At 40.1% G+C, this 72089-nt stretch overlaps 1 protein-coding gene across 2 annotated transcripts; it reads right to left on the bottom strand.

The window, feature by feature from the left end:
• Positions 1 to 900: 900 nt before the first annotated feature.
• On the bottom strand, positions 901 to 44446 carry RNASEH2B (ribonuclease H2 subunit B). Of its 2 annotated transcripts, XM_082781968.1 has the most exons (11): positions 44317 to 44446; positions 32232 to 32303; positions 29175 to 29282; positions 26307 to 26383; positions 23640 to 23760; positions 18400 to 18464; positions 17130 to 17235; positions 14096 to 14174; positions 13390 to 13432; positions 8622 to 8702; positions 5945 to 6648 (listed from the first exon to the last, which is right to left on the bottom strand). In XM_082781968.1, exons 1-11 carry the CDS (start codon positions 44381 to 44383, stop codon positions 6541 to 6543), a joined length of 927 nt encoding a protein of 308 aa, XP_082638094.1. In that variant the 5' UTR covers positions 44384 to 44446; the 3' UTR covers positions 5945 to 6540. The 2 variants fall into 2 exon arrangements, with proteins under 2 accessions (XP_082638095.1, XP_082638094.1); XM_082781969.1 differs by lacking the exons at positions 5945 to 6648; positions 8622 to 8702 and adding an exon at positions 901 to 2597.
• Positions 44447 to 72089: the final 27643 nt, after the last annotated feature.

Below are 72089 nucleotides of genomic sequence, written 5' to 3' on the forward strand. Positions count from 1 at the left end.
GTGATGGGCTTATGAGATGGTATAAACCCTATTACTATTACTCTTCTTATTTTGCTCTTATTAGTACCAATAAACCTACTTGACTGCCAAAAACAAAACCAAACCCAAAACAAAAACAAAAAACAAAAAAACAAAAAACAAAAACCCCTCTACCTTTGCTTTCCCCTTGTTCTCTGGATTTCACAAATATAATGGCAATAAGACTCCTACCAGCCCTGCAGCCTCGTGTTGGAGCACAGCATCATGGTGATACCAGAACAATGTTTTGGAAAAGGGATGGCTTTTTCTTTGTGTCTGATTAACTACCTTCTACAAAATAAAAACACCACCAAACCAACCAACCAACCAACCCACCCAACCTCCCCACCTTTCAACCCCCCCAAAAAGTAAAGGCTATCCATGTAGATCAGTGACAGAGCACCTATATACTATGTATGTGATGGCACAGAATGTGAAATATGTTAAAAATGACATAAATATCACATCATTCTCTTCACCTCTTCTCTCCTTATCCCCCCATCCCTCAGAGGCTTTACACCACAGTCATTAAAATCAAAAGTATGGCCAAAGTATGTGGGCCAGCAACTGTATGCACACACCAATGGGTTTTCACTAGAGCACCTGTACAGTAAGCTCCTCAACAATTAGCATCACTGAATCTCTCTTAATGAACCTTTAAATTTGTGTCTATCTCAGGAGTCATTTTTTTCCTTCAACTCAAAATTAGTGACTAGCTTGCAGAGGCTAGTGGAATTAGTAGTCTGATGGCACTGCATTTCTCTTTGTATTTCTCTCTGAGATTAACGAAGTAACGATCAACAAATTATTCCAAAGGTATTTATTTTTTTCTTGCACATGAAGTAAAAATAAAATCTCAAATAAAAAAAATAACAACAGTTTACTGAAATATACAATCTTACATGTATTTATACATCAAGTATTTTTTGAATATAAGAAGCTAGAAAAATAGAAATCTCATTTTGAACCCATATAATATTCTTGCAGTATTGCTTAGAAAATTATGTTAAAATAAACATCTTTTTTCCTTGAAAAGGCACAGTGCACTTTACTTAATTAGACAAGTGAAAAGGAAACAAAGAATTCAGTGCAAATTTATAAAATAAGTATTTGGATTATATCTCCTATCATACACGATTTCTAAATGGTTAACCGTTTGGATCTTTCATATTCCAAAACAGAGTTGATTTAAATTGAAAAGAAAGTTGAACATGCCATTGCCTCTTCCTCTTGGAATTTCATTTTCAGAAATGTCCTAATAAACACTTCTGGAAGTTCTTGTTTGACTTGAAGTTAGGCACAATGTATGGAAGCAAAGCATCTTTTAATTTCTCACCTGGAATGCTTCAAGTATATTTAAATTTTACGGAACATTTTGTCCATTTGAGGTATCTGTGAATCGTCTTCATAGTTAAAATTTACAAAAGTACACATTTATTATGTTCAAAATCCTGTGAATTACCACTTTAAAAATTCTGTAACAAAAAGTTACATGCTAAAGTCTGGTAGTTTGCTAAACCATTATTTAAGTTAAAAACATCAGTCTGTGAAGCTGACAGACCAGTTAAGAATCTCATTAGCATCCATTTCCTCCATGTTTTATGTGAACTTTGACATTTTTATTGAAGTTTACTTTACTTCAAGAGTCAGACTACTCACAAGCCAGAGCTAGGTGACATCTTCTGGATAATAGGTCAGGGTTGGTCAAACCCAGTCAAATCAAACTTGGTGAAATGGTTCTTACAAAAAAAATTGATATGTTCTAAAAAAAAGTTAACTTTTTTTTTTTTTCATTTTAGATGATTCTAAGTCTGAACAAATGGACTTTTAGTCCAAAAAAGTATCTGGATAGAATTTGAAAAAGAAAGGAGAAAATTGTATGAAACCTTTTGCTACGCAGCTTCTAAAGCTTGAAATTATAGCCAATAAAATCATATGCTTGGTTAAAAAACAGACCAACGACTACAAAAAGGGAAATTAATACAAAATCAAGTAATTATTTAAGATTTGCTCGAGGATGCTGTTGGTCTGACCTTGCAAAATACTTAGGCAGGTGCTTAATTTTAAGCATGTGAGTCACTGTGCCAAGAGAGATTTTTACGGCAAACACTAATGCACAAATATTAGCTAGACCGGCTCTTCCACTTCAAGATAAGCATGGACGTAAGTGCTTTGCTGGATATGGATCAGGATGCTCAGCACCTAACAGGACTTTAGGCGCTGGTCCAGCAAAGCACTTACCCACACGAACAACACTGCTGACTTTAAGAACACTGCTCATGTGCTTAACATTAGGCATGCTCGTAAGTGCTTTCCTGGAAGGGCCCGATAGACCAATAGTGTATAAGCTATAAAATTTGAAGCACTGTATGTTTAACACACCGCATATTTAACAATGTTAATCTGCTGAGATTTGCTTTTTCTTGGAACAGGGCATGTCTAACTTCAAGCATTTATTTTCAGAAAGTGCGTAAAAAAAGCCTTTAAAAGCTGCTTCGAGATTATGGCAAGTTAAAATAATATTAGCGAGTCTCCTTATGCTCCTTTCACTTCTTCTTTGGATGTCTTTGTGCAGGCATCTAAAAAGAAAAGAAAACCCTAGGCGTAAGCATTAATCTATTCAAATAAGCACCCATGCTTTTAGTTTCCCTCTACAAACCATAAAGTCAGACACAACTGAACACGTGAAAGCAAGCATCACTGAACGCTTCTAAATTTCTGATTGGAAGGCAAATTCTGCCAACTGTGCCACCTTTTCCAATGAAAAAAAAAAATAAATCAGATCACCAATTGTCACTTCTACAAATAGAACTAACTTTACTATGTAAGACTGAAAATGATGTGCAAGTCCAACCCTGACATATCCTGAAGTCAGTGCTGGTATTTCCGTATGAAGTTTTCCGTGCTCAGTGATGTCAATCCGTTTGCAACGTGAAGTCTTAAAAGAGTTGGACTCTAAGAGCTGCTTAATCCGAAAACAACAACTATAAAAGCATCACAACTCATCAGTTATTTACACGAGCATGTAAAGACAGCATGCTAATCCTGAAAAAGAAATAAAGTAAGACCATATTTCTGTAACGGCGCTGGCATATTGTCTCATACTAAGCTAACCAAGCAAGAAATAGCAAAGCAGCACTTCATAATGACCTAGCGCTACTGCTGGCTAGTCATAGTAACTATATTTAAATCCTCGTTGTGGTAGGAAATATTGTTTTATGTATTTGGCACCACATGTTCTTCATAACGTCTTACAGCTACATGTTAAGGAAGTTTCAAAGTTACTAAATGTATTTCATTCTTTCCTAAAGGGAAAAAAAGAGTTTTTGTTGTCACGTGAAAGCTGTAATGGCTCTTGGAAATGACTCGTGCTCTTTTGTCATGCACAAATTTGTGCTCAACCAAAGACACAGTTGCTAATAAAATTATTGTTGTTGTAAGTTACGGCGTAGCTGACAGCCGAGGCTGAGATGTGACATGCTACAACACAACGCATCCATGCACAGAGGAAGAACCCCGACTAGTCCTTATGCGCAGCGACGGATGTGAAAGTCATGGCTAGAGAAAGAAAAAAAAATTGGTACCCCAAATCAGAAGCCATGACAAACCCTCCCATCTGTATCAGGATTGTCCTTCTGCCCTAAATTCTGACCAAATAGGGTTTTTGTTTGTTTGTTTGTTTGTTTTCTTCGAAGAAATGTTCTCAAACCGTTCAGTCAATGAAAAGATGAAATTCCAAAATTTATTTCACAAAACCTTTGTACTATTAAAACCCCCAAACCTGAAAGTAGCACATTAAAACGTTCAGAATAAGAGATTCAAACATGCATCTGTCCCACCTCACAGCTCCTCTTTCTACTGTAACTCTCTCCCACTCTTGGTTTTCCACTGAAACGTCCATCCTATGCTTGCTTGCTTGCTTTCCCAACACCTTCCAGTGCTTGGAATTGTCTTTCTGTTAATAGATACACAATTCCTTTAATCTCATTTACCACAAAACTCCCTAAGACATTGCTTATTGCACAAAACTTCTCCATTGACATGACAGTAAGTGCCTGTTTGCTCTTTTTTCATTTTATTACATTACATTATCCCACAGTTCAGTATTTTTCAAAAGGATTCTTCTACTGATATGAACTTGGAAGGCATCTTTGATTGTCATAGAATTTCCGGGTCTAGCTTGAATGCTTTTCAAAATCTAACCCTTCTAGTTTACAACTGCAATTCCTCTGTCTGGGCTCACTAGATGCTAATTCTTCCCACCTCATAGGAAGAACCTATTAGATAAAGCAAGAACCTATTGGATAAGCCAGTAAATGCTACTACAGCACTGGTCTTCACTTATAGCCCAGACAAGTAAGGTAGGAAAAAAAGCAAGATGGCAATCCCAAAGGCAGCGCACATCAAACTTGTCATGACGCCTTCTATTACTTTTTAATCTTGTCTCAGAATTAATATCAGAACAGGAAACTCGATTGACAGGACTGCTGAAATTCTGCTCAGGAGAGCTGAACTGCAAGGCAGTGTGGCGTAGCAGGAATTTCTCTATGGCCCTACATGGCAATTCCCATTTTTTTGTGTGTCCCCTACCTTTCTCTATCCCTTATATTGTTTTAGAAAGTTTACAATCACTAATGGAATTTTATTAATGCACCAAATGACATGGGAGAATGATTCTCACTGAAAAATCAACAAAGTGTCTGCATCTGAATCACATATTCAAACACTAATACTATGGACTGACTTCCAAAGATAAGGAAGAATAAGGAAGACACTACTGATTCCTCAGAATGTCTGAAAATCATTTTTCCCAAGGAACATAATTTTGGGTCTAGATAAACCACTTCAGACAAATGTTTTTAAAACTGGAAGCATTGACTTTGTACTTGTTCTCACCTCAGTCCAGTTTCATTGGGAAGGCACCCACATTTGTTAAATAAGTACTTCTGTAATCAGAGATAATTCCATAGATTTCCACGTATTTTCCTTTATCTGGAATTCTAACTGTACTGACTTCTCTATTTACAAACATAACTTTGAAAAAACACTGCTTTGAAAGGCATACGGACCCCCCAAAACTGCGATTGCAAAAAAAACATACAAGGCACAGCATGGTTTTTCATTCATTTCTGTTTGGAAAAAATGCCACGGAGCTCTTTAACCTAACAGACACCACTGCAGTTCCAAGGATTTAAAGAAAAAGCAAGTCAGCTTGAAGTGGAACAATGGCCTAGTTACCAAAAATGAGTCAACTCCCGGTTTCACTGAAAGTCCCCAGTATTGAGGGATACAAGGGGGGTTCTCCACTGAGCTTAAGTAGCAAAGAATGATGTATTTTAAGATTCCCTTTCTAAAACATTGTAGCTCATCCAGAGTAATGGCTCAGTGCAAGAACTCCTGGAGGAAGTCAGACGTTAGTATTGTGCAGGACTGGCTGGGTCTATACGATTGATCCCAGTAACTCAATTCTGTGATCAGGGAAACTGCAATATAGCAGATAGCTGTTTACCTCTGAATATATGAGAATACTCTCTAATAGGGAAAGAACACACCCAAGAGTGAGTTGTATGTTTAAGCAATAGACAAACTTTGTGCGTGTCTTCATAATGCTAAGCCTTACCTAAGACACTCAGACTTAAGCTTTTGAATTAACATCCAGCTCCACGTAGGCTTTTTTTAGCCCCCCACTTTTGTCTTTAAATAAATCTGTCACTAATTATTTTGGTAAGGACATACTGACCTTGGAACTGAACATAAAATAATTCTATATTGCTATGTGTTAAGAGATTTATCATTTAAGCCTGAAATGATGTTGTAATTCTTCAAGGATTAATATTTATACACAGGAAAATACCAAAAGCCCACAAGAAATATCCTGAAGCCTGACCCAACTCTTGAAACATACAACAAACACCACAAGCACAAATTTGTTACATAAAGTACTTTATTGCATCACATGGATGTTGACATTTATTGCAATTTGTTTCTAGCATCTTCAAAACAACCAAAATCTGAATATAGACACAATATCTTTTTGCCTCAATAAATTGCAGCGCTTATCTCAGCACTTAAGATTTGGGTCCACATAAAAATCTGATGATGCCATCCTATTCTGGTGTCATATTGAGTAAAAACCTCCAGAGAGTCTCAAAAAATAATGCTCCTAATGAACAAAAAACCTCTCCTTTAAAACTTATCACAGGAGAGGGCATGTCTCCAGCCCACAATGGAGTGCAATGGAGAAAACTCTGCCGTGTTCTTGACTGAGCTTGCTCTAGAAGGCAAGGCAGTACATACAGCTGTGCTGTATGCTACGTGCTAATTCCAGGCTGGAATTTCTCCGTGGTACTACCTTGCCCCACTGAGACAACTCTGTCCCACACTAGCTTGCAGATCTCTCCATCACACTACACCGTGAACATGAACATGCCCTGCATATATACGTAACAAAAAAACTCCAAGAGACATTTTTAGCTTAATGTAAAAATAAACACCGTATAAAACTTTTCCAAGAACGAGTCTTTATTTTGATGCTTTAGGTTTGGAGCTAAAGAAAGAAGAAATGGATTTCATTCCACTCTTATCAACTTTGGCCAGAGCCTTCTGAGCTGCAGTCATCTTGCTGTTTGCCTGTAAATGAAATGCGAGGTAGAACAAGTTAAAAAGCATTTTTTGTAGGAGGGAAGTATAAGCTACAAATTTCTAAATACAGAAGTCAAACAAGAAGCTGAATCGCTTTTTTAGTATACAGCAGGAAAGATAATTTTATGCAGGCTTTAAATTGTAGGGGAAAAACCTTACAAAACAAATTTGAGATTATTCAATCAGAAAAATACTTGTCATAAATTGCTTAACCTCAGACAAAGACAGAGAATCAATTACAAAGACAAGGAGGTGAAACATCTTTGCCTTCTGCAGAATGAGATGTCCCAACTCAAACGTTTACTTTGGGATAATCCCTGAGTGTACATTAAGAGGAATAATGCATGCAATATAACAGATGCATACTGTACCCTCCGACTCAATCTCATGATTATGTTGTCAGCAGGCTGAATTACAGCCTTGCATTACAGATGATGAATAATTCACACTGATTTATTATCAAAGTCTCTATGTGCAGTGAAATAAAGGGAAAAGAGATGGAAGAGCTAAGAATGAAGAAGGTGACCAACATTTGCAAAGCACTTTGAGGCCACTGGGACAACTTCCCAGACTTTTACACCTAAAACACATTTTATGAGCCACGTTTTATAGAGCTGACCTCTTTTCTTTCTTACATTTTAAAATGTTATGTTTTAAATCTCTAGCTGGTTTACCTATTAAGAAAACTTTGCGTTGACCTTTCTTTATGATATTTCTCAGTCTACAGGACTTCACCATTACACTACTTGGGATCAGCTAGAAGGTTGCGGACAGGATGGAGATATGCAACTGCAGTATGACTGTCTGTGTTACTGTACAAACAAAAACACTGCCAAAGTTATTAAAAAAAAAAAAAAAAAAAAAAAAAAAAAAAGAGTACTATACTGTACGGAGTCCAAGAGCTATCTTTTCTTTCCCAGATTCTCTCATCAATGTGCTTCGTTATTTTAGAAGTAAATCATATTTAGCATTAAAAGGAATTCTCTCTCCTCGGTCTGTTTCTATTTTTATGCTCAGTTCAAAACCTATGTGTACATAATAGAGAGAGGGGAAAACATGCAGATTTTACACTATTTATTACCTCCACTTAGGGGGCAATCCCCTAAGTTCAAAACAAGTGTGTGTCCCAGATACGAACAATTCTGGGGGGTGCTAGGGAAAGAAGGAATCTATCTGTCACCAGCTGCTTCTCTTTGCAAAAGGATAAAGAGTAGTCAGCATTAGTCTGAAGGTCAAAGACCAGAACAGAGGGCCTTTTTAGTTCCCAATGGACTGCAGAAAGATTCATTTTCTTTCAATGCTCAGAGAAACAACCCAGTGCAAGCCTCACAAGCTTGGCACACACAGACAATCTATTTTTCACATCTCTGCTGCTCTCCTAGGAACGGTACAGTGGCAAGCACCACTGGACTCAGATTTGAATTGGCCTCCAAACTTGTGTTGGAGCTGGCAGTCAGCAAGCTCAGTGTTGATTTAACTGTATTAAATTGACATAAATAAGTGCACAAGCAATATGTCTAAGTAAAAATACAGCCTGTCTCAGCAGCCCTTGGAATTTAAGTGCATGTTGCCATCATTGTTTCTTTTTCAGATAACCAAAAGTTATCAGGTTGCTATCACTCAGGCGTAGGATTTCTCATCTGAAGTTCTCAAAGAGCTTTGCAAACATTATCTGAGAATCTTAATGTGTCAAAGTCTGCAAGGTTCACTGGCGTGTTCACCAATAAAATACAGTCAAACAGTAACAGTTTAGAAGAGTTCAGAACAGGACATGAAGACCATAAAAATCAAATTAAACCTGAAAGTTCAAGATGATACAACTGCAGAGATCTGCCATTTGGCTTTTTTTTTTTTTCCCCCTCTTCTTGTGTGTTTTGGAGGAGAGTAAAAGGGACTCTGTGCTAATGTTAAGTTTTAATCTATGCTTTAACAAAACATGCATGAGTACAAGGCTGGCTTACCTTTTTGTTTTTCAGATTGCTGCTGTTAAACTTAGTATAGTCTTCTTCTGCTTCCACAGGGACATCTGATAATTTCCTTTTCTGAAATGTTAGAGTGATGAAGTTTCTCTGTCAACCACTTTTATGTGTACACACATGGAAGTTTAAAGCTCTGGCTTTATAAAGTAACCATAGCACCAAAACAGGACTGGCAATGAACAGAGGAATCTGCAGTAACAGTGGAAAGGTTTCTTTTTGTAATTGTCTTCTTTACACATGATTATATACCATCCCTAAAGTATTCAGAAGAGATCATTCAATGCCGTAGGAAGCATTTTCTTCTCCCTAGCCTTTCTGAAGAACGACTTTACAGGAATCACTTTAATCCAGTTTTTAATTTCCATGATTGTGTCTGTGGTGTCGGAGTCTAAATATTTAGAGAACCTTTATGGAGCAGCTGTTGGAAGTTAATTGTCTAGCAGCCAGGGAACCCAGACACTGGTCCCCACAGACTCATGGAACTGTGAAGTACCAGCAACTCCAGCATTACTGCTATCTGCCAGCACGAGTGGATCGTCATCAGGTCTGTTATCTGTTCGTGCACAACCTCTAGAAGTGATTAGTTTCTACAGTTTGGCCACAATGAAACACTGACATAGCTCTGCTGGCTGCTTCAGCACTTGAATCCAACAGTACATTGAGAAGCTTGACTGTGCTTGTGCTGGGTGCTTTCTAAACTCAGAAATAATGGGAGTTAAGAGTCCTCAGCACTTCACATGATCAGGCTGTAAGAATGAATATTTCTTTCCATAAACTGTGAGCATGTGTTTAGTTTAAAGGTGAAAACTTTCTGGTGTGCTTCCAAAAGGGAAAAAAAGTATATGGTATTTTACAACACTGTATTTTTATTATTATTATATATCTGATATTACTACCCTGTCCTTAATATCCTGTGAAATCTAAGCTGTGGCCTTCCCAGGTCTTGTGCCAAAGAGAGTGATTTTGCAAGCAACTTGGATGGTACCGTACCATTTTAAGATCCTGTTTTATTCATTTTGTTTATGGTGCTTGTGATCTCCCTCCCTCCCCCCTCCCTTCTGGCACAGAAGCCAGGTCTGCAGCTTAGATTTCTCAGCTCTTAGAACCAGATCCAACAGCAGCCTTCTCTTCTGATTTCAATGGGATCTGGATCAGTCTCTCTGGGAGGCTGTTTACTGAGCTGTGATTACATTTTCAAATGACAATGTAACGAATAATGACTATTCTCCTCTTTTTGGAATCTGATAAACAAGTTTTTAAAACTTACAATAAAATGTTTGCATTTCAGCAAAGCATTTGCTGTTCAGTTGTAGCAGAGCCTACATATCCTTTGTAAGCTGCTATCGTCTGCCCATGGCCAGACTCGCCTATGCTGACAAACTGGACAGTATAATGATTACAACACAAGATCAACGGCTTACAATTAATACAGATAACATATTTTTGATTTAATCATTAAACCACGATGTCCAGACTGCACCCAGTCTACTTGATATTACAAGAGAGAACCTGTCATAGCTTTTCTGTCAAGCATTGACGTTTCTAAATCTCTCCCCCCCTCAGAATTTAACACAATTTCCAAACATGTAATTACTTTGCTATACGAGGAAATATATGTTAGACCCTTATTTGCAAAAATCATATACTTTGTCTGTCAATATACCTTGTCCTCATAAAGAGAAACCTCAATGCAAAGCAAGTAAGAAATTACAAAGTCAGTAAGTATGGTCTAAAGGAGACTCCAAAATTTAGTGTATGAGTCTGCCTTGCTCCTCTGAGGGTATGAGATAAAGGAGAGATTTAAGCACCCAAGCTGCAAAGACTTAAACTCAGACACATCATGCACACCTTGGTCAGTGCTCTGAAAATTAATGGTATACTCAGTAAGATTTCACTGCCCAGCAACTGAACGGTTCTAAGCCTCGTTTCCTCTGTAACCCAACTGCTGAAATAAAACTATTTTTAAAAATAGAGCCTCGGAACTATCCCAATAGTATAAAAGCTATTCATACAGAATATGTAATGTACATCACATGTAGTTTAATATAGTTGTTGTAACATGCTTATACAGCTAATGAATATCAGTTGGCTCCTGATGTGTGTTTAATATTTCTTACAATACATAAAGATAATTCTTAACAGAATCAAAGGGCCAAGTAACTGTGCAGCCAGAACAACTGTCCAACCACATGGAAATAACTTATATCCATGGATATACATTGGAGAACAAATGCTATTAATAACAGTAGGGCCCAATTATTCCTGCATGTGCTAGCTGACATACGGCTTAACAAAACAGTCGCTGAACCGGCCAGAAATGAGGTTATTTTAGACTGTGTTTCGGTAAGTAGCAGGGACTTTGCAGGAAAGGTCATTGTAGTAAGTAACCTAGTTTCAGTAGACACACGGTGCCTCAGTTTAAATTAAATGAAAAGGAAAATCAGAAGTGAGGCTCTTGATCCCACAGGGGCAAACTTTGCAAACTGTTTGCCTTCTTTTCAAAAGCCAAAGCAAAGGGCTTGACGCCTTCCCGTGAGGGGAAGACTCTTGGAATGCAAAAGAAAAAGATGAAATACGTAATTTTGGATCTCTTACCTTAACAAAGTGAAGAATTTTGAAGGAAAGAGCTTCTCAAACTAAACTAGATGAATACTCCCCCCCCTACACACTCACACAGATGCACACATTTTCCATCCCCCTCAAGTAAAAAGATAGTAGTAGTAAGCAAAAATCTAAAATGAACAGAGCAAAAAAAGCATAAAGAAAAGATATTTGTTTTAGGCGTCAGGTAATACAGGGATAAAGGGAGAGCTGCCAAAAAGTCAAGCTGAGTTAGACCTTGGAAAGGAAATTAAAACAAATAGTAGAAGGTTGTTTAGCCACAGAAGCAAAAATGGAATCTAAAAAGCAAGGCTGCTACAAATGAATAGATATTAAAGCTAATCTAGGTCTAGCCCTAAAATTGAATAAATCCTTTGCCTCAATAAATTGTTTTCAGTGAAGATGAAGAGGTTAAATTCAGGGTTAAATTTAGATGAAGAGAAAAGAAATCACTCTGTTCAAAATAGAAGTAAAACCCAATATGCTGACACTGTTGGGAGACTGCCTCAGAAAATCGCAAGTCCAGGAGCAAAACCTGGCAACCATTCTACTAGATAGGGACCACATTGCCACAGAGTAGCAAAACCACCATCTATTTGTGAGGAGGAAGAAAAAGTTAGAGTAGGCTTCAGCAGAATGGAAGCTGTGGGTGTGTGAAAGAAGGAAGAATAATTAAAGACACGGAGTAAATGAGAACTAAATGTAGGCAATACCTACTGACTTCTTTTTTTCCACAAAGATAATACAGTTTCTGGTGACAGAAAATGTAAGGGATTGGCAGAGGATTTGACATGGTGCCACTTAAGCAACGGAAATGAAAGATGAAGATTGCGTAAGAATTTTAAGGTATGTAAGAAACTGTGTGAAAGGGAAACAAAGGCAAGCACTGCAGAAAGGGATGTCATAGAGATGGCGTAGGGATGGATGAATATTACAAGTGGAGTGCCATGAACAATACCTATTCAAAATGTTCGTTAATTGTTAATTAAAGATAACAGCATGCTAACGTTCACTGAATGTAGACCACTGAGTAGCATTATGAATACCTAAAGAGCTAGTAACACTGTGAAGGAAAAGCAGAAGAGCCTTCAAGACTGGAAACATTATAAACAGATGAAATGTACAGAAGTGTAAGGTCGTGTATACAGCAACAACCTGCATGAATTTCAGTGCAGTGTAGAAAAAAAAGACCTGTGTGTCTTAACTGTTCACTGCATGACTATCAGCTACTTCACCCAGTAAGAGAGGCAAATGGGATTCTAAGATATAATGAGATAAAGTACTTCTAGTTAAGACCAGAAGGGATTAATGCCATCATATTGTATTGGTAAAGATGTTACCATGAAAAACTATATCTGATCCTGGTCACCTGTTTTCAGACAATTGAGTTCATCTTGGAACAGGTGCAAAGAAATGTTCCCACAATGATAACAGAATGGAGAACCCATCTTCCACAAGAAAGTTTGGCTTCACAAAATGAAAACAGAAGGATATATATTTTCCCTTTACACGCTGAGAGAACTTATGTTAGGGAGGGAAAAGAGCCATTTCAATTAAAACAAACAATGATAATGTTAGCACAAAACCACAAGGGAATAAATTGGCCACGAATAAATTCAAGGTGGAATTTACAGGAAGGTTTCTGAGCATCAGAGGAATGAGGTTATACAACAGTCTTCCAAGAGAAGTAATGGAAACAAAAAATCCTAATGAGACTTACAGTGGAGAATGGTCAGTGTAGGAGAGATTATCCAACATGGTTGTCTAGGAATCCATGACCCAGGAGGTCCCTTTCAGGGTCCTCATAAATTACATATGAAAGAAAACCTATGAGGTCATAGCGTCCCATCAACCTCAATAAAACTAAATGAGCAAAACACAAAGGAGAAGACTGCTGACCAAAAACATAAAATAAGTCTCTTTCCCTCCCCTTTTTTAAACAACAAAACCAACCAAAATATTGCTTAACATAAAATATAAAAGTACCTGGTAATGTTCTCGTGTTATTTCAGACTGTGTTTTTACAAGGCCAATTTACTCATTGTATTGCACCCAGTGCTTGGCCTAGCTCAGTTTTAATAACAATTCAGAGAAACTAGCTTACAACATACTATATCTTTTAATATCGTTCTCCTTAATGCTCTCCTACCTTCAGTGGTGGCTCTGGTGAAGGGCTTGTAAGTTCTGGGAGACTGCAGAACAAAAAACTTTATGTTATAAATTTAGACAGCTGAATGGCCCAAATTTTAATTCCTTTCCCACAAAGGTTGCTTTGTGTATCAGCACATGGCATATGTTTGCGAAAAAAGTGGCTCATAGATCTTGTCTGTATTTCTGACTCAGATAACTGAAAAAGAGCCAGGCACCATGAAGAAACATGGGCTCTTAAAAAAAATATCTTAGATTGGGCAGTCCTAACAGGAGAAACCCACATTACTTTTGAAAATTTTGGCTATATTAGTAAGACGATTTTACAAAGCACATAACACCTCTGCAATCAAACTCATAAGACATGGGACTTCTGAGGTGTACACTGAGCACTTCTGTAGGCCACAACAACAGAACACAATGAACAGAACTGAACGGAGGGGAAAGTACAGGGTGCCAGTGATGCCCCAAATAACCTCTGCTGCTGGACAAGAGCACCAGCATGAGGACGCTCTCACCTTACAGATTTAAGTATAAATTAGCATGTGTTACATATGTGAAATCAAACCCCACACTACTGAGTGAATGGGGAAAATTGTATTATTCACTGTAATTTTGATGACCAAACACCAGTATTCAATAGAAATGACCAAAAGGATATTAATGCATGCCACATAAAACTAGCAGCTAGCTGGAACAATACTTACCCTAAGTATTTTGACAGCTCCTTACTCAGATCTTCAGGAATATATTCTGATATCAACCCGTGGGCATACCGTACATAGTCTCCAGGAACAGGGCAGGGAATGAAAAGGAGAAGAAAAAGAACATTCACATTATAAAGCCATGCTGTCTTAGCCATGTTGTATGCACTACCATAAATCATAAGGTTGAACTAATAGTAAGAGACTTCTAATGGATACACTGTGATGGTTCTCTGTGTTGAGTAGTTTATGTTACATGACACTTGTAGGTTTATTTAAAAAGTAAAGACTTACTACACTCACTTTGTCAGCACATGTTATTAATATCTGCTCTATGTACTTTACAAAAGCTGTTCACTTTCTGAGAATACTAGATATCATGTATTTTTCCGAATAAATTAAATTTTAAAAACCTGCAAAAGTAAAAAGCTGACTCAACAGAACATGCAATCATTAATTTTAAAGCATCTGGATCTTACAATTATTTGGCAAGCGCTTCAGTACTAAAGTACATTTTCTGGCTTCAACTGAAAACAATTAGATGAGACAATGAGTCTATTTCAAAGTCTTGTACTTAATTTCAGTACTTTACGGAAAATGCCAAGGCCTATCTAAACATCACTGGCAAGACAGGATAATTATCTGTGGAAATATGAACTACTAGAAGCTGTTTTCAGTACAGGGCACTCCTGCTATAAATGTTTTTTCTGAGAGACGGGAAAAAAAAGTGACCCTTTTATAACATGAAGTCCTAAACCAGATCTTTTCCGGTCACGTTCTACACTCACACTTACTGATCACGGGCTGCAACTTTCAGACTTGCTGTTGTTGGGGCTGCTAGGGAGTAACTTTAGCCATGCACAGGAAGTATTTGCCAGACACACATTAAGCTAAAATCTCACCTCCAAATTCCATCTACAATAGGCCAGCTCTATCTTTTTGTATGACTACACACTAAGAGAGTTAAGAGGTACATGGTAAACTGGCCTCAGGGTAGTGAAGAGCTTTTTTTTTTTCTGCAACAGAGTTTCCTCCTTTTTTTGAATATCTAAAAAGCCCAACGCAAATTGGCACCGACGCAGAAAGCATTAACCAACTGACACCGGCATATGCATTTTGATCGGACTAGCAGCAAACTCACAGTATCTCCTGTCTGCACTTCTCTTCCCTCCACTGCCTCAATTCATCAAGTCTTTGTCACTCCCTAAGCCCATTTTAGGGTCAGGAGAGAAGAAGAGAAGAATAAATAATTTAAATCCAAGACAACTTCACCTTTGCACTTAATATGACCAATTTATTTCTTAAGAAAAATATTTCCATCATTTCACTCTTTGCATTATGACACTGAACGGTGAGGCCAAATCAACTGCTATTATAACCCAAATACAAAATCAATTTTCTTTGCATTTCTGCCCTGAAGGAATCTTCACTGATTTCCTTTACCAATTTTAAAATACCACTGTTTGCCTCACCTTGCTTTGTCATTAACCTCCTGTCAGACACCAGGAATAGTTGTACACCTCCCTTCTTTGTCTTCCTAGTGAAATATTCAGGTTTCATATGTTGAATCTTCCCTCCTTTCCCATTTGCACCCATTATATCCTCCCAAGTTTTTGCCCTACAACATCTGTAAAAGCTAACTACAATACCCATCTATTTATGAGGTACTGGTATTTCACAATACCGTTATGCAAGAAGAAATTCTCTACCAAAATAAATTGCACTGTCATGGCAGTGAAAGGATCAGACAAGAAAATTAGGCTTATTAAAAATGAGTGTTGAGTAAGGTCCATTTGACTTCCTGTCATTCACCTTGCTGTATACAGCGGGACTGCCTCCGAAACTTACCTATTTTTAAACCCTGATATTCCCTACTCAAATGCTGCTCTTTTAAATCTATACATCTAAAAAGAGAAATATATGCATGTTTTTGTAAGTAAGCAGGAAGGTGGAAAAAGCACTACAGATTAGCTATTTGATTACTCATTTCAGAGAAAGTATTTAGGCATAGTCAAGACTGTCACTGTCAGGACAGGACAATTTTCCGTTTCTTTAAAGAAGTAGGGGTAGGGAAAAAGGGTAAAAAGCTACTGTAAAGTTAAAGTAACTTACAAATTTTGCAGCTTTGTCTCCCTTTAAAAACCATATATTACAATCCCTGTTCTATAAAACTGTCGAGCTGCCTCTTAAATCTCATTTATGTTGTTTCCTTTGATATCATTACTTGGTAACTCATTTTCCACTTCGTCAGCAAGTTGCTTTGTTTTCCTTATTTTTCAATGGCATGCAGACTTCTGAATGTCTTAGTAATCAGAAACAATTTGCCTTTGTTCATTTTGTTCTGAACCTTTCTTAATTTCCATTAGTGTTCATTTTCAGGTTTCTCTACACAACTTCATATCCCAATGACATTCAGGATGCTGCCCTCCCCAGCAAAAAGGTGACTAGTAGCAAGCAGGATCACTCCAGACTTTTTGGTATCAGCACTGTCACTTTCAGAGAGATTTAATATGCACACGCTGCTGAAGTTTTTGCCCTGAGTAAGTGTACACATCTGTTCTGTCCATTTGTCACATAAAGCAACGTTTTTAGTCTATGACTGTGCCTTTCTACCATCCTTTCTCTTCTAAGAGACTTCTATCAACAGCATTTGCATACTAATAAAAAAAATAGACTTTTCTAACACAGAGACTTTTATTGTGTGGATACTCATACATATTATGTATGGTCTCAGTTCAGTAAAGCACTTCAGCATATATTTCACTGAGAAAACATCTTCTCTGTAAACTAAGAAGAAGCCAAAAGAACCCCAGTTGTGATCTAATGTCAAGGACCCCCCGACGAAGATATCAAAGAACTCAAGATACTTCAAGAGACACAGCCACAACATGTATGGATTTTTCTGTGCAAGGAATACATTTACTGCAGAGACCACTTTCAGTCCATTTTAGATGCTAATCATGTATTTTATCTGCAGGTATGTGGTTTCACAAAAACTGAATTCATTACAGTGCTTAACAATGGTTAGTTTTCTTACCTTCTTCAGCATCTGTGATCTGTTTACCGCTGATAAATGTAGGTGCCTGTACCCTTTCACCTACAGATATATTGTTGCTTTTAAGTGCTTTCACTGTTTGATTGACCTATAGGAAACCACAGAAAGAAATGTCTATATCAGTGTTGTTATGCACATGTTAATGCAGTGACAAAGCTCTTGTAATTTTGTTTCAAGCATATAAAACACTCAAGTTATGGACTGTGGTGAAATTTAATATACATTTGTAATGACTAGCATATGAGCTCAAAAACGCAACAAAGCTAGCTCGTTTTTGAACGTGTTGCCTTGGCAACACAGCACCACTTTCGTGGCACCCTAAGATGCGATGAGCTTTTCAGATGTAACAGCCACCCTTATCCAGGTGAGAAATACACCTGCTGGAAGAACAGAGAATGCCTCAACCCAGTTGGATTGCAAAGGCAGCCCCGACGGAAATCAAAGATTAAGACCATTGCAGGGCACTGTGATACTGTACCTAACACAGAGATCACTGGCAAAGAAATTTTCAACACAAACAGACGCCTGCTCAAACATTCAGGCATTCATTGGAAAGGAGATAACCCCCAGCTTCATCGGTGCAGAAAGCAGACCGGATTTTCTGCTCGTAGCATCATAGTAGAGGCACGTCTACGTGTAAAATTAGATACACCTTCTTTATACCAAAACACAGACAACACTGAACTCGGTCATATGAGTTATTTCTTTTCAGCATACTGTACTGACTTCTTGAAGAGTGTGGTGGGATTAGGATAGCAGCAACCATATCAGGACCATTATGAAAGACTCTGCCAAGACTTCATGAGGGATCACATTTACAGCACAAACCCAAGCTGGACTATCTGTCCAGCTTTAGGGCACGGCAGAATTTAAAAGCTGCAAGGAGAAACACTTTAACCCTTCCTCTAGCCCATTGGCAAAGCAGATAAGGCAAGAAATAAGCCTCTCAGTTCGTGCAAAGCCGACAGAGCACAGCAATAAACTCAACTTCAGCTTCTTCTCCTGCCTCCTCACTTCAAATCCCTTTCACACCAGCCCCATCAAAATGAGAAATGTAGCAAACCTGCCATTTCCCTAATGCCTCACCCCACTCCTGCATGCAGCAACTGCAGTTTGCTGTCTATCCTTCTTGCACAGGACATGTACTTTAACTGAGGGATGCCACATGGCTCAAGTACAGATATGGACAAGTTAATCTGCATTTTCCATTTAAACATAAAGCAATTTAGAAAGCAAAATAGAAACGTGATACCTTTTTCTTTAACCACTTCAACGTCTTCTCTTGGCTGTACTTGTGAAATTTCTGACTGCCAATCTCTGAGATAAACCAAGAAAGGGGAAGAAAGTCATGACTGGTTTAGATTGCATTTTCAATACACTTAAAATCTTCAGAGTTGTAGACAGCGCACGGAAGTTAATTTGCAGCTTGCACATGTTTGATATCAGGGCAAAAAGTTTCAAAAATATTGGAAACATGGAAAAATAAACAGACTGAGCTGATATGCACAAGTTTGAACAACCTAACAATCTTTAATTAGGCCCTAATCCAGCAAAGCACATATTTTATTTATATATGTGTAATCTTGGGCTGCCTGAATTCAGTAAGGCTCTTCTCAAACCCTTGTAATTTGCCAAACCGTCACTACCCTGTGTCACCAGACTGGTCATTTTAACCACACCGTTTGCAGCATAAAAGATTGTTCGCATGACTGCAAAAAACCACACAAGCACGCACAACAGAGTATCTTAAATCTTTGGCTTATGAATTCCAGCACCTTGTAGGGGGCCAGGAGAGTTGGGTAGGGAAGACAAACCATTTGCCCTTTCAATAATCTCTCTTCCTATCATTTCTCCACTCCCATTTCACAGGGTGACTATTGCAGAAGTTTTCTTCTATCCCCCTTTTACGTACTTTAACAGAGTGTCAAAGGAAAATAAAGAACTAAAATAATTAAACACACTCCTAGTGGGAGGAAGTACATGATTCATTTATGATTTATTGAGCAACATAAATTAACTCGATGATATAAGAATTTCAAAAAGTGTTTCCCCTGTGATAACTGGGGTACCACAAACATATGTGAGTCAGGATGCTGAGGCAGAGGAGAGAGAAAATTGCAAAAGCTCATGGAAATTTCAGGATAAAAATTATTGAGCTTTAATTCACAGTGCTCCGTTTTAGAAACGGAACAAAATGCCTAGGAAGATTACACAGGAGATTTCAGAGCCCACTGTGTTTGAATCTATTTCTTCAACAGGTATTTCAATAGCTTTTAATCTCCTGTATACCGTTCCCATAAATACATACATCTGTTTCATGTCATTTACTGACCCAGTATCATATTCCAACACTAGGTTCATGGAGTTTCCTTCTCCCCTTGCAAACAACAACATTATTTATGATTGTTTCAGCATTTCCTTCTTTGGGGTTTATCTTGGCTCTTCCAAATTGCATACAAATATCTAACTGTTATGTGCTCTTTGTGTATGCATGGTAGGGGGTACGGAGAGGTCGGGGAAAGCTGTTTACAAGATAAAGTTTAAATCTATCTCAGCACAACAGCTGTAGAAGAGTAAAATGCAAAAAATTCTTCAGAGCAAAAAGGAAAAAAAAATGCTGATATATACTTTGCTTCGTGAAGTTGACGAGTTGCAGGTAAAATTGCAGCTGTGACAGTACTGGCTGCAGCCTTCAGGACTTTGAAGTTTCTAAATGGCTCTGAAAGAGAATCAGCAGAAATTGGGGGAGACTGTCTGTATGCTTGAACCTGCTTCTCAAAGAGCTAACATGGTTTGGGCCAAGCACAGTGAGTACAATTCACGGATTCCTCTCTTATCTGAGAAAGTTCGAGGAAGGGACATCCTCCTGCCACCATCCCCCAGCCCATGCTGAAAAGTAATTCTAGTCCAGATTCCCAGGCAGACTCCCCCACAACAGCACGATTCAGAGTGACTCAGTTAGAGAAAGGAAACGTAGAACTGTGAAGCCATTTTCATTAAAACATGTGAAAAATAATTACGTTGAACCCTTCAGAGATCACTTTGTTTGAAAACATTTTGTGTGCTTGACAGCTTTGACTATTAAACTCTAGAAACTGACAATATTTGAGACCTCTGAAGAATTAAAGTGAGTTATGAAAGTCACAAACTGCTGACAAAAGGATTCAATATTGGAACGTGGATTTAACATGTGATGCACATTTGATATTGGTGAGAGTTAGCGACTATGTTTGATAATATGAGTATATATTGGAAAGCCTTTTGTTCCCTAATGTGTCTGGTGCCTATAAAACTGGTCTGAGACATCTGGAAAGATTGGGTTTGAGAAATACAGATGGAATATAAGTGGTTCTACAATTAAATAATATGTTCAGCGATCGGGTAATCGCTATGTAGACTTGGAAGTTTCCCTGATGTATTGTTGAGCAAACTGCCTAAAGCACATTTTAACATCCATTTTCTCAGTGTTTTCCATAACTCAGAAACTCATATGGCCCCTTTTTTCCTACCTTCTGGGAATACAAGCTTGGCAATATTACTTAGTTATTCTAATCAGGTAAGTTTTCTTGGCTCTTCATGTTAATCACATCAGACAAGATCACAGTGCAGTTTTTGCCTTGCAAAATGAAACAAAGAGTAACACTCTAGAATTGGAGTTCATAACCCTTTCCTAATCCTCCTCTATTGTACTCTTTATCCAATCTTTGAATTCATTAGCAAACAACCTGCCTCACCCAGATTCAGCAAGCTGTAACACACCCTTTCCCCAACTACTAAAGCAGGTAAATGGGAATTTAATCCAGCAAAATGAATTTTCAGTGCCCTTCAACACTGAGGCCAGGGAAAGTGGACTTTCTGCTAATTCACTAAGTGTAAACTGTGAGTGCTCTAGGGTAAGAATTTGTTATACAGATGTTAAAAGTCTTAAGATTAAATTAAGAGTGAAATAATTATGTTGTCAGGTTCTGCCAAACGGATCAGAGTTGCAGAAGACCGAACACAACAGATACTTCTTGCCCTAAAGCCCTGCTCCTTAAATGAGAAAGGCTATGTAGTAGACAAGTCTTAGAGCTAGAAAAGAGTACATTAGTCATAATATTGGTATTTTTTACAGGCAATAAAAGAGATGTGAATATGAAACACGTAGAAGGGGAATGAACAGAACGGTGACCTGTGCATGACAGGCAGGCAAGCACTGATGTGTCTGTTGCATAACTGTAGGTTTGGTGTTCTAAAAATTGAAAGAAATCCTAAGAGCAAGGCCTAATGTTGTTACTTTCAACACAACCCAAACATGAACAAGAAAAGCAGCAGCAGGTACATGTCCAAGATTATCACACACAGCCAGAGTGTGCAAGCACACACAACGTTAATGTCAACAGCAATCCTTGTCCATTACGTTTCAAAACAAACAAACAGAAAAAAAAAAAAAAACAAACAGAAAATGAAAGTAACTGCTTTAGCAGTTAATATCATTTGCTGACAAAATGTCCTAAACTGATTGGTGTACATAATACATTATGAAAAGCATCAATACAAAAAAACAAAACCAAGCAGAAAAAGAATTTTCATTACTATCTACTGATACAACTTATCAAACAATGCTCTGGTGGACAACAACTGCAAATATGATTTCAGTCTAACCTCTGTATCTATTCTAAGATATAAGATCTTGTCTATGGCAAATCTATATACTTAGTTGTTATTTTGCTGTTAAAAAGGAAACACTTATACTGCCCAGAGGCAGCACTGCTGTTTGGAGGAAGTGCCTCTTCAGAAAAATAACGCTGGCTTTGCCCTATATTCCTTTGCAAAGTTCTTAGTTTGATGGTCAAAAGGATCTGGCAGGATTTTTCACCTTTTGAGGCAGCAGGGCAGAAGTTTAGTATCCCTTCTCTCACCCCTCGCTCCTTTGCCAGTATTGGACAAGTTGTAGAGGACACTAATTGCCTAGAAGTTTAATCTTAGTTTTTACTGGAAGCACTTATCACTCCATGGGAAAGCAAAAGCAGTTTTGTAGTTCAGATAGCTCTGTCTTAAAGAAGCGTTCTTGAAAGTCAGAACTTGCCCTAAGTAAAGGGTTGCCTGCTCCCACTGATCCTGAATGTAACTCAATGCTTTCCAAAGGTTCTTTTGGAAATCCAGGACAGCACACAACTCCAACTACCCCAGTCCCAGCAAAATGTAACAATTGTCTCACTGCCCAGATTTCCTGCGGTCTTGTTAAAGTGATCATTTTCAACGGAAACATGTCCCACCCTGAAGTTCAAACTGATCCTTTTGGGGAAGTAACTGCTCTGTATTAATGCACATGTACCATATCATACAGGAAATATTTGAGCTTGTACATCAAAACCCTTCAGGAAAAGCTCACAGTCCCCTATCTTGATGCTCTATGCAGCCTAAAAGAGGTCTGGCACTTTACTCAGCAGCACTTTTCTTCTTCTATCACCCTTCCTCAGCCCATCTGTAAAGGAACAGCTAGATATTTCATATTATATATATATCAACAAGGGCAGAGTGCTTCTTGAGAGCATATTCATAATATTTCTGACTTTTAATCTGTGTACCTCTACTACTTGGAGGTGCTCTATACACATAAAGGGTCAGGCAGTTAACATTTTTTCACTTGTTGGTAGATTCAGTGTTCTCAAAGTCCTGTACAGGTAGATCTCCACTATCAGAAAGTCAGCAAACAGAAGTATAATGCCCTGTAAAGGACTGAATGTAAAAACAGAAGTCTTGCATCTTTTGCAGGTCTGCCAAGCTGCAAAAATTACTATGTAATGCCCCTTTCTCTTCCCCAGAAAGTATATATTGTCCTCAAAATAAGAGCCCCCTGTACCAAAGGGAATTCTGGACAAAGCTTAAGGGCACTATGTATAGAATTGATACTTTGCTATTTTCTTCCATTCAGCTTTTTCTCTCACAGTTATGAATCGCAATCAAGGTTTGCATGTAAAAAATTAAAATAAAATTAAGTCTTTGAACTTAATCCCACAATAAATTATGCAAAGCTAGAAAACTTGTGCTCTCCTTTCTCAGCAGTATATTCACTCTTCTTGAGCTTTGTTCTGCTTATTATTTGAATGCTTTGCTACAAAGGGGAAAAAAAAGTCACATGGACAATGGTTTCACTTCTTCCTCACAAGACTATGCTACACTAAAGAAAGACTTCAGGAAGAAGTAAAACTTTTATCAAAAGGCAAAGAAAATTCATAGCACATAGCCAGCTCTGATCAATTTATCATTTTTATGCCACCAAGCAGGAAGACTGCACAACTATTTTAGTGTTACAGCAGATAATCTGAGATCCACATTTTACTATTCACAATACTGTAACGAAGACTTCTAAGCCTAAACTTCTGCTTTTAAAATACAGCTACATCCAGCACCTTAAGTAAAGCGAAAAACAGTACTTAAATCTATTTTGTAACGAAGTAGCACTAATAAATCCAACCTCCCCTCCCTCCCCCGCCCAAATCTTTTCACCTTTTTCTTCCGTTACATGATGGATGGACTGTTTAACATCTGCACACTTCAGCAGCAATGGGCAATAAGGGTACTCCGAGTCTAGCACAACTTGATCCAGTGGCTGGAACTTTCCTTGTTGCTGAAAATACATCAAAGGAACAATAAAAGCATTATTACAATGTTAAGACATATACATATATGCATATAGAGAAATATATATGCATGCAATTGCCACAGTTTTAAAATAAAGTATTTAAAGAAGATCATATTTTGAATGGTACCACATGACACATTTAGAAACTGATTACAAAGCAAACTATAAATATTTACTTCAAACCAGTAAGTAATCTGCAAAATGCTGAACTCTTCAATTACTGCACTTAAGAGCCCAAATTTAAAACAACATGGGGAGAAGCTAATGTGAAGTACAGCGAGATTTTTTGGAAGATGACATAAGACACAGTAGTCAGTGTGTGCCAACAGTGTTTGAGACCAAAACCTGTTGGATTAAACCCAGTGTCATAACTTCCATTCAAATTTTGCTTTTCCTTCCATAAAAGATAAATCTCAAAGGAGCAGGGCAGCTTCTGGAACACACTATTAACCTTTCACCTCTGCAAAGTCAATTCCAGTTTGGCCAGAGTATGCATATAAAGGGATTTTGGCACAACTTAAATAGCCCCACACATGACAGAACCATCAAACAAATCTTGTCGTTGCCAAACAATGCATAATCATTCAGCACAGTTTGGCACAACTGGCAGCCTTCTCTTTGGAAAGCTCCTTCAGCGCATCAGTACAAAGACTCAGTGAGTTCTCCATCCTTGGAGAGCGCAAGGTCTCAGAAGCCAAGGCTGAAGTCATTACAGCGGTCAGTACGAAAAAAGCACTTGGGTAAACTGTTTTCATTATTAATTAATCCTCTTACTAAACACTCAGAGGCTTAATAAAAATAACCATCCACTGTTAAATAAGACTTTAAAAAAAAAAAAAAAAAACAACCCACAAAACCAATGAATTTCAATTTGTTTCTCATGAAAATTGAAAAGGTACAATTACAATGGCAAAAAGGTTATGATGGGCAGAAATAAAGCTTCAGTGAACTATTTCCCATGGATAACTTAGCTGTACAAACCACTTTGTGTCCAGAAGCAAGACAGCCATGTTCACCTTGTGCAGCAACACAGAGCCTAAGCTAAGATTGGATAAGACATGGCTCTGCTCAGAAAGCATCATCTCCCATTATCAAAACCAGAGGATGGTGCAAAGAATGATTCTACAATACTCAGAAGGTATCTGAATACTCATTAGTTCATACCAGAAGTGAACATGCTGTATTGCTTGAGACATCTGCCACAAAATCCTCAAGACTTTACTTTACTGAAGGATACACTAATTTAGGCAGGGCACTGCAGGAATGCGTTTGTCCTTAATTAGGAACCCATAACAGCCCTACAAACTTACCAGGCACCATTGCCTGGCTTAGAAAACCCTTCCAGAAGAAGGTACCTAAGAAGCAAATGGCAGTATTGGATGCTTCCAATGCAGAGAAAACAGCAGCAACGGTCATCCTTTATTCAGGCTACCTCATCACTGTCACAGTGACAGAGGAGATTTACTCTTTCCCTAATTTAAGTTTGGTTTATAAAGCTTTCAAAGGAGTGCTGAATTCAAACAGAGTGCAATACCGAGAGAAACAGCTCAGCTATTCCTGTGCAATGAGTTCTTCTGATGGCCCACCCTACAGCAGGAACAGAGCAAAGAACAACTGAACACACCGGCACACCCTACACCATAAATTATTTAGAAGTAATTACTTAACAATAGGTTACTATTACAAATGTCTAGTAGGACTTTATTTCTTCAGCATACATGAATAGTTTTCCTGCATTCTCCACCTGCAACCTAGAGCAGAAAATAGCAAGCCACTTGATAGGAAGTGCTCTTAGAAGAAAACCTCTTAGGATGCATAAAGTGGAATTATTGACCCCATGAAATACAAAACGAGGATTAACATTTTTATTTTATGCTCTCTTTTCACAGGCACGTTACAAACTATAAATCAATAATATTGCCTAGGAGTTTTGATACATGTTGGATATTTAAGTAAGGTTTTGCAACACCCTTGATAAATTGATTAACCCATTTATTACTCATCTTTTGGATACTTGGTCATCCCTTTGCTATTGCATGATACACCAGCTCAACAAATACTGTTTGTAAAAAGGCAATGTTTCCTTTCAAGTTCAAACTGCCACAGAAATGTTTCTTCTTCATCTCCCATAGCATCCAAAATCCTCTTTCTTTCTTTTGTTTCTCAGAGTGATTCATCTACTCCTTAGGACGGGCTCTAGTTTGTTTTATTCTGATGACATCTATCATTTTAAATTCAATAGTTCTGGGATAGACTCTCACAAAAGGACAAAAGATTCTCTGCTTCTCTTACAAAGAGGGGATTAGGTTTTGTTCAGATTGCAAGCTGACTCCTGGAATATACTTCACTGGCCAAAAAAAATGGTGAAAACAGAAGTATGTCTAGGGTGGACATCTCTGTTTTAAAAGCAAATTTAATTTCCCATACTATGGAAGTCCCTGTTCATAAAATTAACATAACTTCTGCAGAAAATGAAGACAGAGATAATGCTTTCTCCCGAGAATTCCAGTGAAAAAAATAAGCGGGCTTACCTCCTTGTCTGCCTTTATGAGGTAATAAAGTATCAGGAATAAGGGGTCCATCGGCGTCACGAACAGCAGGCGCCCATCTAAGTGACAGATATACAAAAATAAGTTCAGTACCAAGAGACATGAGTATATTGCTTGGCCATTTTTTAGGATGCTTGTCAGGACCGTGGGCAAGAAGAGTGGATTTTTTAATGTTAAGTAATCCAGTATTTCAGTAAAATGGGCAAGAAAATAGTATTTGTGATTTTATGTTAAAAATATAGACAGCTCAGTTCTCAACTCTGCCAAACAAAAGCACAAGCTCTGTTGCAGGTTTTCTGGCTTCAAGCACTCTCAGTTTTCCCTTTTTCTGGACTGTAATAAAAACAGCAAAATTAAAGCTGCCCTCTATTGGCAGATTTGGGTGTAACAGAACCTTGTTTTGGGATACCAGATAGACCCAGTATACTCCACTCCAAATACCGTGCCAGAAAACACCATGCCGGCAGCAGAGGATGGCCATGCAAGAAATAATTTTGAGAGAGAGTTAAGTTGGAGCTGCCTTTCATTTGGAAGGGGAGAATCTGCATATAGTCTCCTAATAGAACAAAAGACACTGCAACAGATCAGAAAATGTTTGTGTTTTTTATTCAAAATTACAGAGGAAGAACTTGGTCTCTCCTTGAAGCTGACACCTCTGCCCATATGAAGCTCATTGCAGGTCAATAGCTCAGTCAGTCTTTCTGTATAATTGTAGATAATTGGAAATAAGGAAATTCACTAATTGGAGAAAATAATCAATGTCAACTTGACATTAATTAGCAAACCAAAGGCAAATAAATGTAATTCTTTTTTAATTCACATGATTTTTTAAAAAAGGAAATCTTATTGCAATGGCCTCAAGCTGACAAAAGATAGGGTGGGAAGGTGGTTTGGTCAAAGCTCACACCCAATCTAGCATCTGCACTGCTAGCATGATGCATTATAGTGTGAAGTCCCTGCAATATATCTGTATAGCCAAATTAGCCTGGGGATCCAGTTTACATTTATCTCAAAACTAATTTCAATTCTTCTTTCCAGAGAGAGTACCAAGGACATGGCTATTATGGGACTATTTGTACGGCTTCTGACAAGCCTGAAGAATCCTAAATGAACCCTTGGCTGGAGCAGAATGGGCTCTCACACTGTACTCTGTCATCTTCCTTTTGCAATTCTGTAATCAAAAGCTAAGCCTAAAGGTGACAGCCTCGAAACGTGGTTCTAGTGCTGTGTGAGCTCAGTAAGACAAACATAAGGCACCTCGCATTTATATCAAAATGATACAGATCAACCCATGCAAGCAAAACCAAGATAGGTCTAGGGCATTTGGGGTCAAAACATTTCTCCAACTATGTGAGTTTGTAAGCTGGTACTGTCACATTCTAAGACCCTGGAAGAAAACTACCCAGATTACAAGGGAATACATTTCCCTGACAAGAACCAGGCAAAGACAGCTCTTAATCTCAACACCACAGCCATTAGCTGTGGAAAGTACCTGGACTACTTAATCATAAAGCTGAATGTTTTGATAATAAAAATTGGAGGAAAAAAAATGCTAGCCACTTTCTTAAAGTTTCAATTTAAATGCTTTCAACTGTACCTCCAGGAAGAGTATTTTTACTTGTTCTAAGGAGTTCAGACTCACAGTAGGCGTATAAAGACCTCTGTCCTTCTCTGCAAATAATAATGAGATGATTTGCTTTTAACTGCAAACACACAACTTTTTTGTGTTGTTTTCCACCTGACCTTCGCGAAGATGCAACGGCCCAAAAATTCAGGAAAGAAAATCCTCCTTTTATATTTTAAAGGAAACTGAAGCAATTGCTCCTTGAGGCAAGTGTTTCCAAAGGGCCAAAGCGGAGGTTAGAAAAAGAAAAGGGAGAATACAACATGGATGTAATTGGGAGCAGGGAGCAGACCTGGTCTTTTGGCTCCCCCCCAGATGGAACAAGAAAAAGCTCACAGACATACTGTTTGCATTGCTATACACACCTGCAAAGGATGTTTAAAAAATAACACACATTTGGGATATTACCATTAAAGAAGGCACATGTCTGGTAAGGTTCTTTATTTATTTATTATTATAAATGCTCTTTTTTTTTTGTAGTTGAAAATGGACAAAAAGGGTATACGTTCGTCTCCTGAGTTGATACTTACTGCATGGTCTATGGACGTCCTGGGAGAGAAACACTACCCCAGTGACACCCTTATTGATGAAGGATTGTTAAAGCTGTCATGAGTGGTTACATAAGTTTCTTTCTCATTTTTAGAAAGATCACGGACTATGATACTATAGATGAGCTCACTTCAGACAAAACACTGAAATGGAACCCTCAGACAGCAGCCCGATCCCTGAGATCACAACACTCACCCAGAGTAAACAGAGGTAATTAAAAGAAAACAAGACCATGCATTCCAACGCTTGGAGCTCTAACACGCTGCTCTGCTTAGCTAGCTCACGCCTTCCAGCCCTTTTTCCCTGCCGTAGGATAAGACATATTTTACTTACACTGAGGACTTTCTGGTCTGATTGACAAGGCAAGCTAAGTATTTTATAGCACTTCAGTTTAAATACAATTGAACAACTCCCCCACCCCGCTATACCCTTCCTCAAAGACAAATGAACATCTGTCTAATTGAGGCTGCCAAAGGCAGCCTTTTAAAGAGAGACCACAAAGCCCCTAGCCCTGGTTAAATCCAGATGGCAAACGAGTGTGTCAGAAGGTGGGGATGTGATGCAGCATGCCTCAAACAACTAGGAGAAACACCTGTAAATTTACTAGAAGAGAGAGGGAAGGTGTCTGTTTATGAACATTAGTTACAGTTGGGGGAAGGATATGTTATATTACTCACCTTGTTGAACAGTCTCACCTATAAACCAGGAACGATATTCTTCATGAAAAGCTTTAACTTCAAACAGCTGCTGCGCACCACTATTGAATAAGTAAAGGGTTGCTTCCCCTGTCGAAAGAGAAATCTGGTTTGTGTTTGTAAGCTTTCACAAAAATCAAAAGAATACCCAATACATCTGAAGAATGTGCCTTATATACATACACACACAAACATACACACATTCTACATAAACTCACTACAAAGAAAGCTCAGACAAAGAAAACTATTATATACAGATGTTCGTTTACCAGCTCTATAAACCAAACTGAATTTGAATCAATAAATAAGATGTGTGAATAGTTCATCTTACAACACAAAGCCTTTGATCCAAACCCAAATCAAAATCACACAAGAAATTAGCTTTTGTCTGTACTGAAGGGGGAAGGTGGAAAACCAGAAAATTTCCTTTCCCTCTCTCATGCTTGTTCCCAAGACATTAGATGCTGGGTTAGGGGAACAAAACTCTCAAACCGTCAAGTGACAATTTGAAATCTTTTTTTTGTGTGTGTGTGTGCATGAAAACGGACAACAGATAACTCAGCTGAAGGTGAACAAGGAATTTAAAAGGAACTGCCACAAAGTGCCCATCAGAATCTTGATAGTTTGGAAAGGGAAAGAAAGGATTTATTTTGAGACACTTCACAGCTCAGCTCTGCTGTTTCTAGGTTCTAATGAGAAGGTGACAAATGTGTTACGAAAGGGACTGGCATTTTCTTCGTCTCAAACAAGTCACCAGAACTACGGAAGGGGCCACTGAAGTTCAGTTAGTTGAGTCTGGACTAGTTCTGTCTTGGTTATCAGCGCATCTTCGAGAGACAACATCAACTGCAACATGGCAGTCCTGCTCAAAACACAAATTGCAAAGTTGCACTGACTTGCAGATTGCATGCTGGCTCAAAAAAATATCAATGCAAGCCCTCGCAAGCTGATGTCAGCACTACTGTCTCCAGCCTGAAGAGATTCCTTAGGTGCAGAGGAAGGTCAGCTAAAACGGGCAGATGCATCTTTTCCCAAAAATGACTGATGATGCTTTTTTTCCCCCTTTATCCAAGAGGCTGACCAAATGTTTAACCTCACCTAAGGATACAGTTTCAGTTCTCTGATAATCATTCTTCTTTTGGAGAGGGGAGAAGAGGAGTGAACAGTAAATATAAGGGGGAGCAGAGGTTTCAATTATTACCATGTGCTTCTTAACAAGGGTCTACACCATAGTTTGATCAGTGCCAGACATCAGACTATTCATGGAAGCGTTCGTCGAACAGCTTAAAGACTCCTACCAGCGAGCGTGCTTGCCAAATGCGGTGGAGAGCTAAGAAATGTTGGGGAAGAGACCATTCCTACGGCATAACTTCAGCTCCTTATTTTATTTCTTTACATTAAAAGGACAGTCACCACGGGTCCCCAGTTATGTCATTAGAGAGAATCTCCAGGAGATAGAGAGAGAAGCTAAGTAGCTCTCCTCCTAACTTTGCCACTTCAATAAGTTACTTAAGTCTTGTGGCACGGGTACTCCCCTTCTTTTAATTTAAAGCTTTGAAAAATGCTTCTTGTAGGACTTCTGAATTACAGGCTGAAACACCAGTTTATAGTCTTTGCATGGGATAGAAATTTTGTCCTTTTTTACCTGACTATAAAAAAGACCGTGCGTACTTTTATTTAATAAAGTGGTTAGCATGACTATCCACAGCGCGCTCAGTCCTTCAGTGGGTATTTATACAATATCTGGCATCAACAATTCATCCATTAGACCCAGACATAAGGAAAAGACATTATTAGGGTGTTCTCAGTCCTTCCATTTTCAAACCCTATACTTATAATAGGCTACATAACTGAAAGTTTATGCATGTCTATAAATAAGCTTCTGTAAATTCTAAAGGAACACACCCAGGCTTTTGGTCAAATCATTGTACTTTAGGTTTTCCCCAGAAACCTTTCCCAAGATCTCTGATTCTACAAGCTAAATAGTTCTCTTCTTCCACAGAGAAAAGCAAATTAATATCTACTCTTTTTAAAACATAATAAATTACAAAGCCAACATAATACAGCAGGTGGAAAATTTCTCTGGCTGTATATTCTCACTGTAAATCTGAGCAATCAAAAAACAAGTACCCTGACGAGAATAAATGATTTCACATTCTGTATCTAGTTTTTAAATTACTTTTTCATGTAGAAAGTAGAGTACTGTGGTATTAAAACATACCTGAAGACTTTAGTTACAAATATATGTAAAAATGAATGGTGAATTTCAAAAACAGAAGTATGTAATTTAGAAAACAAGCTGGTGAAAAGAGAAAAAACAAGCATGAACCATGTTTTTTAAACAAAACATGCTAACCCTAACCAAGGCTTGCTGCAGATTTCTGCTGCAGTATCTTATACCGCAATTATTACATTACTCATATAGAAATAACAAATCCTTGACAAAAATGGCAATCTGACTAGAAGAAAGTAACTGTGTGTGGGATGGTGGTGTCATTATATCACCTGCATCTACTGATCTTTCCAATGTATTTTGAATTCAGAGTGCCTCGTCATCTATTAACGGGAAAAGAGATACCACCACTTGGACCAAGGAAACAAGAAAATTAGATTTAAAAATGTAAAGACTCAAAAAGCTTGGTAAGTATAATTGAATCACGTCTTCTGACCCTGCCTATTTATTTTACAGCATAAGATGAATGGTATGAAGCCTAAATTTGGATTAAAAAAAAAAAAGCCCAAGCTCAACACCCAACAGTGCAAGTTCCCCAAAACTAATGCACTTAAAAACACAACTTAAATTACACCTCTTTTTTGTGCTGCCAATATTCCTGATGAATAAACATTTCAACAAATTAAAATTATAAAAGAAATCCTAAATGTTTGCACAGCATTAACTATCTGGCATCACCAGCAGTATCTTTGGCACATAAGACTTACATTATCATCGCTATTTCAGCTTGCAAAATGCGAATCATTTGGTGGTGGAGGGAATCAACCAGAACATTAACAGGCTCATGTCACTATTCCAAAACTTGCCTGTGCTTGGACTGCGCAGTCTTGTAAACATAGGTTCGCTGTCAGGTGTCTTAGGGGGGTCAGTAGCAGCCTCTGTGGGGAGAAAGGAAAAAGTTAGAAACTTGTAAATTGAGAAGCATTTCACGTTCTGCCATGCTTCTCCAAGACGCTCAGAATTAATTGGATTGACACTTTTTGAAAGCTCACATATTTTCTGCCTAAAAAGCTATATGCCTCAGCCCAAATTCATCCTACCCGATCAAGGCACCTAAATTATGATTCCAGACTTTCTGGCACTCTCTATTTGCCATGGGAAAGATACACACCTGGGGATGATTTAGGTTTTGAAAACCACTTCCCCCCAGAGAGCCTCAGGCAACAGAGCTCCCAAGTTTGACATCTCAGTTAAGTGAGATGAACTGATGTGTTGCCCCGATTAGTCTCAATGACAATGAGAATGCTTTGGCAAATTAGGCCAAGCATGGTGTGGACATTAAAAAGTTAAAAGTGCACGTGGTAAAATATTTGTAGGAACAAACAGCGGTCTTCTTTCGGGAACTAAGATTATGCAGCAATATGGGGCAGGAATTGTCTGAATGGCTGTTACTTATGTGAAAAATATGCACCCTTGTTTATCTGTTACATATAATCTTGAAAAACAATGAGTGCGTTTCGTTCTCCCCACAGGAAAAAGAAGCTGAGAGAATACAGCGCCTCTGGCTTAGGCTCCTGACAGTTGTTCTCTTTTCTGTGTTTTTAAGCAAAAAAGTCAGACAAAAAGCAGAGCCACAAAAGTACAATTTCTCTGTGAAATTAAAAAAAAAAGAAAAATAGAAGGGAAACAGCTCCCATAATGATGCTGATTCAAGTCTGAAAAAAACATCTATAAGGATCCCCAGTTACGTGTATTCTATCCAAGTTCTCTTCATTGGGAAAGTCTAAGTTATATGTATGAAAACAACTTCCCACATCTGAGTGAAGAGCAACATGACAGCATCATCCTTCTTAGCTCGCAGACTGCCAGTTCTGTCCCAATTCTTCTCATAAAGGCATTTATCAGAGCAAGCAAAATTGCTAAAGCATTTCACATACACAACCAGCATCCAGCCCCCAGAGAACAGACTGACAGGGACCAGGCTGATGCTTGGGTTATGGTGCTGCTGCGGGAAGCGGAGAGTTTTGGTAGTATCCAGGAGGATTGCTGAGACAGCACAGTCCTTTTCCTTAAAAAACACAGAGGTAGGAACCTTGAGCACATTCAGAAATTGGTGTCCATTCTGGCTGAAAGCCTGTCCCCAGCCCCTCAGGAAGACAGGTAGACATCTCACAGGCTGTTCACAGGGATCTCAGTGGCAAAAAAAAAAAAAAGACCCAGGTAAACCTCATTTTTCACATTCACACATCCAAACAGAAATTGTTCAGATGAAGACATAAGCAGGACTTAAAAAGCAAGCAAGTGTGTCTTGTGAAGTATTGGAAGATAATGGTTCCTAGAGCTGTTTGAAGAATTTGCCTTTATTTTCTTCTCCTGAATTTGCATTTGAGTCTTCAGGTGGCTTGAAAAAGTGCTTGAAAAAGTTTCAATATACGTTAGGGATTTTTAATGGAAAAAAAAAGTCCGTATTTGCTAACCAGACTTACTGCATATGCTGATACATAAACACACACGGTTGTCAAGCTACATTTGTCCTGGCAAAGGAGAACTTCAAATTTCTAAAGCTGTGTATATTTCGATTTTTGACCACAGTTTAACGTTGGTGTATTTTTTGTTACTTTTTAAAACACTACAGTGATTAATGACAGTGAAAGAAACACACTGCATGTGTTTACTTTGATGTGTTTCACATGAACATGTTAAAATATACACACTAAATGTGAGTTTCAAAATTTGAAACAAAAAGCAAAGCAAAACAAAACAAAACAAAAAAACCGAAGGAGCTTTTAGCGCTTACTTGCTCCGCTTTCTTCATGCCTAGATTTATGAACACCAGGAAGGCGTCCAGCTGAGCCCGAAGCTGCATCGTGTATAACGCGAACAATTAAGTAGACAACCCTTCCTAATGGAGCTGGTTTTAATGAAGTTCGCAGCTTTATCTGGTAGATCTGCTCTTTTCCCAACCTTCTCATGCCACCCATCTCCACGAAGTCTGGGAGATGCCTGCAGCGACCCCGCTGCCTCCCAACCCTGGCTAACCACCTTCCACTGATGCGGGCCACCCCGTGCCAGCACCTCTGCCCTGATGGATTCCCCTTTATCTGTTCCAGTCCCAGCATCTCAAGCCCACGGGATCAGAGCAAACGCCCCATTCTCCCTATAGCTGCTGCAGAAGGCAGCTTACCAGAAGGGACGCATGTGTGCACACACAAAAAGAAGGGAAGGTGTGGGCAAAGGCAAAAGTGTTTGGATTTTTTTTTTTTTTAATTTTGTTTTAAACCTTGGGATTTCTTCAAAATGTATTCAATACCCCACTCCATTTCCAGGGGCAGCTGAAGTATATTTTTGTTACAGATTGGCTCTACTAGATGTCAAGTTGGCACATAAAAAGAGGCAATTGGGAGAATGCCTGCTTGGAAAACTGGATGCAATAGTAACGTGGCCTTATGGACGAAGAAGGCCCTATTTATCTGAATTTAAACACTTCGCGGCTAGGAAAACGCCGAGCAAGGGATTTTTGAAGTTAGGTGTCCCAACGCTTTCTTGTGTGTGTTCTGGCCTTCAGCCAGGAAAGGTAACTGGATTTCTTTAATGTCATTACTTTTATCAGTCCTCGTATTTGGGCAAGGATCTCTTCTAGCTAAGCAAACAAAGACTTCTTTAAAAGCAGTTCTGTAGTGGTTTTCTAGCAAAACTAAGAGTTAAACCAGGCGTTTGGGATTTTTGAATTTTAAGATTCACAACCAGATAAGCAGTAATCTTAAAGAAAATAAGCAGACAAAAGGGACATTACAGGAAACCCTAATGCAAAACATCAGGTGGTTGCCACTGTGCTTACTCCAACAGCTTCTGTAGCTCAGCTCTGAGAAACCTGTTCCTCTCCTGGAATAACACGTGAGAGAGAAGAGACCTTTCTGACTGTTCTGTTCTCTACCAACTGCAGCTGTACGTGGCAGTAAACGTACGGGGAACACAGGTCAGCGAAGTGACAGATGTGTCAGTACTGCACGCTGCTCTCCGAGGACAACGTTCACTGCAAGGATACAAGAAACAGACACACAGATACAGAGGGCCCTGATTAATCCTGTCCCAGGGAGGCATCTGAATTAGCTAGCCACTCTCTAAAGTGCCAGGTGCTTCCAGGAGGCAGCTGAACCCCCCTGCAGCCTGCCCCATCCCTGGGAGCACGCTGCTGTCTCCCTCAACCTTCCCGACACCTCCAGCAACCGGGGTGAGGCAGCGCCGCTGCTGCACCAGTGGAGGGAGTTCTGAGTTAAGCACAACGCCGGACAATGCAACGCCAGCACCACGCTGTTCTGTAGGTATACTTTGCTTAAGTTATTTACAGTCTACCATTCATTCACAATCAACCAAGTCACACACAAAGCCCACCTAAAAATGTGGGTACATTACCCAGCTGTACTGGGGTCTACAGAGGGAGCATCAGAACCCTGAAGGTGAGATGAAGAGACTACAAAGCCTTCAATTACACGAAAAGAGAGAAGCCTGTCGGATTTCGTGGAGGTCAGACATACAACCAGGCAAATTCCGTAAACTGTAGAAACAGAACAAAGTGAAAATGAAGTGGCTGTCAAAGGCTTTCCGGCACTAATTTATTCCACAATGGGTAGATATGTGGCGTTAACAAATGCGGCCATTAAAAAAAATAAAGGGCTAGCTGGTAGTGCAACATGAATAAACTGGAAAAGAACAAAACTCCCACTAGTATCTATTAAACTGTTAGAGATGATGCAAGGTTTGTTCACCTTTTTTCAAAAACTGCTTATAGAATACTGTATATAACAGACTACTATCAAATTATATGGAATTCCCATGCAAAAAGCTGCCAGCCAAGCAAGCAAAAGGCTGTAAATATCTGTCAATTGCGTAAGAGGAAAAAACCCTCTGAGAGCACAAATTTCCCCACCAGCACCACCCTGCAAAAAAACAGGATCGTTTAAAAGGCTGGAAATATAAAGTTAAGATTTCATTTAAAAACAGATATTAAACCATACGTCACCTACACAAGGCTTTTCCATTCCCTTCTGAACTTCTAGTCGTGCAGAAAAGGTGTATCAGATGGAGACACGATGATGATGGAGCTCATTTAACGGACATTTTATGGAAGCCTTTAAACTATGTAGTCTAGGGTTGCAGATATGTAAGATCTGATAATTGTTTATTTTTACATTCTTTTTAGAACCAGTTAACCCTGAAGTAAACAGTTTTAATTCAGTGTCTGTGCCAATGCTACATAAGCAAAGCATCCTCTGTCCTGCAGCACACCCTGAAAAAACAAAGTCCATTGAAAAGTAATTAATAAATCCAGGACTTTATATCAAACAAATGTTTATTTTTTTAATAAGTTAAAAGATAATTACGTATTAGCATAATGGATCGATTCAGGTATGCATAGACTGAGGATGCAGTCCCATGAATGGGACCAAAGATCACAGGTCATTATAAAATGCAGTCCTGAGCTCCCGACCTCTGCTGCCTTCTCTCCATTAAAACCAGCATTTCTGTGGCAGTGTGGCAAGCCAGCTCAGTTCACCGACCAAGATGAGCAGAAACAAGCCACAAAAAAGTCTTCATTTTCATCCAGATCAGTAAATATTGCCGGCCACCATGTGGTTACACGATCACCAGAAGAGAGGGACAGAACTTGTGGCGACAGCAGCAGATGCCACAGAAAATCACCTGCTCTGTACAAAATAATGGGCTCTTTGGTCAGCTTAGGCTAATTAGAAAAGTCAATCCTATCCAATTTACAGAGGTGGGAAAGCAACAGATGAGCACAAGGTATCTTTGCTTCCTCAGCTGACAGTGCTCCCTGGAGAGCACTAAATGGTGCACAGCTCCATGACCTCTGCAAACAGCCTCCCTTCCACACGCCTACACAGGAGGCATGGCTTCACACTTGAACCTGCTTCATTTTTGGAAATCTTACCTTTGTTTTTACTCAGTTACAATAGCCTGATGTTACCTCACTTCCTTATCCTCTCGACCATACATAGTACTGGCTTCAGCAAGGGGATTTCTGTGATGCCTGTTGTAAAAGCTAGGATGGCAATCAGTTTGGTAATTATTAGTATATATGATTTGACATAATGTGCAAATAAGCAAGTAATGTTTGATGTGGTGCAATCTACACCCCTTGAACCCTTTTTGGCTCCTACTTCACCTGCAAATACTGTCAAAACTTTTGTCAAAAAAAAACAAAACATTACTGAGATACAAAAATGGCACTAAGTTTTCTATCTTGAACAAAACTTGATGCAGAAATACTAGCAGATGGCTCGAGTAGTCTTCTGCCCCAGTACACAGCCAAGCAACTGCGCTTAATATTAAGACTTCTGCCTGAGAGCATCCTTTAACGTCACCTAATGCTGGCACAGATCACTTCTTAAGCCAAAAACACATGCTTATAGACTCACTGGCAACAGAGAATACTAACTCAGCTGTTACTGAGATCTCGATGTTAGGCAGATCGTCCAGAGGAGGCTGAGCTGAATGAACGAAAAGTCAATCTTGAGAAGTTCGAGAACAGGTTATCACTTGAAAGGATAAAAACTTCAGACTTCCCTTCCCAATATTTATAGGGTCAACACTGGTGCAGCTGTGTTACTGGCTGAATCAGCCTTATTCCCATGTGCAGAGAGGCCTAAGTTGGCATAAGTTGGTCTCTTCCAAGCCAGATGGCAGAAAGCAGAAGTAGGAGATGGTGTTACACATTAAAACATCTCTTTTCAGTTATTTTATTTGCTATGCTTCCTTCTGGCTCCTTAGCTTGCCAGTTATATCTGCTTTATACACAGCTGAGCTCAGTATGCCTTTTAAGAGATGACATGCAAAAAAATAGTGCAAATTACCTGCAGGCAAAAGGCTTTGTTCGGGAGATGCAAATGCCAGTTTAGGGAAGGGTTAAGTAAAATATGCCCGCAGAGTGCTGACTTCTACAATAAGTGTATCCACACTCACTTTATTAAGAAGTTAAATAAATACAGGCACGTATACTTACATTATCTTTCTGATGTTTCAAGTCAGCTCCTTAAAAACACACATTTTTAATTGTGAACATTATTTCCAAGTTCTTTATCTGAATCATTCTGGAAGTATTAACGTTCAAATGTCCTGCTCAGTTTTGGCATTCGCTACAACTTCTGAAATAAGCTTTCTAACAGCCCAGCATAGCGGTCTGTTTTGCAGCAGATACTCAGAATTTATTTCTTTAACACTAAATAAAAGCACGTTTCAAAGTGTTTTTAAGCACAAGGTAAGAGAATGGAAAATAAAAAATAATAATAAAAAAACCCAACACCCTGCCTATTTCAGATGTTAAAGCAAACTACTTTTATGCATTATATATTCAACAGCTTCTTTTGATATGACATCTTCTCTCAATATGACCCCAAATTTTCAAGTCAAATGCTTCCTCTGTCGCATGGAGACAAAAGTTCCTTAGTGTCATTTGAAAGAAAGGAGGATTAATTTAATGCACGCTGATGCCCTATGGTTTGGCATCACAGTCCATTTATTTCTGCCTTCATCTGACTTTTGGCATATGAGATTTGTTCAAAAAGCTTGCCAAGTCTCATGTGAAACTGCTCCTTTTTAAATAAGTAATTCCTAAAAATAATAGGATTGTTAAATTTCCCTCCCTTCTTGCTATCATTCCAGTGCCATTAAAATAACAGTTCCCATAAAATAATAAAAAAGCTAATCAATTTGCTGTTTAAGAAAACAACAGACCGAAAAAATGTAGTCATCTAAACTTTTCTAGCTCAGAAAAATAGAGCTGGAAATTAATCTTCAGCTCGCAGCTAACCCCTATTTCTTTTACTAATACAGAACAAATGAAATACGGTGCTCTTAACCTTGGGTGCTGAGTGGAACGCCAAACTTAGAAAACTGTCTTCAATTCCTGACCTCTTTGCTAAAACCAGCGAAGGATATAAATAGCATCAGCTCCGACATCACACCTAGCCCCAAGAAACTGTACTGAAAAGAGACTGCCCTTCACACCCCTCCTGCTAGGCAGCTATCGGGAGAGGTTGGAGGCTGTCGGTCCGACCAGTCTGAGGCCATTATGTAAGAAAGCTATTTTGTTACACAGATCCCAGATCGGATCTGTCACACACTGTGATTTCACAACGGTACCTGAAAGTTTTCCAGATCTCTACTCTTATAAACCTACAGTTAGGTGGGGTCTCAATATTATTTCTTTCTCTAAAAAATCATTCCTAGCCCTTAAGATTTTCAGAGAAAACACTGACAATGGTAGTTCCATGGGCTCTGCGAAGCAAACAGAAATATCCTATGTGCGTATCACAAAAGCACCTCATTGATTCAGGTGATATGATTTGAAAAAAAAAAACAAAAACCAAACACAATATAAATACTCAGTAACCACACAATCTTTTCTACAAAAGCACAGCATTAGCAACCTTCTAGCTATGAGACAGATGGGCTCTAATCCTCAGGAGCCACTTCTTTTCCCGTGGACCTACTCAGGAGCTATACCAATACAACAAGAAGGCTGTATAAGAAGCTCTGCATTCTCAAGAGTAAGTGGAGGTGTGGATATACACACAATAAAACATCACAGATTGTCCAACTGCAATGAGAAATGCAGAAGAGCACAATCTGCAAACTCAGACAGCCACCAGTGAAGTCCACGCGGGTCCTTCAGGGCTTACAAACACCGTGGTGCCCCTGTATCACGATTCCTCCAGCGCTTCAGATTCTGGAGGTCTTCTGAACCGTCGACATCAACTACCCTGAACAAAGCAAGTTCAGATCCAGATTTCCAGCCAAGCTAATAAAATCCCCTGGAACGTGGAACACAGCACAGAAACACCCATGTGGGTCTGTGCAGAGCCAGCTCGGTTCCATCAGGACTTATTAGTTCAGACACTGTCTGAAAGCAGCTGCACTGCAAAGCTGGTTCTGGAAACAGCAGAGATGTGTTAACATGGCACAGCACTTGAACCAATAAACTGTGTTAGTGCTGAGCGGAGCCTGCTCTAGGCCAAATCTGGTGCCTGTGTATCCACAGAATAGTTAATCTGCAACTGGAGAAACTGCCTGAAGGGTTGGCTCTATTCTGAGCCCAGCATGCACAGCTCTACTCCTACCTGCATGCCCCAGTCTTCTGTCCTCACCCAATTTTATGTCCTCATCAGCTCACTCCATCTGACCAATCCCCCTGCCTACTCTTCTCCTGTTTGTTCATTGCTCTCTCTCAACAATTCACACCTTTCCTCTACATGCTCATGTTAAGGCTGCACGATGTCTAGCAGTGGCTCCCAGCCTTTAGGAGTGATCAGCATGGTTCCCATCCTCTGTCCTGACTGCCACAGCTTCCCCCTTCCTCCTGCCCTTGGTGCTTCAATCCCTCACGTGGGAACAGCTGTGCTTATGAAAACAAAACAAGAAGATGTTTTGGCATATCAAAGCCTCCCGTGCCCCAGGAAAAAAAAATAAATCAGCAGAAACACCATGACCAGAGCTCTCACCAGGACAAGGGCAGGCTACCTTGTCTAAAAAGGTAAGATTTGTACTTTGCCTTGACGTTGCTTACCTGCCAGCCTGGATAGGGCTGTCTGAGGCTCTCTGCCCTCTTCCTACTCAAGATTTCCCCTGTGAGACTGTCCCATGCCCAACAGGCCTGAGTATCATGGTGTGGCAATGGACTGGTGAGGGCAAAGCTCTGTCACCAAGCTTCAAGAAATATGTGAACAAAGCCCTTTCATTGCCATAGAAAGGAACAAGGGTACACAAAGACTGAGGGAGGTGAAGCACAGGGCGCCTGGCTGACTGGACACCAGGAGACATCCTGTACCTCAACTCAGGCAACTCTGTGCCCTCCTTCCCACCTTTACCCTATAATCTAGGCAAAATACCTGACAAGCCGTGTGTTTTGTAGCTGTCCTACCACTTGTAGGCAAGAAATGGACACCCATGGTCACAGTTTTACAGAACTGGAAATATAACGATACAGTTAATGATTTGTAACAGAAAGCAAGGGAGTCTGGCCCTCTAGGACAACTCAAGGGACTGCTGCAGCACGCATCATTGGTAAAACAACCACTCCAGCTGTACTACTCCTCTAGCTACACTCACGACTTGAAAAAACAACATAGGGCAGTTCTAGCTGACAGAGGAGATTCCTGGTGAGCTGGTTCGAGAACCCTGAAATCAATATGAAAATAAAGAAATCAGAACCAAAATTGAAATCTATCTTCTCGATTTCAAACACTGCAAACAACAGAGCCACGCAATATAATGTATTCTACAAATGTGTAGTGAAGCAGGGAAATTAGCAATAATTTTAGAGCCTTCAATCCCAAAGCACACAACTCTGCTCACTTTCTATGGCAAATCAGAAAATTAAATCCATCTGTTTTTTAGCTGCTGTGTTGCAAATATCACAATGTTGCCAGTTGCTGAAGTCCAAATAAGAAAGAATCTCACCTTCCTCTCCCATGAGCTTTTTACACTTAACTGTTTCTATGTGTCATAGGAGTAACAAAGCCGTGCTCAGAGACTTCTGCGAGAGGCTCAGACTTTTCTGATAGAGTTTCAGAATGGCACAGTGAAGAGATGAGAGCAACACATGTATCCTTGTCCAGAACTCCAGCCACATCCCTGCCTTGTTACAGGTTAAACTGATTGAGAAATACTGAGTTAAGAAAGCGAGTTTCAGTTCCCTCAGCTTTAAATTCTACCCTTCTGACAGACTTCATTCTTTTTTAAACTGATATCTAGCCTCTCTGCAGAGCTAGTCATCATCTCCAGCCATACAGGAACTTTTAAGATGTCAAAATCAATGCAAGATGAATGACGTATCCAAGTGGAAATGCTATTTAGTTGTGTAGGATGGTATGCATTATTAACCTTACAAGCTGTTTTAGGGAGATTGCTCTGGTGAGTAGCTCAAACTAACTGAATTACTTGAAAAATGGGGCCTTAGAAAGTGCTTTTAGTATAAGAAAAGTTTTGGAGCTCCTTATGTAGTATTAAAACATGTCTTTCCCTTTCCTGCCACTATTCACAGGATACACGAAGATAAACTTGCAATTTACATCTACAAGGTGTTAGCAGACATTAACAGATGGTACTAAACTCCCACCCATACCAGATCCCAGTTATTTACCCAAGTCACTTTTATGCACGTATGTAGCATAATAAGACCAAGCAGGTCTTGTGAAGGTACAGATTGCCATATAGATAAAAATTAACACTATCAAAGGAAAAAACATCTCTAGTTATACAGACAACTATGTCCATCTTCTTTCCTAAGAGCATTCAGGTCTTCTGATTACAATTTCTGCTAAATGGCCAACAAAGTCTTTCTGAGATCCATCAGACAGAGCAGTTCAGAAATGTAAAACTTTAGCAAGCACAACAGACACTGACTTTAAGAATCTCCCTTCATAAAAACCAGGAAAAGAAAACTAAAATCGTTAAATCTATTTAATTTTGGTGGTCCTATTTACACGCTATGCAAGTTTCATCAGCTGTGGAGTTCTGAAATTATCAGCCACACACTTTTCCTAAAAGTCACCATGTGCTCTGAGGTTCTACTATGGCTTAATAAACTTTCTTACGGGTCTGGAGTACTATATAAATTTTGTCAGAGCTGTGCTGGCATAATTGGTAATACAAACTGTCTGGCTTCATGAAAGTTACAAGCTCTGGCTCCAATCCTGCAAACACTTACTGAAGAATTTAACTTACTGCACAGAACTGACTACTCATGCATAAGTTAAGCATATTTGTAAATATTTGCACAGTATGGACATCTGTTGGCATAGCCAGTCATCTGATACAAGATTCAGCTTTAAATCCTAGTCTGCAGAGAAAGGAATTCCTCGCTTATAAATTCCTTTCTTAGGCATCAAGCATGTCAGATACCGAAGGCTGGAACTGAAAAGATAAAACCAGAGGAAGAGAGGAATCAGGGAAACCATAACACTTGGTTCTGTTGCTCTTGTAACCAGAGAAGCCTGGTTTCTTAATGCCTCAAGACTGAACTCGTGCCTCGTTTTCAAGCCTTGGTGAACTAAGCCGATTCTCTACCTTTCTGTTGGTGGTATCACTTACAGCACTTATCACATTGTCACAGGCTTTTTCGTGAAAATTATAAAAATACCCCAAAAAGCTCCTCCTTTTTATCAGGTTTGGCTGAAATTAACAAACAAGCTTGTAATTGTGGGTAGGACAAGACACAGGCACAGTACCAGGCTGACCCACGAGCAGTTGTGGGAGCCTCACTGCCTCAGGAGATCAGGCTATAAAAAGGCACTTGTGAAACGCCTCCTTCCTCTCTGTGCCTTGGAGCTTGAGCACATCCTGCTTGCCTCATCCTCCTTAACACAGAACCCTGTTGTGACCTGCGAATTTAAGGGCTGATCCTAGCCAGAAATAAATGGGAAGGGTGGGAAAAGGCATCTTTGTGTGAAGCGAGAGAAGCGGAGCCTACACAGCGCCCGTGGCCTCGTGTGCGCCAGCTGCCATGTGGAGCTCTGCTCCTTCAGGGGACATCTCGGTGTGGAGCAGGGTTTATGTTTGCCAAGCAGGTGGTTTTGAAGCGGGAGCTGAGGGACCGAGCCATTCCCTCGATAAATAAGTAAATAACGGGGGCCTCGCTGACAGGACCTCTCGATTCTTCCACAGCTCCCCTCTGCAGGGCTCACAGCGCTGCCTGCAAACCAGGGGCGAGCCGAAATTTATAAATAAATAAATAAATAAAACAAAATAAAAGGCGGTGAGGAAGACTGGGTCCCCGGGGAGGGGGCCTTGTGTCGGGGGCTGTGTGACAAAACCGGGGCCGGCCGCGCCCCGCAGCACCTCACAGGGCGGGCGGCCGCCTCCTGCCCGGCTCCGCCGCCGTCAGCGGGGCGCTGGTGGCGGAGCCCGCCCCACCTCGGAGCCCCGCGGGGTTACCTGGCGCCACGAGCACCCACTGGGCAGGGTGCGCGGCCGCGGGACGCTGCAGCTCCGGGCCCTGCATCCTCCGCCACCCCCGGCGGCAGCTCCCCACAGCCCCCGCCGCCGCCGCCGCAACATGGCGGCGAGGAGAGGCGGGAAGCGCCGCCACAGAGCCCGGCGGCGGGACGGCACCACCGCGCGGGATGTGAAAGGGGGGAGAGGGTGGTGGCACGGAGCTCGCATAGCGGAGGGTGCCCCGCCTCGCTGCTTTCCCCCCTCCGCGCTCACCCCCTGAAGTGTGAGGGGATGGTACGCGCCGCTGAGGGCGGGAGGAGCGGGAGGAGGGCGTGTGGGAGAAGGGGGGATGCCATGTCTCTGCCGATCCACAGCATCGGCCGCTGCCCGGTCGCCCTCTGAGGGCTGCCCCTCAGCCCAGGGCTGTCGTGTTGTGGAGTGGCTGTCTCTGCCAGGATCTTATCCGGCTAAATAAACGCCTCACGTTGTGAGGGGGGGGAGCGAAGGAGACGGTGTCCGGCTCCTCTCAGCGCTGCCCGCTGACAGGACTTGTGGCGACAGGCGCGGACCGAAACACGAGAAATTCTGTTTAAGCATAATAAAATGCATATCGTGTAGCATCAGGGTGGTCAAACGCTGGAACGGGCTGTCCTGAGAGGTTGTGGAGGCTGATCCAAAGCCTATTCTTAGCAGTCATCTGCCCTGCTGTGTAACATCCTGTTAAATGTGTCCTGCATCTACAGATAGCCCCAAAGACCCTAGTTATAGAACCACGAAATCGTTAGGAGTTGTAAAAGACCTTCAAGATCACCTGGTCCAACCATCCCCTACCACTAATGTCACCCACTAGACCACGTCCCCAAGCACCACGTCCAGCCTTGAACGCCCCCAGGGACGGTGACTCCACCACCTCCCTGGGCAACCCGTCCCAGTGCCTGACTGCTCTTTCTGAGCAGAAATGTCTCCTCATCGCCAACCTGAACCTCCCCTGGTTTAGTCCTCCAAAGTAAGACCCACATGTATGCATACATACATACGTGTACATAAAAAGTAAGACCCAAGCATACACATGCATATATATACACATACATAAACTTAGCTTCACCGACGCAAGAATGGGTTGATGGCCAATGTCCCAGAGATTTAGAAGACAAATGTTATATGTTATCAAAAGTATTAAAGTATACATATCAATTGTAAATCTCAGAGATATGAAACAAATATTAAAAACATACTAACATTTACACTCCAAACAGAACAGAATTAACCTTGGCCAACATATGCAAAACAGCTGAGTTGATGTAAGGCTGAAAAAAAATAATTTCCTGAAGTCTGAGCATATACATTCATAACTCTGAGATTACACTAATCTAAATTTGTTTTAATTTTCCTGATTTTTTTTTCCTCCTGCCTGAAGTGGGGAGGGTATAAATGCCAAAGACCACACCACACCATGTGTTTTGAAGGAGAAGTCCCCACTGAAATCACAGGGAAATTCTGCTTTCAAAGTGATTGCAAGTTGCTATAGCATTTGCCTGGATTGCAACATTCACTGATGGATGTAGTAAAACCCTCTTTAGTAGTTGTTTTAACAAAGAGAAAGAGTATCCCAACTGTTCCACTGTAATCCATGCAAAAGCACTGGGAGAGCAGAGTGGGAATGGTTCCTGTGTTTGAAACCTTTTTGGAAGGAAAGCTTCCCATACAGAGAAATGGTTCCTTGTAAATAACAGCAGTTTGACTTCCAATCTTGAACAGAAAATGCATGGCAGGCTGTTGTACACTGATGAGCTTAACAAGGCTCTGGAAAAGACAGGACTCCAGCCCTGCAAGCCCCAATCTGCTGTGTGTGTCAAGGTCAAGGCCAGAGGCATCACCTGCAGTTGTTCCAGACATCCCATTTCCTCCCTGGCTGTGGTGTGTGCAAGGCTGCATGTGATGGAAATATTACAGGAAACAGTGCTGTACATTTGCAAAACTGACTTGTTAAGCTCATGCTTTTCAAAGCACCAATCCATCCTAATTTAGGCACCTGATAAGCTGATAAGCAAGCTAATTTTCAGAGGTGCTGAGTGCTCCTAGCATCACTTGAACTGAATGGATATTCCAGATGTCCTTTTTGTTTATTTATTTATTGGATTTATTATCATCTTCCACAATCTCTAGATGCATATTGGCCCTGAGATATATAATGCATTTTTTTTTTTTCAGGAATTTATACTTAGAAATGTTTTCCTCAGATATTTCAAAATGCCCTAGACTGGAATTCCCAAATGGGCCTGAATAAGGTTTTAAAATGACATCAGTTTGGAATAAAAATAATGCAGTAATTTTTACATATTAAATATTTAAAACTTTCTGTTGCTACTCATGCACATTTGAGATATACTATCTGTCTTTATAAGTCAATGATACACTATATCATTATAAATAAAAGATATACTAAATAAATTAAAGATATACTAATTAGGGATTTCTGTCAGGAACTGATGGTACTAAAATCTTATTTGCTTAAGAATTAAATATTTTCCCTCCAGCCTTGCCAGCACTTTGAAATCTTACTGATATAGCCTAAGGAAAAAAAAAAAAAAGCAAAAAAAAAAAAAAGCTGAAGTTTAAAACTCTAGACTGATCACTGATCTGAACTGCTGTGGTGATATCATTGTGAATACTCACATCTTAATTTTACACACATGGATATTCTCATTTGGGTCCATATGACTCATCACGTACAGAAAGCTAAATGCATGCAATATGGGACTGCATCCTATCAGAGGACAATCATTTTACACATTTCAGAGCCATTTGATATGCATTCAAACTTCACCTGCATGCTGTCCATTCATTCAGTTTTGCTAGGGCTGCTTCCAATAATCCAAATGTCTGTGCAAATGCAAGCATCCCTTTTTGCCAAACAAAAATTACTTTCTGCTGCCAAAGAAATGCTACCTTTGTCCACCTTCAGCTGTGGAATTTATCCCTTCCTCCTCTGCTACACAAGCTGACGTGAAGCAACTTTTAAATCTTGCTTGGAGCAAGAAGTAAACCAAAGTTTAGAAAGAAGCCTTTTTCATTGTTAAGTCAAGGTTGTCATTTAAAAGAAAAAAATGTTTCCACTTATGATTATGTTTCATTTTACAATGTTTCAACAAACAAATTACAATTATGGCCAAGTTTAGCTATTTCATGCTTCAGTGGTTCAAACAGTTACATGCATAACTTTAAATCCATTGATCTGCATGTTTAAGGGTCAGCTGTATGTACGCAATTGTGTTATATTTAATCCCAGTAAAACTCCTATTGATACATGCAATTTTAGCTGATGTACCAGAATATAAAAATAATTGTAATTCATTTTAAGTTATGTAGTTTGAGATATTGCTCTGCATACCCGTCAAATTATTGTTTTGTTTGGTTTTATTTAAAACAAAAATATTCCTGGCATTGAAACAAATTGAAAATATTTTATTCATTTTTTTCTTATTTTTCTTCCTATTAGACAAGAATCACACTTCTTCATTCTTGTGACTAATGGTGGATACAAACAGAATAAAAGAAAACAACCAATAAATATGAAAACTGAAAAGGCTAGTAAAATTGTATAAGGAAACATGAATCATGCTTTATTGCACATTAAAGTAAGTTCATTTAAATGATAATTGGTATATTCTTAGCATGCTTTAACAGAGGATAAGCTGAGGATGAAGTATGTGTATTCTGACCTGCCAAAACAAATCATAGTCCTTTCTCATTCTGTGATCAGAAGTAGTCTCTGATGTGACCAAAATGTGACATCCATCCATCCACCCATCCATCCATCACCCTCAGTCCAGGTAAGGGGATCATCTCATCACACATGTGATGGGATTGTCTCATCACACATGCGAAGTCTCATTCTGTGACAGGAAAAACTGCCATTTTGGTCACATGAAACACACATGCTGGCACATATGAGGAAGTAGGTCCAAGTGTGCAGCCTTCTTGTCCATCAGAATAGGTTTGCTTGCCTCAGAAAATGATTTCCCAATCTCAATCTTCTTGACTTCAAAAATACTTAAGAGCTGGTAAATCCCTCCATTTAAATACTAGCAAACTCAGAGGGTTCTCTTGCACCTCAAAAGAATATGCAGAACTCTGAAATAGAGATGCAAGTCCAGAAAATAGGTGCGCTAACATAAATATTACAAATTTATGAAATTCTCAAAAATATGTTTGATTTTGTAACTGAAATATGCAATCTCTCTTTTATTTTATTTTTGTTTTGTTTGTTTGTTTTGTTTTGATACACAGCACCTAAGTTTAGACATTTATACCATAAATGCCTATTTTCAGGCTGATCCTTTAGTGCTTTTTTTTTTTTTTTTTTCTAGTTAAATGTGGGAATCAGGCTAGCATTCATCTGAGGCATTTTGTAAGTTTATCTCTGCATTAGCCCATCTACCTAAAGGTTGAGATGTGAACTGTAGGTGTCTCAGATCAGCAGGTAAGATGTTTTCTTCATTACATTTTTAATGTACCAGGACAGAGCCCATTTTAAAAATAGTTGTTATCATTCTCTCTTAATTCCTCTCCCAACACCCCCATTTTGTACATCCATCACAACCTAAGGATGGATGGATGAGGACCTTACTGTGAGTTTAGCACAAACAGATATTTGTTGACACAAGTATGCTGAGATCTCACACTTTTCTCTCAGAGAACACGAAAAAGATCATTTTTCTTCTGTTTAATCAGCCAGAAAATTCACTTATTGGAGGTGTGTTGCTATAGCAAGTTGAACTCGGTCTGTTTATAGAAGCTGCTCAGAGTGATGTATGTTGTTTGGAGAAAAAAGTTGAATGAGTATACAGATTGTGAGCTGGCTTCAAGTGAACAGTAGCAACACTTGTTTAATGTGTGTGATACATTTATCCACAACAGTGAGTTACTGCAAAATATCCTCCAGATTATGAGTCAGACACTAGAAAGAAAAAGAAAAAGAAAAAGAAATAAAGAAAAAGAAAAAGGAAAAGAAAAAGGAAAAGAAAAAGGAAAAGAAAAAGAAAAAGAAAAAGAAAAAGAAAAAGAAAAAGAAAAAGAAAAAGAAAAAGAAAAAGAAAAAGAAAAAGAAAAAGAAAAAGAAAAAGAAAAAGAAAAAGAAAAAGAAAAAGAATAGGAGAAGAGAAGAGCCAAGAAAAGAGAAGAGTAGGGAAGAGTAGGGAAGGGTAGGGAAAGGTAGGGAGGGGTAGGGAACAGTAGAGTTGGGGAGAGGAGAGGAGAGGAGAAGAGAGGAGAGGAGAGGAGAGGAGAGGAGAGGAGAGGAGAGGAGAGGAGAGGAGAGGAGAGGAGAGGAGAGGAGAGGAGAGGAGAGGAGAGGAGAGGAGAGGAGAGGAGAGGAGAGGAGAGGAGAGGAGAAGAAGCAATATGCTAGCACATACTTCAAAAAATATGTGTTCTCAGGCACAACCATTTCACAACCATGAATCTATGTATTTTCCATATAAAATGTATGCACATATGTGTATATCTACATGTATCTTTTGTGTGTACTGAATTGTTTCAGAAGTCTCTGTGCCAGTCTATTGGACTCGAGGCTTCATCTTTTTGATGTTGAGGAATAGAAGCCTAGACATCTCAGACAGATCAGTACTATTTGTCTTAAAATGCTATCTAGATAGACCAGAAAATGCCTCTTCTCCTTCCCGTCATCCATCTTGAAAGAGCTTTAACTCTCTTTGATCTTTTGTGTTCCCATTTTTCCCCTTTGAGGAATACTCTGAAAAATCACCGTGTGTTTAATGGCTTAATTTCTGCCACTTTTTTTCCTCCCTGCTTTTTCCCTGACAGCAATCCTGTCACTAAACCAAGACATCCATAGTTCTAACATCCAGGAATAACTAAGCATTCCAGAAATCATTGCAGAGGTCCATTGTGGTTAATTATGAAACTTTAGTAGCTAAATTCTGCTTTCAGCCATACAAGGGTAAACCAACAGCAAGTCATCTCCTCCCAAAGCTGAAGGACAACCCAACCACTCTCTAAAATTCATGACATTTACTTACTGCAGGCTTAATGTGGTTGCTGAGTGGGAACATCTGGCCACCTGCTTCTGGTCCATCAGGGCACTGGTCTCCTGCAGGTCTTTTTTCATATCTCCTGGTTCTGTATGCATCTGTCAGATATCTTAAGGTATCTCAGATGATGATAGTGCTCTTCATGGGGATGGAGAGGATTATGAGATGAAGAAATAAAATTTGCAACCTAACTATGAGAACTTTGATGTTCAGGCAACACAAGGCAATGGAGTATCAACATCAGAGTAAAGATTCCTCTCTTTTAAGAAATCTTACATGTCTACCTGGGTGGGCATATTACTGAAGCTTTCCCTGGATGACAACATTCATAAGGTGGCTAGCATCTACATGGATTATCAGATGTCTAATAAGAAGATGACCTTATGCCATAATTACAGGAAAATTCAATCAGCTATGGGACACAAATCCACTACAAATCAGACTTCAATGGTAGATTTGAAATATTATTATTATTTTTCCCCCTAAAAGTCAAATGCAGTGGGAAAGGTGGCTCTCTACTTACACCCCACCTGTTTGTATGCATAAAAATGCATAAACCTCCACAGGGCCAGAAATGTTGGCTGTGTAGTGACCGTGGGAGAGCTGAGCATTGCTTACAGGCAGAAGCAGGGTGATCTGTAAGCAGAGGTCACTCATATGAGTGGATTTATAAAGATCAGCTTTGTCCAGTGCCAAATATTATGCCCCTGGATGTTGTAAGGGACAACATAATTGTCCCCAGTGAGTGTTAGGAAAAGGGACACCCTATTTTGGGGACAGAGTAAGGCGTCATGGACATATACGCCTGTTTCTTCCCCTAGTAGAATGAAAGGGGCTCTGGCCTGAGTTATTTATAAGCATAGACACAGCCATACTTCAGTATGTACATCATGTTGTGGTCAGTGAGAATTTTTGCCAGATTATCTATTCTGCAAGCAGGCACAAGAAGTCAGCATTCAAATAAACTTTACAAGGCTCGGCTGCTCCAGATCTATTGTGGATGAAGAGCACGTAGGGATGGCCAGTTCATGCAGTGTGACCCTGACATTTCTGGAAGTGCAGGGCTTATTGCGCATGCAGAAGGCATGTCACACACCTGCATCTGTAATGTGTGCAAATAGGCTGCTTAACAGCCTCACAGGAGTGTGACTGCTGGTGCATGCACGCTGACCATTTGCCCAGAACTGACAGCCTGGGCAAAGCTATTGCTACTGCTCCAAATGAATGGCCAGGAATGCAGAAATCCTTGACAAATGACCGTGTTTTCTTTTTTTCTCCTGACAATATAAAATTTTTAGAATGGAAAAAAAAGTCTTTTTTTTTTTTTTTTTTTTTTTTTTTTTTGGTGGAAAAAATCAGGTATACCTAACTTACGTATTTAAGACATTCAATTGCTTCTTGAGCCAATGGTTTCAGCTCCCATACCATACAAAGCTTTTCATTTCACAAGCTTTTTTTTTGCCTTTAAAAGTAATCTGAATTCATGTGCAGAACGAATCTTAGTGGTAATTAGGTATTCGGTGACTCTGTAGCTTGCTACATGTGTTAATCATGTTGAAACTAGCTGCATTCTAAAGTTACGTTTAAATCAGGCTGAAAATCAGAGCTCTCAGTTGAATTATATTTTGGCTTATGAAGTGTTGTGTCTTCACTAATGTAAGTAAGTCCATTATTTTGCGAGCACTGCAAAGAGACTATATTGTTAATATACATAAAAATTGATTTCAGCCAAGTATGTACTCAAGGGAAATTCTAGAAGGCAAAAGGTCCTTGTTATTTGAAACCTCATTAACAGTATTTTGTGACCTTCAAAGGAGATCATTAGAAAAATTACTTGTTAAGGTATATGTACCATCCATGGCTTTATTTAAACAAAGGGTCTGTGTGAGATGCTATACCAAAAATTCTGTACAGATCAAGAAGTGTTGTCTTTGACATAACCCTTATCAAGTACATCATACCAGAAGTGAAGAATTGGCAATAAAGCATCTCCTGTACTGGGTTTGGGAAGGAACCAAACTGATTACAAAGAAAGATTGTAAATTGATTTAAAATGTGAAAGGGTAGTATTAAACTTAAAGACTGCTGTACTTGTTCCATATCTTTAGAAGTGACTGGCTGAAGACTGACTTGCCTATAGTCTGAAACAGACTTTTTATCATCTGTCTGCTGGACGGAACAATACAGACATGTTTCATTTATTTAGGAAATGGCCAGGGGCCAGAGAAAGATTAAAAATGTAAGCAAGAGTCAGTGCAATGGTTGTTCCTGTAAGAGCTAGGCATTTGGACTGCAATATCAGCAAATCCTCCCACAAAAGATATGTTCCTACAATGCAGGATTTCCATTTGGTATGGTGAGGACGGGCTTACCCATTACTCCAGCACAGTTGAATTTGGAATGCATTTGGTGTTCAAAAGAGTAAACAAAAGCAAATGGCATACTTAAAGAAGTTGTTTTGTGAGCAGCAGAACTAATGCATACAAACAAGTCCTAAAAGGAACAAATTGCTTCTTATGGATTTCTAACTTCATTCCTCAGCCCCCCATACTAGCGCCAGCTCCCCTGCTCTGGTTCTCTGCAGCGTTTCAGCCAGCTGAGATTCATCACAAGCTGCAGCTTATCTAGACTGTGTGCTTTGGCCTACTGGCCACAGACCTTGCAATAGCTGAGCTCAGCATGTCGCCATCTCAATGAGGTAAATTGTCTCCGGAGCTCCATCCTCCAGAAGATCTTCCTTGATCTATAGACACGCATGAGGGGATCAAGCCTGCCTAACCTATGGACCTACCTTGAGCTTAGATTTAAGGAAACTAGTGAGCCAGTCTTCTTGTCTAGTCTTCAGTCTTCTGTCCCCTTCCACAAACAACAGAAGATCACTGATGTTTGTTTGTTTAATACTAGACATCTAAATTTCACAAAGGTCTTCCTTCAGAGACTTCCAAAGATGTTTGCCTATCTCCATGGACTGTGGAAGGAAGCTATTCTCTTGGAGGGCTTCTTCTCCAATTGTCTGAAATTTCAGTTCAAGTTAGGAACCTAAGGTAAGATTCCAGTTTGAGCCTTATTCTTCCCAGTTTGATTGAAACTGGCCATGAAGGTCAGGAGAGGAGGACAGACAGCCCAGTGGCAAGAAGTATGGGAAACCAGGCTGAAACTAATAACAATTAGGGAGCATGTGTATTTAATGTAGTGATTTATCCACTTTAATATCGATATGGCCAATGTAGGAAAATATTGTGAAGAATTCAATAAATTTTCATTTAGTTCCATTAAACTGTTTTATAAACAGGTGAATACCAGTCCAAAACTTGAGTCTACCTGGAACAATTTAATTCAAGAAACATAGAAAAAACTCAGTCTGTGATTTCATTTCAGGTATGCTGCACAAAGTGAATTGAACAAAGACTAAGATGTTTTGAACACAAACTTCAGTAGAAAAACTGTGCATTACCAACTGAACTCAAAAGGTTTATTAATACATGTATTCCTGAATCTCCTGAATCTACCCAGATTGGTGGCCAATGTGATTCCTTAACCTTTCTCTGAAATATGTTTTTAATTTTTGCTTGACGCTCAGGTTCAGCAGAGATCCATTGTTTTATGATTTAACTGCACTCAACTGTTTTGGAATGCATACAGCTCATTACACAGGGAGAGCAGGAGAATAGCTAGTTCAAAAGGACATTAACAGAATTTGAAATAAGTCAGTTCAAATAAAATAAGAAACAGGCTGAGCCAATATCCAAAAAATCTGACTAGTTTCAAGCTGAAACCATTTTTCACATTTGAATAAGTAAAGAATAGGATTTGAAGTGCAGTTTTGTGCCTTCTTTTTCTGTTGGATTGAAACTGGGATGAGGAGATACACTGATAGCACTTCCACTGCTGTGCTAGCTTGAAGGCAAGCATGAATGGGAAGTAGAAACAAAATCTCAAAGGAAGTCCATTTCATGCTCAGTTGTGCAGACAAAAGAAATGGGCTGTTTGGGAGTGAGCACATGAAGTTTTCTTTGATGAATGAGGATTTTACTCTAAGACCCTTAAATTTAGAGTATGGAATATTTCTTTGTCCACTCATTCTTAGCATTTTCACTTTTTTTTTTTTTTTTTTTAATAAATTGAGTGCCAGTTTGGCCAGGATATTTATTCATGACAAATGTTAAGCAATCATTAGTCATTCCTGTCTCTCAGCTGTGACACTGGCACAAAGAAGACCAGTCGTCCCCATTGCCAATAGCCAACCTCCCATCAGTGGGCAAGCCTGTGAGCTCCTTCAGCTTCTTCCATCCACACACAGCGGGGCCGTGCTGGTTCTCTGATGTGCAAATACACTCAGAAGCTGCCATGATCTGGCTCTAGATCCACATTTTGTTTCATTGGGATGAAATAAAACTGTTAAAGCCAGTTTTGTTTCAGCAGAAGAATGCCTGGGGAAGCATCCTGGACTCAGAGAGAGGTGTTTGTACTGAGGTTCCAAAGATACTAATGTACTAAAACTATTATATAAGTGTTTCTGAAAAAGAAGGAAACCTAAGTAATGCGGGAAACATCCCTGGTTTATTTGTGGAATATGGAATTTGCGACTTCTATAGAATACATCTAGAACAGAATCAATATTTATGGGGATACCTTAGTTCTGCCTGATGGGATTTCTACAGTCAACAAACTTAGAAGTAGAGTGGTAAACAAAAGCTAACGCTTTTTTTTTTTTTTTTTTTTTTTTTTAACTAAGACTTTGCTGTCCTACTTCTAAGTGTGTTAATGTGGAAATCCTGGGGGACAAAAATCGAAGGAAGGAAAAAATAACTGGAAATAAAGAAGCTGGATCTAACCTCTAGATGCCAAGGAAAACAGCAATAAAGATGAAGAAAGCTCATTGCCCTAAAAAAAAAAAAAAAAGTTTTTCCTTAAATAAAAGCTTTCAATGGACTGTCCCCGCTTCTTATCTTCTGAGTGAAAAACAGCAAGCATCAGCAATGGCTGTTGCGCTCCATCATCATGGACTTGCTTACACAAGGAATTGCTCACAACCTGGACAGCCAGTGTGGACAAGGCTAAGGGGTGATATAAAAGGAATGATAATTTTTTGTTGGGTCTGGGGTTTTATTTATTACAAAAAAAAAAGTAAATAAAAAAGCTCTTCATCTTAGGTCTCTACCTAGGCTTTTTTTTTTCCTTAACCTAGATATAAAACAGTTTGGCTCCATCCTAACTGGCCAGCCAAACTGCGTTATAAGGTCAGGCCATAAGCAAATTTAACAACTGTTGTTAATTAAATAGTTATTGTAGTATAGATGGGGTCAAACAAAGGGTATGTGTGGGAGGGGAGGGGAAGAGAGGGCCTAAGTGGCAAAAGGTGGGGGGAATCTTGGCTCCTGATTTAGAAGGAGTGAACAAGCTCAACTCCCCGGATAAGGCCTCTGGGAAATAAGAATAATAGTTAACATTTAAAATTTTGGTGCAAATATTAAGCAATTAATAGCGAAGGACAGCTCATGTTCTCTCATTCATGCTTCCCCGTGAGCAGGCTACGTGCTCGGAAAGCATCTCAGTGTGTAAAATGTGGCTTCCCTCCAGCAGAGAGCCTGCATCGACCTCTACCAGTGGCACCACCATCACAGCAGCACCGCGCCGACACGTTAATGCCTCCCATGCCAGGTCCCAGCTGGCAAAAGGAGTTGTTACAGAATGGGAATTGCAAAGCAACAGAGGAAAAATAAATAAAAAACCACCACCACCAACCATGCTTTCCTTGTCATAGAAGTGGAACCCTGCCTGCAGCCTGCCTTGCATGCTGATTTTGTTTGTGCCTAGCCGAAACTGGTGCACATGGTACGATCCCATTTCGACTCTGCAGAGGAGGGCAGGAGGAGTAAAATTTATGTTTCAGGTCTGCAAGGCATTTTAAAGTTAATCGGGTCCTCTGGGTCTGATATAATTTGCGTAAGATTGCTGTTGATGATTAGAAGAGCTATTTAAGATTTTTGTTAATAGTCTGTTACATGGACCCAGTGGAAAGATTCCAATAGCAGTCTGTTAGTTTTTCCCTGTCACATTCAGGTTACAGACCCTTCACAGATGTTGTAAATAGACATCAATACTAAAAGGGAATATTACACAAATTAAAATCATAAGTGTGCTCAAACTGCCAACACAGACATTTTGTTAAAAACATCTGTCACATAAAAGCAAACATTTAAGGCCATTATATTTATAACAATTGTTTTCATTTTTAATATGTACTACATATTTTTCTTTTCTTCTGTTATTATTGACTTGAATATTTTTTCTTAGACTTTAATACTTATTTTTTCCAACATTACTTATGTTCTTGACCATATAAATAATAATTCGGACTTCTAATGAAAAGAAATAAATCTCAGTGGTTGGAAATCTAATAGATACTTGCACAACAAATGAGTCAACTGAGAATCCAACACCGGGTTCTCCAAAAAAATATACCGTTATCAGATATTATAAAGACAAGTATAAAGCTGGATGTCTGCTCAATTACATACAGTTATTTCATTCTGTTCTGCAATTAATTCCTCAGGTGAAAAGGATAACTGAAATATAAATCTCTCAGTCTAGGCTTTTCTGCTGCATTACTGCTCATTCAGCTCTTGTACCAGTCCTCACCGTGATGCTGAGCAAGGGGGTTCCTACTACACCTACTGCTCTGGTGTCACCTGTCCCTTCCTTCTTCCCTTCCATTTCCACTTGTGGTTTCTGGGCACTCCTGTGACACCTCTTAGCCCATCTCTAGACTTTTATAAGCAGTCTCTCTTTGTAGTTTCCACTACCAAGTAAAAGGGTGAGGAACCTCTATCCGCCCCAATTTCCCCTGCATACAATTCTCCTGTCTCTCATAGGTTTGTTTTTGGGGACAGCTATTTGGAGCTAGCAGTGAAACAGTGGGCACAGCTGGGACCTTGTGCTCAAGCTCACATCCTTTTCTCCTTCCAGTAGTTGCACAGTCCACCTCCACACTTCTTAGCAGCTCAAACTTGTCATAAGCTTATATGAATCCAATGAATTGTTACGATCAGGAAGGCTTTGCTGAGAACTGAACAAGTGTATTGGTCTGATTGAAAAGCAATACTCACTATTTTCTTTTTTCTTTTCTTTTCTTTTCTTTTCTTTTCTTTTCTTTTCTTTTCTTTTCTTTTCTTTTCTTTTCTTTTCTTTTCTTTTCTTTTCTTTTCTTTTCTTTTCTTTTCTTTTCTTTTCTTTTCTTTTCTTTTCTTTTCTTTTCTTTTCTTTTCTTTTTCCTTTCCTTTCCTTTCCTTTCCTTTCCTTTCCTTTCCTTTCCTTTCCTTTCCTTTCCTTTCCTTTCCTTTCCTTTCCTTTCCTTTCCTTTCCTTTCCTTTCCTTTCCTTTCCTTTCCTTTCCTTTCCTTTCCTTTCCTTTCCTTTCCTTTCCTTTCCTTTTTCCTGTGTTCTGAAAACCATTTAAATACATCCTTAGCTTTAACTCACTCTTAACTTTTCCTTCAGTCAACAAGATCATATAATTTGACACAGTTGAAGAACAGTTACAGTCACTTGAGACTAATTTCTGTGTGGCACAGAGGGTGTGCTGGACCCTTTATAAATGTAAATAGAGACACAGCCCATGTCCTGGGGAATTGATGAACCAACTCAAATTCACACAGAAATGCCCTGGAAAAAAATAAATACTGACTTCTGGTTCAACTCAGGAACAGAGCAGACTTCACAATGAGATTAGAAAGATGCTCTGTGTTGTAGGACTGAGTAAACCAGACCCACAGAATCACAGAGATGTTGGTTGGAAAAGATGCCTGGAGGTTGCCTGGTCCAAACTCTCTCTCAGAGCAGGACCACCACCAGCACTCAAGCAGCCTTTAGTTTAAAGGAATATTGAGATTTTATTTTTATTTTTTCTGGATGTAAGGAGATACCCATACTCACTGCTCAACAGCACTGTGTATCATATATCTGCTGCAAAGCTTCTCCAGAATTATCCTGCATGTCAGAATCAGGGCCATGGGACTCAATAAAGGCAATAAAGCATGTAACACTCAGAAGAGCAATTATTACATTGAGGTAAACTCAAAATCGGTCACTGGGCTCTGTGGAGTTGCTGAAACACAGTCAAGTGCCAATTTAGATAGGAAAGGGTATCCCTGCAGCATCCAGCTGCTGCTGCAGCAGGGTTCTGGCTTGCCATATGTCCCATCAAAATGGTCTCTCATATCTGCCAACCCTGTGCAGGGGCCTCCTTCTTGTGGATTAACCCTGGCAGGCAGCTTAGACCCACACAGCTACTTGCTCACTACCCCCAAGCGGGATGGGGAATAGAAGCAGAAGGGTAAAAGTGAGAAAATCTGTGGGTTGAGATGAAGCAGGAATTCATTCACTGCTTCCCATCGGCAGGCAGGCAGGTGCTCAGCCACTCCAAGGAAAGCGGGGCTCATCACTCACAGCAATTTCTTGGGAAGACAAACACCATCAATCCGAATGTCTCCCTTTACTCCTTCTTTCCCCCATTTTTATCTCTGAGCATGCCGCCATGTGCTGTGGGACATCCCCTCGGCCAGTTTGGGCCACCTGTCCTGGCTGTGTCCCCTCCTGGTGCCCCCCAGGCTCTCCGTGGGCAGGACAGCACGAGGAGCAGAACCGTCCTGGCTCTGTGTGAGAGCTGCTCTGCTGCAACCAAACATCGGTGGGTAATAAGCAGTGTTTTCCACAGCACTATATGAGATACTATGAAGAAAATTAACTCTATCCCAACCCAGCCTAGTGCAGTCCTTATGGTACAGGGGGATCTCAGTTAGACCCCTATGTTTAGGCACTTGGAAAAGCTCCATTGATGGTACTAAATAGATCTCAGCTGACTGCAGCTGGGACGTGTAGTGGGAACAATCCATCCCTGCAACAACCTCCCCAGGGACATGGTAGAAGCCCCATCATTGCAGGCTTTTAAAATACAATTGGACAGGGTGCTAGGTAACCTCATCAAGGCTCCCTTATCCCACAAAATATTGGGCCTGATGGTCTTCTATTTTTCCTTGCAATCTGGGCCAGTTCAATGAGTCTTACACAACATGATCACAGATACCACGTGCATATAGGCACCTGTGGGAACCATGGGAAAAAAAAAAAAAAAAGAGTTTTGAACATTGTGTTAAGGAATACTGTGTTCATCACCCATCTATATCACACATCCCATACCTCATACCTGCAGTGTTTCAAAGAGCATGATTAAGAGATCACATTGTGTGAGCCTGGACTTTCAGTGAGTCTGTGCAGTAAACTGGGCACACACAGGCTGAAACATCAGAATTGAAGCATCTCTCATATATTTTTCAAGGTTTGTCTGCTATTTAGCTAACACTGAGCTGTATATTCATTGTATTTTTTATTTAAACACTTCATAATATTTGTTAAAGTGTATTGTGTTAATATTTTCCACAACATTTTGTGTAACAGAAGATACTTGAGAGAAACAACAACAACAACAACAACAACAAAAAGGTAGCAAAAGTGCATAAAGATGATTAGATATTGCAATTTCCCCTGTTAAAATGACATAATGTATTTTTAGGCTTTTTTGGTGGGAAAACAGGAATGCAATAGGTCGCAAATAAAATGTTGCTCTCAGCGTTCCTGCTTTTATGAACTGCAAACCAGAACCACCAGCCGTTCCAGCAGCGTGTAGATAAGAACCATCAGCATCAAGGCACTGAGCTGACAGATTCTTGTGAAGCACGTAGCCCCTAGGTACGTGACCTGTATGGGATCCTGTGCTGGAAAATATACAATTCCTGCAACATGTCAGTTCCCCTGTTTCCTGGTGATTTTATTTTTTTGTATATATCTCAGTTGAACGTGTGTTATTTGCTGTGCTCTGCATTGACTTGGACAAGCTTTTCTCAGTCTGCTTTTGTGTGCTCTTAGCTCCTTTATTTCCACTATTTTGCTCTGTGAAAATAGTTACTGCTGTTTGCAGCATGAGTTCTGGTAACATTGTTCATCTTGGTCCTTTATGAGCTTGAAAGTGAATGAATTCGGGCATTTCTTTCTCACTCTTTCTAATCTAATGCTAAATTCAACTATTCTCTAGAATTTACTGGGTAGAGATTTTCAAAGAACTGGTCTACCATGCTGGTACACACAAAATATTTATTTACTGCCAAGGCAAAGGAGTTTTTCTTCTCTAGGATAAGTGAATTGGAAGATTTAACAGGAAAAATATGAGAATCAAATTGCTCTGCTATTTTTTGAGGGGGGATGAATGGAGCACTATAACTGAAGAGGTAGCTTAGGGATAATGTAATATGTACAAGGGTTCCATAAGGATTTTCCTCCCAACTGATTTTCTGTTTAACTTCACTGCAGCTTTGCTTTGCAACTAGACTGCTGAGGCAGGTAAACTACTATGGCGAAGAGCCAGTAAGCAAATATTTGCTGCAAATCCACTGACAGATCACATCTTGGTAATGCCACGGGCTCTCTTACCATGCAGAAGAGTTGTCCTTTGAAATCTTTTTTCTAGGTCCTTAGAAAGCTCAGTGGGAAATTGCATTGCTTTTTTCTGAGTACTGGCTGAGACCCTCTATGCAGAGATTTCTCAGTACCCAGTTCTGATCCTTCCCTGACAAACATGGGTTTGTAAACACTTGGTAGTCTGTAGCGCTCTGCCTTTGTACTTAGCTGTTGCATCCATAGCTGGTCTCTTCCTTGGTGTACACAGCTGCACAGGAACCTGTATTTATCTTCTTATTCATTGTGCTTTCAACTGTGCTCGGCTCTTGCAAGTGTCTTCTATTTATTATTTTTTCTCTTGAAGCCTTTGTTTGCCCAATTCTTTGATCTCACGCACCCGGATATAAATACTCTCTCAGACACCGTGCTTGGATGGCCAGAGGAAGGAACAGTCTTTGCAAATATGTATTGTGTCTATCTCAAAAATCAGGGAAAGTCACATCCATCGTTATCTTCTGTTTATAAGACAGTAAGAAGGAGGGGAGCCTCTTATCGCTGCACAGAGCAGCTCTGCACCGGGGGGAGGCACTGAAATGGGCCAGTCCTGTGCTGTGAGGTGATGGGGAGCGTATTTATGGGGCTACCCCAGCCACATGAACTCTGCTGCTGCACATTTATGGTTTCTAGTAGAGTGTCTTCTATAAAGACGACTTCTCCATTTCTTCAGAACAAACAAAACATCTCATGTGACTAAAGGCCCATCCCCCCAAATATTGTCTAATTAATTCAGATACAATAAAAAATCAAATGTTTATCAGAATCAATATCAAAACCATGTTTCACATATCTGTCTCTTCATGTAGAGAAGCATAAGCTGAGATCTGTTTTGTTTAGGATATCTTTAAAATGGCTCAAGCTGCAGTCCCAGTCCATTCCCTGGCATGAGTCTCCCCCCAAGCATGTTTGCTTCCATTGTGGATCTGGCCCTGATGTTTTAAAAGATAAATTTTAATTCTGGAGAAATAGGAATATGTGTACTCTCTGGGGAGATCCTAGTTGTTTTATTTGCCAGTATACAAATTTCCTATATATAATTGCTGCAAAAATTACTGTGAGTTATGTCACGAGTCTGTTATGCAAAGTGGGTAAGAAGTTGGATCTTCACTTCGTGTCATTGTCTTGAATGAAATGTCACTCTTGTCATTACATAGGGGATCCATAGGGGAATACGTTAGGAAGCTGCATTGCCTGCCCACGGTGCCTCAGCTCCCCTCGAGAATAATTTAATCTCTGTCCTGTCCTTATTCACATGCTGCCATTCAGGCTTTCCCCAAGTACCTCATCAATGAAGAGTAAGTGCAGCACAGGATTCGGTCCTTTCACTTCAATTTTTACGGTTTGTTCTTATATAAACACATTTCAAGGAGTTTTACAAAAGCTGCATAATTCAAGACAGCTTTTGGCATGAAGATAAGGACTGAAAAGAGAGTAGAAAAGAACCTTTCATTCTGGTTTCAAAACGAAGGAGAAAAAGTGTCCCAGGCATCTGAGATGGGAAGTTCCAGAAAAGACTTTTTAGCAGTCCCCTATCCACATAAACAACGAGACAAACGAGCCAGCATGAAATGCTACGAAAAGCCATGCTGGTTCCAGCCTGTATTTTTCGGGGTCTTAGATACTGGAAAAAAAAATGATAAAAAAGAGAAAGATTAAAAATAAAATAAAATAAAATAAAATAAAATAAAATAAAATAAAATAAAATAAAATAAAATAAAATAAAATAAAATAAAATAAAATAAAATAAAATAAACCTAGAGCTTGTTGGGGATTTTCTGATTGGAGTGACCTTCCAGAACAAAAGTTGTTTTCCAAAAAACTGGAAAGCACTGGTTTTGTAGGGGAAAAATAAATCTGTTTGGGAAATTTAATGAAATATTTAACTTGAGGGTATTTATTTAGCTGGTCAAGCAATTTTTAGACTCACCTGGAAAATTTAATTACAAGTCATTGTAAGAAGCCAGCAAGGAGTCCAAATCATTGCCTAAATGCATCCATGCTGTGTTGTTTGAGATGTGGTGCTGTATCTCACCTGGCTTTCAGCTGCTGTCCCAGACAGGCCCTGGTCTGCCACAGTCCTGTGTCTCATCTGTCAGCCCTGCATGGATGTCTTTGGGTACTTTACAGCATCCCGTCATCCTTGGAGGGCACAGCTGACCCAGCCATTCCTTCCCCGCCACCTTTTTGAGGCCCAGAACTGAAACTCATTCACCAACGCGTGTTCTCTGGAAGTCAAAGGTGAAGTCAGAGAAATCTGGTGTACATCTGGCTGTTCTGCTGCAGCACGGCCTGTCTGGTTTCCTATTTACCTGCTGAGCTAATGGCCTGGTCTGGTTTGGGAGCCCTGTGTAACTAGCTCGAGCTCTGCCATGAGAATGACCCACAGAATTAGCTTTACATACGTTTCACAAGCTCTGGATGGAAAATTCAGAGCAAAAGCAGACAGATACCTGGACAGAGTCCCAGATCTTTGGGGGGGGGGGCTTGGGGTGGGAGGGAGATTTCTGTGAGTTTTTTCTGCTTGGGAAGAGATAGGCTTGGTATTGTATCCAGTGCACGTCTTTTTTACAAATGTTCTTGCATTAAGTAAGTATAACCATCCATAATATAAACTCTAAATAACCCACCACATGGTATGAATCTATAGGTAAGTAAAATTAGAAATGGTTCAAATGAAGTCTGCCAGAACCTAAAGGTTTTTTTTTCTTTTTTTTTTTTTTTTTCTTTTCTTTCTTTCTTTCTTTCTTTCTTTCTTTCTTTCTTTCTTTCTTTCTTTCTTTCTTTCTTTCTTTCTTTCTTTCTTTCTTTCTTTCTTTCTTTCTTTCTTTCTTTCTTTCTTTCTGTAATGGAAAGTAGAAAATTACACCCCAGGACTTTTTACTTCTTCCACCTAAATTTCAGTTTGACCATGGGGCATTCAGGTGAGTGAAGATACAGAGGATTCATTGTAAGGTCCAATAGCCCATTACAAGTTCAAACACGTGTGAATTAAGATCTGCATAGGAAAACTAACCACTTCCCCCAACTATTTAGGAAAACGATAGTATCTTGCCTATGTTAGAAAGACCAAAGCATGCATATGTGTTTTACAACTCTATTACCACATCTAATACAGCTTGATTCTTTTTAGGCACATTGCTGTAATAAGAAGTCATTGTGTTTTGTCTAAATTTCCACGTTAAGGAACATATTGCTCTTTGGTCAAGGGGTATTCATTAACTGTAGCAGTTTGTTTGAATCATGTTTTTAAAATGCTTGCACAGCCAAAACATTTTACATTAAATTAACAGGGCAGCAAAAGGAATATTAAACTTGTGTTAATTTTCCTGATGTTGTAATGGGATGTTAATTTATAATGACATTAAAAACCAAATCACCTACAGCAAGCACCAGAAAGCTGTCAGTAATTGAGATTTTATTTTTTTTTTCCACTTCAAGGACTGTACGGTGAGGTACTCACAGAGTCAGGTATAGCTCTGATCTGGGTGGAGGCCAGCAGGGTGACTACACTGATATGCCCATGTCATGCTGCCCATTTGGCCCACATCATTGTTACCCTTCCTTCTAAGCATGTGACTGTCTTCTACCCTCCTGCATCAGTTCAACAGATTTTGGGTGTTTTTTTGTTTGTTTGTTTGTTTGTTTGTTTTTGTTTTGTTTTGTTTTGTTTTTGTCTTCTTCAATTTGCCTCTACAAATTACACACCGTGTCCTGCATTTGATTGAAAAACGCAATGTGAAAGCAGCTACCACTAGATATGGGGAAGAGTGTGCACACACTTCCAGGAATATGAGCCAAATCCTGCAAACTGCAGGCTCTTAAGGTCCGAAGCCACATGGAATGTAATAGCAGTCTACAATGATGCTAGCAAGATAAGATCACGCACCACACAGTCCCCTCTTTCTAGAGAAATTACCTTTATATTTAAACCTTTTGCAAAAGAGCTGCAGAGTTTTCTTTTTGCCTTTGGAAGAAATGAAAATGGAAGGAAAAAAAAAAGGAAAAAAAACCAAAACAAACAAACCCTGAACTTCAATATTTCCAGCAAATCTCTAAGGAAATTCTCATCTAAATTATGCAAACCATCAAGTTTATGGTTATGGCTGTTAAACTCAGTTGCTGCCTAATTGTGTTCATGCTTCAGCCTGAGCTGTAGGAAAGGGACTGAGCCATATTATAATTGGATTAAAAATATAGTGTGCCCCATGTAGAGATCCCAGTCCTCTCCCAGGACTGGATGACAGAGGGATTTGGATGAAAGTGAGCAGGCTGTCATCACTTCTTCCTACACTGAAAAACTAACTGCAAATATAAGGCTTTTTCTCCCTATTTGTGTCTCTCTACCTCATCCTGGATTCTTCCAGCCATTCGTAAAAGATTCAGCCTTCCTACTTCTAGGAGTAGGCAGGGTTGAGACCCTGGGGTTCAGAGACTCTTCAAAAGCTTCCTCAGCAGGGGTGGTCAACCTCTACAGACCTATGCTCTGGTCACCAGCCTTGTCACAGCTGTAGGGGCTGTGAGGCAATGCCATCAACGACACCAGCTGCAACCCCAACAAAAACTGGGATTCACTTGAAAGGCAACCTGGGCTAAAGGGCAACATCTGAAAGCTGGAACAGATGTGGTCTTTTCCAATTTCTGTCAATATGGGCCCCAGCCCAAGGTCTAACTGGATCAATACTGCCCATTTTGTAGGCACCACTTGACTTTCATCAACACTGCATGTGCTGAGTTTCTTCCCAAGCAAACTGCGGCCATACCACCTCAGCTGAAGGTCTCCTGCAGGCCTCAGGTTGTGCCCCTTGCCCTCAGGTGTCATTATAATTCTTTGTAACCTTTTCAGCTCAAAGCTTCTAAAATACCACAAAGCAAGGCTGCACCTCACCAGAGTTATGCTGCTACAGCAAGAGAGTGAGGTCTGTGTTTCATGCCCCTGACTGTGATATACAGGTGTATGGGGGTGTTTGGGGATGCCAAGTCTGCTGGTGTAGCATTAGGGAAAGGTATAACATGGGGAGAAGAAAAGCTGGCACAGGTTTATCCAAAACAGTGTCTGGGCACTTTCTTGGAGTGAAGTCTAACACAAAGCCAGGGAGAGAACAAACCATTAGGCAGTGTGGTAAACCAAGGGTCCAGTACTGGAGCTCAGTCCTGGTCCTCCGTCCCTTAGCACCACAGAAATACCAAGAGATGACATTGTTTAATCTGTGTCTGCTGCCAGCACTTAACATTTGCAGGCAAAGAGGACCTGCCTATAAGTTCCACTGGGCCAAATGCTCCACATCAGTGCTAAATTTGAGCTGCACTGCTTGTGCATGGATGGATAAGAAAAGAGCTGTACTGCCTACTGAGCTTCCTGTGCTGCCCTTCCAGCTCACAGCAGATCTCCAGCAGCAGGAGCAGAGGTGGAAGAGGACTTGGTAATGCAGCGTTTCCCTCTGCCTGAAGCTGTGAGCACAAGTAGGGTCAGTCATCCGTCAGGATCCCACTGGTCCAGGGCCAGAAGTTCAGGTCTGAACCCACTGCCTTGCTGCTAAGGCTCCTGCTTCCCCAGGATGTGCTCGCCGTGGGTCTGGAGCCTCCCCGTGTCTGGCAGGAGGGATCTGCAGCAGGTGTGGCACAGCCCACATGTATTTGGCCCAGCATTCGATGAGCTGTCGGTGGTTTTGGTTTTCACTTCCCGTGAGGGCAGTGCTAGGGTCAGAGGGAAGGGCATGATGGCATCCAGAGCTTTACGTGTGTGTATGTGGAACTATAATCTGCCCTGAACCCATTTCTGTGGGTTCAAGCCGACACATTGTTTGTGCACTCGCTGCCAACAGCATCATTTTTCTCCTCTCTTCCAGTCCACATTTCTTTCACACATGGCTTTCTGAAGGGGCTGAATAAAATGAGTTATATTACAGTTTTATTAAATAACTTTGCTCTGTGTTAGTCTATGCCTCGGGACTGGCAGCATATGTCCTATTTCTGTGTATTTTTAAGCGGGAGTGAACCAGGCACTATAAAATGCACAGGGGAAACAATCAGAGTCAGCAGAAGAGATGTCCCCCCCCTGAAAAATGGTGACACCAAGTGCTATCAAAACCAGCCTGAGCCATCTTCAATAGGGCCAGGTTTTTACCTCAACAGTTTGAAGAAGCCTTTCCCATTTAAATGTTCTCTGATTCTGTAAATGAACAATATTATTCATCTTAGGTCTGTCACATAAAGAAGAAAAATGAACGTATGAGTTTAATCCCTTCGTTGGTTTATAACCTTAGAACTCAGGCAGGAGAGTCACAAATCCATGTAGACATCCTTGAGTGCTGACTATTGCATTTGGATTTCTGATTTAGTTGAAAAATATATAAAAAACTTGTGTAGCCAGACAGCTCCCTATTGGCTACACATCTGTATGGGCTCAAGAGCATCGTATATTTCTGCAAAGATCTGGAATAAGTTGTGCTCAATGAATTGGCCCCTCGTATGCCTGTTTCAAACAGCAGACTGATGAACTCATGTGTCGTGGGAGTGTCAATGGCAAAACAATACCTCTTTGGTCAAATCTAGGGGGAGCTGCCATCATAAATGTAGATGTGTGGATCCAGAAATAAATAATTTTGGGAAGATGGAAATATACTTATAGATCAATATTAGTGACTGCAGGTTACATTCAGCTTTTCAGGATGTAAGTTTGGTATTTTGAAAGCTCCACAATGACTGTGAAGAAAAGTAGCTTCACCAACATGATCTCAGCCATCAAGAAGAGAGTTGCCTGCTCTAAGCCGTTCGCCTCGAAACTTCACTCATAGGGAACTTCGTGTCAGTTTACAGCAGGGCACACCACCCTGTGAGCTTGCTTCTCTCTCCACTGACAAAATGGAAAACATAGAGGACTCCCTTCAGACCACAACACTTCAGTTTTATCCAGCTAAAATTAGGAATCTACTGCTACTTGTGTACTCCGTAGGCCACTTACCCAACCCATGTGCATAAACAGCAAGCGAGGGCACAATACTGACGGCAGATTTATTGGTGGTTTTGTTTATACGTACCTTCATCCACATCTTGTTCTGAAGGCCTGACTCAGCCTCTTTTGTTAGAAGAACAATGCTTCTTATCCATCTTGTCCATCTGACCTGACCTTTTTCTGTAACGGTAGGACATTTGTATGCCATATTTCTCCAGTAACGTAAACAGCTCTCTGTTTGCAGCCAGTAACCCTTCAATCAGCATTCAGGTACTGCGCTGAGTGTGCACCCATATAAACAGCTCACATGTTGCTGTGTGGATTTCAAACACAAACTTTTGATTTTCTTTCATGACTGGGGTTCTTCAAGAGTGGGTAAAAACTGCACTCAGATTTATGAATCCTGCTCTTCACCCAGTCTAATTTTTGGCTCTGCTTCAACCTCCTTCTCTTCCTGTTTTCCCAAGGACGTTCCGCCTGGAAGCTGGGTTCATTAATGTAAAGTTCAGAATTATCCAGGGACTCCCTCCCACCTTCCTTGCCAGCTCACATCCGTGCTGGGAGCCTTGCAGGTCTGACCCTACCAAGACAGGCTCTTTTCCAGCCCCTCCGGTCAGAGCCAGTTCCTCCTCCTGCCACCTGATATCCTGTGTGCAGCACAAGCTCAAGTCTCGCAGCTCTTTTAAGCTTGGTTTCCTCTCCCTGAACTCCTTGCTGAATTTAAGTGACCCCATAATGTTTCCCAGAAGGTCCAGTTATGAGTTTCTTGCTCTTAACACATAAACCATCCAACCATCCTTCAGCATGTCTGCAAAGCAAGCTGCAGCTTGCCCAGGTGAGACTGAGCCTGTAGCAACTCCCTTCATGCCACATAACATGCATTTAGATTTTTAGAACTTGTACCATTTTCATATTCCCGCTTCTAGAGATACAGGGCTATATTTATTTTATTTTTATTATTATTATTTGTGGCTAAAATTCATACCACTAATATTGGGTTAGTTGCGGCAGCAGCCTCATGAACATTACAGATTGACAAATATATTGCTAAGAAAAATGATCCCCACTCCCCCATCACTTGTTCCTGTGTGAACACTGCACCTCAGATTTGTATTTATTTATTTATTTATTTTCTGGGGAAGTTTAAACCAAATTAGCTTCTCACTCCAGTTCACTGCACAGCTATAGGGGAGGAAGCAATGCAGAAGTGGGAATGCAAGACAATGTTGGGTGTACGTGGGATTGTGTCTTTCAACACTAGTGCCATTTTATGACAACTTGCATTGTCTATTGAACTGCAGCCCCAGTTTATTTACCTGAAGTTGTCCCTAAGGAAAATGCAAATTGAATTTTTTTCAATGACCTAGGAAATTAAAAGGTAAAAATGCTATTCTGTGGTGGAAACTCTTCTGAGAACAAAACTGACACTTCATATAATCATGTTTTCTTCAGTTCCTGCCAGAGTTTACTCCCCAGATTTTACACGGTTTCAGAAATAACAATAAAAAATAAGAAGAAGAAGAAGAAGAAGGAAAAAAGAAAAAACACCTTTATAGCTCAAAACAGAACAGAGCTTAATATTTTAAAATAGAAGTATACACAGTACCTGAAAGAGTTAATGCAGAATGATAAAGCTGTACTCCGCTCATCCAGGAAAAATACCAGCCCTTCCTTTACTCCAACATCAACATGTTTACCACTGGGACGGAGGGAAGACAACACCCTAGGTATACTCTTAAGAATAAAGTTATTTTGACCTGCGGGAATTTTCACTGCTTTTACTCTCACAAACACGGTACAGATGTGGATATTGGGAGAGAGCATTTGAACAGCCATAAAGCTGCGACTCGTTTTATCATCTACTCGTAGTCTATACGTGATTAGCCTGCCTTTAGCTCCAGCGGTGTGTTACTCAGCTGCGCTCAGCACTGACACGCTGCAGATGAACCGCTCTCTGCGCTGCTCCCGCGGTGCTCTGATAAACCTCGGCAGCTGTTATTTTCACTGGCTTATGCAGCGCATGGTGGGTGTTCTGGTTGCTTTATAAATATCACCTTTGCGCTTCCAAATGCTTATAAGCACATTTGTTTCTAGCAAAGTATCCCCGCTTAGGCAAAATGTGTGCTCAGTCGGTGTTACATAAAGAGGTTGGTTCTGAGGGCAAAACGTCTGCCCCGAATGACACGTAGCAGAATGAAAATATTTTTGTGTTTGTATCCTAGGAACGCACACTGAAGTCTAGTCAAGTGCTGGACGCAGAAGGAGCCGTGCTGGTGGCAGACGTTGCAGCCAGTGCCCAGCTGGTGTGCCCAGCCCTTGGCTGCAGAGCCCTGAGCCAGCAGAACAGGCCACGAGGGCCGTCTCCGCCACGCCACTGCTAAGCCAGCCATGCTAATTCAGGTATTCATCATTTTATAAGGCTGACTTTATGCTTTCAGGACAAGGGATGGCCCTCTATAGGGGTCACAACCCTAGGAGAAAGGGAAGAGTCTGGAAGGGAGCAGTAACACCAGAAGGGCTCTTTGAACAATGAACATCTTGAAAAACAGGGTTCACTGTCTCCTTGAATCCTTTTTGATCTGGTCTCCTCTTCTCAGAATGGCAAGGGCTCAAAGAAGAGCATGAGGGTTGACTAAGGTTATGAAATGACTTACATGGCTACACAGATTTGGGTTCTCCAGCCTGCAAAAGAGGTGGTATGATAGAGAACTCCAAAGTCCTGGCTCCATGGAGAAGGATTGACTACTCATTTGTCCTTCCAGTACAAGAATGATGGACCATAAAAAAGCCAGGTTGAAAACAAATGTAAAGAAGTGATTCCTCAAGTGGCAAGTGGGCACAAACTTCATTGCCGAAAGACATTGTGGCTGCAACAATTTTACATGGGTTTAAAGGGAGAGTGGACAAACACTTGGAGCGGTATCCACTATGGATTATTAAAATAAATAAATAAATAAATAAAATTCAGAGACACAGAAAATGCCCCTAGCTGAAAAAGGTCAGAAGCTGTGGAAACACTTCACAGCCTACTCACCTTTTCTTGTTCATCAACAGGCATCTCCTTGTGGCCACTGTTTTCTTTTTCTCTGGGGTATATGGTGAATGTGGCTCTCCCTTGCCACAATTCAGGCAGACAAGTGGCCTGGTTGGGGGGCAGTTGTAGGGCGAGCACGATTAAAGTTCTGGGAATAAGCCTCATTCAGAAATAAAATAAAATAAAATATAAACCCGACACCACAACTCAAAGGATATCCCCTGATACTTTGGGAGAATACAGGCTCATAGTACAGCGATCCAAACCAGTACAGCTGTTCTTAGGCTCAACATCCAGCTACAGCAGTTGACACTTAAATGGCAGAATTCACATGCCTGCTCTCAAAACTGCACTCTGAAAGCCTCTGCTGGTTATCCATGAACGTTTTACACGTCTGAAAGTTTTCTGAGCACCTGAAATTGCTCAGGAAACTTTCTCATTGCTTTTCTTATTAAGCTGCATTAATATCCGTTATCCAGGAATTCCTCTGCTTAAATACTCCCGGGGCTTATCCCCATGGGCTGTGCACAGCAGCAGAACACCCCCCCAGCAGCTCCATGCTGGGGCAGCACTAGTAGCTTCCACATTGCTTTGTATAATGACGGAGAAAATCGGTAGCTTTTTGGGTGGTTTTACAGAAGAGATGTTAGTGAAGCCCCTGGCAAATGGGATTGTCTCACTTGCTTTGCCCTTGTGGGGGCCCCAAATCCTTGTTCCCATGACACTGTATGTATTCCATAAATACTTGTACAGAATGCTAAAACAGCCCTTGGACACAGCCAGGTGTCCAGCACCCACTTTTCTCAGAATCACAAGGCTACAAAACCATGATGTCTTCTATGAGCTCTTTGCACAATTAGGCACTGGATCCTCTGTTAGCCCAGCTTGAACAGAATGGATACAGCATTTCCCCAAATAACTTTTCATCTTACAGTGAGGCAACACCTTCAAGAGATGAGTTAAAACCCATCCTCCACTATGGTGGGTAAGAGCAGGAGGTGCCCTAAAAACTTTTATTTTAGCTGGGAACTTTATAAAGCTGGATCCTTTATGGGTCTGGCCTGTGCCACAGTGGATCAGACTACACATCCTTCCTCTGCCCATACTGAGTGCCAGCACTCTCCCAAGAAAAGTCAATATGTATGATGTAGGGACACCATGCAATTATCTTCTCACTAAAGACAAATTTCTTCCTAATCCTCATTAGTTACTGTTTGGATTTTGCC

This window comes from Aythya marila, assembly GCF_965140915.1.
Source record: "Aythya marila genome assembly, chromosome: 1".
Classification (NCBI taxonomy): domain Eukaryota; kingdom Metazoa; phylum Chordata; class Aves; order Anseriformes; family Anatidae; genus Aythya; species Aythya marila.

Coding starts and splice junctions, on each gene's coding strand:
- RNASEH2B (XM_082781968.1), bottom strand. CDS start 44,383: ATGCAGGGCCCGGAGCTGCAGCGTCCCGCGGCCGCGCACCCTGCCCAG. Junction 32,304..44,316: donor GTGGGTGCTCGTGGCGCCAG/GTAACCCCGCGG, acceptor TTCTCCCCACAG/AGGCTGCTACTGACCCCCCT. Junction 14,175..17,129: donor GATCACAGATGCTGAAGAAG/GTAAGAAAACTA, acceptor CTGTTCCTGGAG/ACTATGTACGGTATGCCCAC.